Source organism: Crocuta crocuta, unplaced genomic scaffold, assembly GCF_008692635.1.
Source record: "Crocuta crocuta isolate KB4526 unplaced genomic scaffold, BGI_CrCroc_1.0 scaffold36, whole genome shotgun sequence".
Taxonomy (NCBI): Eukaryota; Metazoa; Chordata; class Mammalia; order Carnivora; family Hyaenidae; genus Crocuta; species Crocuta crocuta.
This window is the reverse complement of record NW_027532203.1, coordinates 15,498,061-15,570,149: the sequence shown is the minus strand read 5'-3', so window position 1 is coordinate 15,570,149 and position 72,089 is coordinate 15,498,061. Positions and strand designations below refer to the sequence as shown.

At 43.6% G+C, this 72,089-nt stretch overlaps 1 protein-coding gene and 2 non-coding genes across 3 annotated transcripts; 2 read left to right on the top strand and 1 right to left on the bottom strand.

Moving 5' to 3' along the window:
- Positions 1-25,428: 25,428 nt before the first annotated feature.
- On the bottom strand, positions 25,429-63,236 carry ACAA2 (acetyl-CoA acyltransferase 2). The gene is made up of 12 exons (XM_077777646.1): positions 63,133-63,236; positions 56,466-56,632; positions 55,933-56,008; positions 47,863-48,100; positions 46,779-47,070; positions 38,342-38,458; positions 36,864-37,011; positions 34,495-34,670; positions 33,830-33,959; positions 29,495-29,565; positions 27,093-27,247; positions 25,429-25,842 (listed from the first exon to the last, which is right to left on the bottom strand). Exons 1-12 carry the CDS (start codon positions 63,146-63,148, stop codon positions 25,758-25,760), a joined length of 1,671 nt encoding a protein of 556 aa, XP_077633772.1. The 5' UTR covers positions 63,149-63,236; the 3' UTR covers positions 25,429-25,757.
- Positions 63,237-63,780: 544 nt separating this feature from the next.
- Positions 63,781-63,921, top strand: LOC144242771 (small Cajal body-specific RNA 17). Its single transcript, XR_013338464.1, has one exon.
- Positions 63,922-63,998: 77 nt separating this feature from the next.
- LOC144242769 (small Cajal body-specific RNA 18) lies at positions 63,999-64,081 on the top strand. Its single transcript, XR_013338462.1, has one exon.
- Positions 64,082-72,089: the final 8,008 nt, after the last annotated feature.

Below are 72,089 nucleotides of genomic sequence, written 5' to 3'. Positions count from 1 at the left end.
TGAGCGCTCTGACGGGCTCTGCCCCAAGCATCGGTTCTGACTTTGAATCAAATGCAGGTTGTGTGAAGGCACAGCCGGGGAAAGTCCACACACCTCCTAGGCCCTCCTCTTTGGCCTTTCCTGGAGGCCATTTTTTCTTCCATCTCATCCCCCTCTGCCTAGAACTGCTGCAAAGGTGAAATAACGATTTTGAGGACCAAATCAAGCCAGTGGCTTTCCTGACCAATATGTGGCTCCGGACGAGCCAGAAGAAGGGAAGTGAGGATAAGTAAACGTGAGAGCTGGAGGCCGAGCGGGAGGTCTTCTTAGACCTCATCCTACTCTGATGAGGAGGTGATGTTCAGAGAGGTCACCAACCGCTCAATGTCCCTTTGTCAAGTGTCCGCATGAGCCAGGCACCATTCTCAGCAAGGTCACAGAGTGGTGATTGTGACAGGTGTCTCTGTCCTCGAGGGCCTGATGTTCTGGTGAGGGGACAGGTGAAATCACAGGCAGAGAAATTAGGGAGGAACCGGCATAGAGGATAAATACCACAGAGATCATTCATACAGGGCGTTGTGATGCACTGGTTGATGGCAGGCGGGTGAGTCACAGATAGTCTTGATGTTCCGGCTGAGACTTGAATAAAATGCAGCCAGCTTGGCAAAGAGATGGGCAGCTATCAGAGGTTCAAGCACGTGCGGCCTAGTGCCCCGTGAGGGTGCTGCAGGGGAGCCCCTAGACGGTCTGTCATGTGTTCCTCACACAGATCTGCCAAGGAGTCAGGCCGGGGTCACTTATCAGCTTTCTGGTGGAGGAAGTTGTAGTGCAGGGAGGGGGGTAGTGGCTGGTGCCAGGCTGGAGCTGGAGCCAAAGCTGAGTCTCTCTAATCCCGCCCGAATGTGTCCCAGGACCCTTGCGTGTCAGAGGGTTTGGTTAAAATGGATGTTGTCTGTGGTTTGGGGTTTCGTGAACTCATTGCACTGAGTGGGCAGCTCTTGGAGGAGGTTTCAAGCTTGCGTGACCTGTGGCTTCCAGATGAAACGCCCTGACCTCCTGATCTGCACAGGCCAGGGGGTACAGGGAGGCACCCCCATGCTTGTGCGAGCATTTCCCACAGTCCCCTGTCCTCAACAAGGGCACATTTGCTTAGACTCCCTTGAAGGAAATACCACGCACAAAAAAACCTTGAAATGGGCCCGATGAATGAGCCCTGGACCCCGCTTCAAAGTGTTTCTGGCTACGTCCACAAACAGCTGTGTGACTTGCAGAGATCACTTACCCTCTCTGGGCCTCAGTTTGTAGAACCAGCAAATGGCCATAGGGCTTCTCTTCACCACCACACGTAGCTTGTGAGGATCAAATAAAGAAATGGATGTGGGTGCCTGGATGGCTCAGTAGGTTAAGCGCCCAACTCTTGATTTTGGTTCAGGTTCATGATCTCATAGTGAGATTGAGCCCTGAGTCAGTCTCAGGCTCACACTGAGTGTAGAGCCTGCCCAAGATTCACGCTCTCTCTCTCTCTCCCCCCTTCCCTGTCCCTCTTCCACTTGGGGGAGACATGGATGTGAGGGTGTCCTGTAACCATATAATGTCAGGTGCCATGTTATTATTCAGGCAGCAAATGACACTGCCCAGTATTGTCACAGCTTCTCCCCACCCCCACCCGTGCCCCCAGTTCCATTTATACCAACTCGGGATTTCCCACAGGGTGATCTTACTTCTTATTGTCCAGCAGCCTGACTTTATCTTTCCTTCTACTGGCTGATCTGGGTGGTTTTCTAGAATGTAAAAACTGCCCACAAGTTGTAAACAAGTTCATGTTCATCAACTCCAAGGAAGGTGGATGGAGGTGGGGGATTGCGTTGAACTTGCTGGGGATATGAGAATGTGAAATCCCAGGAGATTTAGGCCATCCTTGCAGAGCTTCCTTCTGCTGCTATGTGTGGAGATGATTTATACAAGCCTCCATGTTGGGCCAGGTCAAATTAAGTTGCTCCAGGAAATAATTCTCAAAGTGGGTTCCCTTGGGACACTTAGTGCTAAAGCATTGGCTCCCTGGCCATATACTTTTGGGGAACTGCTTCATCTGCTGCATCTCATCCTCTTACCAGTGGGTAAGAGGGGACCAGTGAGCATTCAGCCTTTCAGAGGCTTTGAGAAGCCCCATGGTCAAGAAACCATACATAGCTTGAGCTCGGTATTTCCCATACTTACTTTGCCATGAGCCCCAGCCCTTATTTTACCTCAAGAGCTGCTGTAGGGACAGAGGGAGCACCTGCCGAGGCAGTGTAGACCACTTGCATGTCCGGGATTTAACAACATCCCGGCTTAGTTAGGATCAGACTTGTTTGGGAAATCCAGGCCTTCGGGGCTCAAAAAGCACATGATGGCCTCCAGCGATAAGGAGCTTACAGTCTGGCCAGAGACACTGACCTTCNAGGACAGAGGCAGGGGCTGAGGAGGGGGAGACATCACTGTGGCTGGTGTAAGAGTCCTGGTGACCGTTCTGTCTGCATATTCAGATCCTGCCTCTACTACCCTGAGCTGTGATGTTCCTAACCTGAAAAAGGATGATGATGATGATGATGACAATAATATACTAATACCTAGCCCCTGAGGTGGTTTTGAAGGTCTGTCAGAGTGGGGCCCCAGGAAACCTCAGCTGTGATTTATATGCAAATCTCTTTTTCTTTCTCTCTTGGCTTTAAAGTTGTCTCCTCCTCATGTGCTTTAATTACTGAAATCAGCCCATTGTGGAGGCTGAGGGAAGGCACCAGAAATTAGTGCACAGCGTGGTGGGGTCGAAGGGTTACTTAGCCTCCTCCCACTGCTCCGGCTGCCCCCTGGGGGGGTTCCTTGGTCTGGTTTGGGTCACTTGTGTTTCATTCTGAAGTGCTAAGAAAGAGGTTTGCTGTTGAAAGAGCTTCTCAGAGGCTTTATGGTGGGAGAGATGGAGAGCCCCCATCCCAGGCTGATGGGTTCTACACACACACACACACACTCTCTCTCTCTCTCTCTCTCTCTCTCTCTCTCTCACTCCAGGGCATGTTTCAGTGTCCTGCTGCCCAGCGGGCTCTGGAGAGGATGTCAGGAGGGTGACCAGAGGATTCCTCTTGTAGCTCTGGGCTCTGGGGTGGCCCTGGGCTGAGGCAGGAGGAGCTGAAGGGGCTCAAAGGCTCTGTTGGCCAAAACCATTTTCTCCCAAATGTCCAGGCTGCCCAGAATTGTAGTGTTAGAAAGACTTTTTTTTTTTTAATGTTTTATTTATTTCTAGGAGAGAGAGAGACAGAGACAGAGACAGAGACAGAGTGAGCAGGGGAGCGTCAGAGAGAGAGGGAGATACAGACTCTGAAATAGGCTCCAGGCTCCGAGCTGGCAGTCAGCACAGCCCGACGCGGGGCCCGAACCCACGAACCGCGAGATCATGACCTAAGCGAAAGTCGGACGCTTAACCGACTAAGCCACCCAGGCGCCCCTAGAAAGACTCTTTGAATTAAGGCCCCCGGGCCTCCAGACAGGCCCTCGGTATACAAGTATGTACCAGAAGCTGAGAAGCAGATGAACATATCATCACTACTGGCTCAAGAGATGCTGGTGGTTAGTGCCCAAGGGTCAGCGATGGCAGCGGCCCAGGAGGCCGCGGTAGTAAAGCCAGCACTCCGGTTCCAACGGGGCCATTCTTTTGTGGGTAAACACGCACAAAAGAACACGTATGGGTCAACTGAGGCCTCGGTCAGACCATCGCCACGGTCCGCCAGGGATTTAGGCCGCAGGATTTAACTTCGAGTTTTTCTGGTTCTTTGCTGTTGGAAGCGCCCAGGGTCAACGAAACACCATGGTGCCCCGAGGGGACCGAGGGGAAGACGTCTCCGCGGCCCTGGAGAGGCGGGCGTAGGGCCAGGCACCGCCCTCACACCCGCTCTGAAGGCCTAGGGCTGGCTCCTCCCCGGTGGTGGTGGCCGGACTCAGGTTTCCCCAGGGTGAGCGGTGGCCTGAGGCCTGGCGGCCAATCTCTGCGAGGCTCGCCTCCTGCGCCTCCCCGGCCCTACTCTTGGCCCCGCCCCACACCCCATGACTGGAGGGGAGGGAATGGGAGGGGAGGGGAGGCTCCCACCCTCCTCTTCCCGCCCCCACATTCCCCCCACCTCACTTCCCACCCTCCCCGTCTTCCTCTCACCTACTCCGGAAGGTTTCACCCTTCCCTTACCCACGTCGGGCTGGCTCTGATGCAAACGGCAGAGGGGACTGGACAGGACGCATGGCCATGTTCCAACAACCTCCTTGCCACCTAGGGGACCCGCTACTATCCCAGGGCCCTCTGAGCTCAGCAGGCCGTTGCCCCCGGGACAGCACAGGGCCAGGTGGGGGGACAGGATGCCTTCATCTCTGGGCTCTGAAGGAGCACTGTGCTCGGAGAGGACCTCTGACTCGGAGGGGCCACTTTGCCCCCTCCCCCCACATAGGATGCCAGGGAGGGGTGGCTCCTGGGAAGCCTCACCTCTGCCCCCACTCGGCAGAACCTCCCCCCTCCTTACGCACCCTTCTCTGCCTCCTTGCCCTCCTAGGTTGTTTCCCCCTTGCTCATCTCTCCTCCTCCCCCACCTCAAGTCGGGAAACCTGAGGCGCAGTGTTTCCTTTACTTGTCCTGTGTTTCCAGGGGAGGATTTTCTACATTCCTCCCCAGCTTCCCCCGCCAAGGGAGTGGCAAACACCCTCTTCTGTCTGGGGGCCCTGGAGTGGGGTGGGCTTGGGGGCCTGCTTTGAGAGGCTCTTAACACAGCTCAGAACGTGACATGCCCTGAGTTAGGGACCACAAAGAGAAATCCACATAAGCTTAGGTTTTCCTAGTGTTAAATAACAAAACTTTAACCGAGTAAATTAAAGATCTAACTGTCTTTATTAGTGGATTTGTGAAGAGGGCAGTACCTCATCCAGCAAGTAAAGGGGAGCTCCAGAGGGCTACAGAAAAGGAAGGTTCTTAAATATGGAGACGGACCAGGAACAAAAGGAAATTACTAGCAAAGGAACCATTATTTTAGGTGGGGTCTATCAGGAAATTTCCTAGTGCTGACCAGGAAATCCCATGTGGACTGGTTAAATGTTATATTTCAGGGGGCTGAAACTGTGGTCAGGTTAGGTGTGGAGCCTTGATTCACTGGCCTGGGGCCTTAACCTAAGCAATGCTATGTGGGGCCTGTGGTTTTCTTTTAAACAATTACCCCCTTTGATCAGACTGTCAGCTTAACCGGGAGATATAATCAAGATTGAAGGCATTAGCGCCACGCTCAGCTTGTGTTTCTGGTCAACTTTTGCTTGGTATTCACCGGTCATGACATTTTTTGCTTAATCTCTGGGATATTCACAGGTTACAACCTTAGGTTCATAATTTTTCAGTCGGTTGTCCTTTTTGTTCCTTTTCTGGCATTCCAGTCTTAGATAATTTGCTTAGTGGTCAGCAGCTGTGACCATGCATTTAAAGCTTTGAGAGCATATAATGCACCCGGGGGATTACTATGATTACTATAAGCAGGATAAGTCCCAATGTTTGGAATGCACTTCAGACCCATAGTCAAGACCTAAACCAAGCAGAATCAGATAAGTCAAGAAAGACCCTGCTGAAGGAGTCAACTCTTTTAGGCCAAGTGGCTTACTCAGCAGTCTTCTATAATAGTGTTTCGATTTCTCCAGAAGTGTTAATCCAGGTGGTAATGGATGGTGTTGGGTACAATGGATACCTCCTTGTTCAGCTAAAAGATAATCGAGGACTATTTGATTATCAAGAACATCTTTGGCCAGAGAGTCTAAGGGTCTTAGCTGGGTAGTTATTGCTTTGGTAGTGGGTTCTGCAATAATTTCAAGAATTAAAGAGAAGTTTCTGATCATAGTCTCGTTTATATTTATCCCTAATGAAAGAAGTAGGGATCTGCCAAAAGGAGTGAATCCTGAATCATGAAAGCCCCTGGTGGGTCCTTTCTAACTCAACAATATCAATGCAGGGGAATCAACCAATGAGAGGTCTTGTTTTGCTTTTTTTCCTAGGCTGAAATAAAAAGCTGTTCTAAATTCCGAGGTTACCCCTCATCAGCAATGGCCTGGGAGATAGAGATGAGGGTCTTATCTTTCCAGGCCAATGCCAGATTAAAGGAAAGGAAGAGCAGGAGAAAGGGTTTCAAGTGTCAAGCCTTGATCTGTTGCCTTGGACAGTCTACCTCGATGTCAGCTACTTCTCTTCTGTGTCAGTTTTGATTTGGAGACCTCTAGCATCTACACAGGACCAGGTGTTAGGTGTTAGGTAGAACTTTCTTCAGCTGTGTGAGATGTACCCAAAACCTTCCAGTTTTGCAGCAGCATCAGTGGTCAGGAGAGCTTGGTAAAGTTCCTTCCATTGGGGCTCGAGGGCTGTCTTCCTTTGATGGCATTTCCAGTACACCTAATTATAAGGCTCTAAATGATGACCCTTAGGATCCTTTAAGTTGAAATCAGGAAGGCTTCTTTAACCCGACGGTGACAGGCTTGAGCATAAGACATTAGAGATTGACAGCAGCTGGCCATACTAGCATGAGACAAGAATTCCAAGAAGATTGTAAGGTTTTCATTAAAGTTTGTACGATTTGCCCAGTGAAGTTTATACCCTGATCCCTGGAGACCATCGAAGGTATACTCCAAGTGGAAAACATTTTCTAACAGCTATTTTTTCCCCACTGTTTCTTTTTTTTTTCCCCCCCAACCAGGGAGAAGCTTCAACCCATCCAATAAACATACACACAATAATGGGGACATATTGGTAACCCATACCAAATGACAGTTGAAGAAAGTTCAGCTGCGGGTGTACAAAGGTCCCTAAGGAGGAAGTCAAAACCAGTTTTTCCAGGATTATGAACCTGACAAGTCAGACATCACTGACAGACTGTGTTTGCAATATTATACCAGTCTCTCCACCAATGTCTGTTTATAATTGGAATGGGCTTAAATGCCCCATAGTGGGTGAAGGACTGTAGAAACCAAACAATGGGGTTTGCCAGGGAATGAGGAAGAACCATACAGCCATCTTGGTTTTCCTTGGGGACTGTTCATTTAATTTAGAGCCATTATTCACTCACCTTCATTTCTCTGATTCAGGGGGAAATAAGGGGGATGGCAAAAGTCTGGCAATCAGGGGCTATTTTTACAGAAGATAGGCGTGATCTCTCCACTTGTGTCACAGTCATATAGATTCAGTCGCTGCTGCCTTGATGAAAGTCAGCTTGATCACATATTAAAACTTGATTACGTATTAAACTTTCTTTCCAAAGATTCCTTTTCCACAAGTCTCCTACAACTTCCTTTCTTACATTCGGATTTTGTCCTAAAATGTTCCTTTTTAAATAACCAGCCTCACTTAGGACATAATTATTTTCTTTTCCCTCAATAAAAAATGTATGTCCATTCCTTATACTTTTTCTTACTGAAAACACACATACTACCTGTCTTGTATGCAGAGATGTTTCCATTCTTATTTCCAGTAGTCTTAGTTTCAGTTATTAGAATTCTTAACTCTTAGAAAGCTTAATTTCTAGTGAAAGTGAGTAAGTATGCAATTATGAACTGTCTGTTACACTAGCATTCTTTAGAATGGCAAATTTGGGAATACATTTCATAATCTCCAGAAACGTGTGCTTCTTCATAGCACAATTTTCCAACAAAGCACAAAACATGTTTACTCACAGACCCAAATTTATCTTTAGTTTCTCTGTAATAAGGAAGCCAAAAGTAGATGAACCTATGTTCAGTAATTAACGCTTCAGTATTTTATCTTATTTGGAAATGATCTAGATATTTAATGACTTTAACTTACTCATCACTTAACTCAGCAAAACTTTAAACTTTTAGGTTACCAAAAAGATTTGGGAGAGCATTTAAAAGTCTGGCTGGCTCTGTTGGTAGAGTGTGCAACTTTGGGTTGTGAGTTCAATCCCCACATTGGGTGTAAAAATTATTTGAGAAAAAAGAATGTTTGCCTTACATTTTATTTACATCTATTCAATCTACTTGTTTGTAAAAATCATGCTTAGGTTGCCCATAAAATCTTCACAAAACATCAAAGTCATTCTCTCCAGCTATTTTGCTAAAGCATTTTGTAACAGAATATCCATTTATTTGGCTTTCAGTAAACCCAGAAGGAAAAAAAGTTTACATTTTCATGTTGAGAAGTTTAAAGAATATCTATTTAATTAAACCAACAGCCAAGTATTTTCCCAGATCATATGCACTTAAAAAAATTTGGGTTAATTTGTATCTTTCTCAGTTTTAGAGTGTCCAATCCTAGCAAGCACTTCCCTTCAAAACAACTAAATACAGCTCTTTCACAAATTAATTTTAGCAATATCATCCAGAGGTAGAAAAATAACTCACATTTACAATATATAAATAGATATATAAATATGTATTTGGACACACACACAAACATGAAGACGTGCAAAGATCCCATAGTTACTGATATCTGTGGAGGAGATTTTTTTATTGTTTATATTTGAGAGAGAGAGAATGAGTGGCAGAAAGTAGAGAGAGAGAGAGGGAGAGAGAATCCAAATCAGGCTCCACACTGTCAGTGCAGAGCCTGATGTGGGGCTCCAACCCACGAACTGTGAGATCATTGACCTGAGCCAAAGTCAGATAGATGCTCAACCGACTCAGCCACCCAGACGCCCTAATTGTTAAGATTTTTATATGCCCTGGAAACTAATCTTAAGGAAGCTATGCTGGAGTTTGGGTGCAAACTCCCCCCTTCCTCCGCTTTAGTCTCATTGTGAACTGTGTTTACATTTCACTGACATGATAAGATGTCTAACTTCAAGGGACAGAGAGGGAAATGCAAGTCCTTAGAAGGACTTTGGTTTCCTAAGGCCAAGAGTTTATAAGAAGCCTTCTGAGTTCATCAGGAGAAGTTTAGGGGTTGGGAAAGGAAGAGGTGAACTTTGAATTGCCTCTCGGAGATGCCTTTCTCATTTTGCAAAAGATGAGGACAGTTGCTTTCAATTCCTCAAAGAATTGGGTTGTAACTTAAATGACAGTATTTTCAATTTGCCTCTTTCCCTCTGGCTACATACTTGTGATTTTAAATAGTTCTGGAAGTACTGAATTGCCCCCCTTTGGTGTCAGAGGGGTCCCCCAAGAGGGTGCAGATGATACTCACCTTCCCAAATCTAGAGTCACTCCCAATAAGAGCCAAAGAAAGAAGCAACCCCCTGCTTGTCCCAGGCAGGCGGGAAGGCAAGCCAGATTATGCAAATGAGATGAGCAAGAAGGTAGTTACCTCTCCGGTGCAATGAAGATCAATAACCTATAGGTCTGGATTTGGAAAGCAATGGACAGTGTGAAGCTTTATCTTCCTCTCTCAACTGGGCATTGCAGACAGAGGCTCAGGAGAGCCGATTCTGGTAAGAATTTTCAGTCTTTGCTGGTTCTGTGATCTACCAGTTACCCCATGGCCATTTAAGGGAATAACCTAGCAGTTTCCCAGAAAAGTCCTTAGTTTCATTCATTCTGGAAGGGTCCCTTTTAGGGGTCCTCTTTTCAAGATAGATGTGGAGGTATCTAGAAGGCCATTAACTTGGTGGACTGTTGTTTATAGTTGTGTAGACTTTTCAGAGTAGGAAAAGAATTTAGAGGATTCGCAGAATGAGCACTCAGAGCAGGTTACGTATCTCTTGCATCTTTAATTTTTCATCAGCCTTTTGCAATGAATCTTCCAATTCTTTGGAAACTGCTTTGGAATTTTGAAACCTTTTGGAGGCTTCCGCTTGCCAATTAAAACAGTTACCCTGTTCTGTTTCAAGAGCTGAAGCGATCTTATCTAATTGGAACATTCCCCTTAACCATTGTATTGCTAGGGCTTAATTCCCCTGAGGGCTGGCAGTAGTTTGGGAGGACCCTAGAAACTCACATTTCTATCCAGCCATTATTTTGGGGGTCTCAGCCTGACAGTTGCCAACTTCTTTAGGACACAAGCAAGCTGAGTGAGATTTCGCTGTTTTTGCAAGATGGCCCACAACTTCCGGGACTGTACTTCTTAGACGTAAAATAAGGAGGTGTGCTGGAAGGTGATGTGCTTGGCTCTTTAGCATTTAAGGGTCCCATTAGCGAAGACATGGGGTTTTGTGGAGCCAGACTAATACTTACAAGGGATCCCTGCTGGGTTGGGGATCGTGCGTGTTTTAGAGCAGACCTCATTGCTCTGAAGTTTTCTTGAGGTTGGCTGGTGACCTAGTCTCAATCCAACCTGTTCCATGACTAACTTCATCCTATCATGAGGGTCACCCTGAAGTGTTGAGATTTAACAACCTTTAAACGCTTGACCAGCACCTGCCAACTTTTTCAGCTTTCTCACCTCCAGGATCCCCATTGATAATAGCCCATTTCTACGTAAAACAAGACACGCAAGCATGTATACCTTAACAGCGGCAGTAAACAAGAGATGTCACCGAGTCCTGGCCACAAGAAGGCCCTGTGCGTGCCAGCACCGATTCCCATGGAAACCTGGACTAGGGGAGGGACTGAACCAGCAAACCCCAAGGAATGGGGTCTGTGGGTTGATTCCAAAGTGGAAGACTGTAGCTGCCACTAACAGTTCCCAGTGTGGAATCCAGGGACAGAGCTAAGGACTGGGGTTTTCCACCCCAGGGACTTGTGGTCTGAAAGGCTGGGGGCATGGCTCTGGTGGATCCTTCGTCAGCTCATTTGGGCTCTGGGCAAATCCACCAGCTCAGCTGGGCTCAGGGCAGAGCCTTCTGCCGGCGTAAGCTGACCTGCCCTGTAAAGGAAAGTCAGTTATATCGGGAGCCTGAATGCAGGAAGAGGGAAGCTCAGAACTGAGAGGAACTTACTCACAGACCCTAGGAAATGGCAAACAAGACAGTGAACTCAAAGGGCACACAGGGTACTGTGCCTGTGTTCTTGTTGTCCCCAAATGCCTGCAAGAAATTCATTTTGGATTTCATCACTACCAACCAGTCTGTTAAATAACAAAACTTCAACCAAATAAACATTAAAAACTCTAATTCATGGGGCACCTGGGTGGCTCAGTTGGTCAAGAGTCTAACTCTTGATTTTGGTTCAGGTCATGATCTCACAGTTCATGAGTTCAAGGCCCACACTGGGCTCCACACTGACAATGTGGAGCCTACTTGGAATTCTCTCTCTCTGTCCCTTCCCCACTCACTTGCTCTCTCAAAATAAATAACTAATCTTAAAAAAATTAAAAATCTAATTCATAAATCAGGCAGTATCCTATCTAGCAAGTTGGGGGGGGGTTCAAAGGGCTACAGAAAAGGAAAGGTTTTTTNCCCACCATTTTCCCCCTTCTTCTCCCCCATGGTCCTCCGTTAAGTTCCTCCTAATCCTCCTATACATGCAAACATATGATATTTGTCCTTCTCTGCCTGACTTATTTTGCTCAGCATAACACCCTCAAGGTCCATCCATGTTGCTACACGTGGCCAGATTTCATTCTTTCTCATTGCCATGTAGTATTCCATGGTATAGATAAACCACATCTTCTTGATCCATTCGTCCGTTGATGGACACTAAGGCTAGAAAAGGAAAGATTTTTAAAGGTGGAGAGGGAGCAGAAAAAAGGAATTATTGGTAGAGAATCCATGATTTGGGCTAGGTCACCACCATCCAAAAGGGAACTATCAGTAAAGGGTCTATCAGTAAATTTCCTAGTGCTGGTGGGGAAATTCCCATGTTTACTGGTTAAAGATTACATTCCTGGGGTTTGGAACTGCAATTACTTATGTGTTAAGTCTTGGTTTTCAGACTTGGGGCCTTAACGTAAGTGACACAATTTTGGGCCTATGGTTTCCTTTTTAACATGAGGCTTGATGGAAATTGGGTTGACTTTTCTGGGCAGAGCAGGATTAGGCTCGTCTGGAAGTAGATAGACCTTGTTAGGGTTCTAATGCCAAAAATCCAGAGTTGGCATGTTTGGGGAGAGGGCTGTCCAGGTTTGGAATGTTCTGGGAGGAGAGACTTGGAAAATTTCAGGAATGAGGTCTCTGTAGATTCCTTTTAGGAACTTCTGGGGCTATATTTCAGCTTATTGTGCTCAGCTATAAAATGCATCCTGGGAGGTCAGTGGATGAGCTTTGAGAATTTACAAAACAACCAGAGAAAGAGATCAAACACCACCCTGTGTGGGGCTTGACCTCTGGAATAGCACCCGGGGCTGGGGAGACCAGCCTGCTTTCTGCTAACATCAGGGCACCTGCTTTCTGCCAGCTCAGGTGTTGACGGGAGCCATGCTCTCGGGCAAATCATTTCCCTCTCCGGGTCTCAGGGTCCCCAGGTAAGGTGGGGGTCAGGCCTGTCAGGCTTCAAATGATGGATCCCACGTGAACAGCAAGGAAGTGTCTCTGACATGCCTCTCTTGGCCAATCACACCCTCTGCATCTGTGTGTGCGGTTTGTCTTCCTTTAGAATTAACTAAACTCGTAGGAATGTTACTGATAATGACCCTGCTCTCTGTTTCTATTGTTACTTGAAGATGCTTCCTAAGTATTTGGATTGAGAATGAGGCCTGGCTGACGTTTAGGACTTGGAGGGTCAGATTCGGGGTTGAAAAAAGAATCTGAGCCCTGAGCTTCCTGTGGGACCTGTGTGCCAGCTGTGGGCACTGGGCCTTCCATCGCTTGGCCTGTGGGTATGGACGATTCTGCCTCCTCCTCGGGGTCTTCCCGGGGCAGGCACTCAAACGTGGGCGTTTCCTCCAGCTCGAAGCTGCCCAGAGGCAGTGAGGGGCGGCTCCAGAAGCGTGCCCGCAGCTGCAGCGCTGGGCACAGCACCCTATGCAGGAGATAAAGAGTTAATGACCATGGGCATCAGACAGCACTCTAATTCTTTGAGGCCCATCTTGGAGCCCATCTCCTCTATGCAAACTCTTTGCAAAGGAAAAAAGTGGAGAAAAGCAACCCTTCCTGGTTCTCAACTTGACCGGACCTCTTCTCTGACTTTCGTAAGTCCAGACCAGCTGGCTTATGATTCTCTCCTGTCTTGCATTTAATCATTTCAGGGCTTTTTCAATGAGTTCCCAGATAGGGTATGATCCCTCCAGGGACCTTCATGTCCCCTCCCTGGAGGAGAAGCAAAGGAGTCCCCTTCAGAAGTATCGAGGGGTGTGTCTGTGGATTTGGAGGTTCCACACACTCATTCCCCTCGCCCCGCAGCCCAGCCACACCCTGACTTGTGTGCCCTGCCCACACCTCGCCCTCTTCTTCCCGCTCAGTTGTCCTCAGTGCACACCTTCTCCCTGTGCCATGTGCTCTGTCTGCTTTTTCTTGCCTCTGCTGGCTTCCTGATGAAAATTAAACCCACAGAGGAATTTCCTCTCTGGCATCTACTCCAGGGAAAGCCACTCTCTCTGCTTCCTGCAGCCTGGCTGCTGTCTGCTCTGTGCTGTAAGGACACAGGTAGCCTTGGAGGACTGGAGGGACTTCTGGGTAGCCAGGCATATTTAGAGACACTCAAGCACTTTTAATTTTCGGTGCATTTTATTGCCTCCCGACACTTTCCGCGATCAGAGCTGCCCAAGTCCGTCGATTTGCCAGTGCTCATTCTGTGAGTGTCTCTGATATTAGGATGCATCTTATTTAATGGAAGGCAAGCTCTTCCAGAGAGGGAGCAGGCACTTTGGTTGGGCACCGGAGAACCACTTGCAATTCTTTGGCTGTAGGGCTTTTTGTTTTTCACGCCACATTGGTAGTGCAAATTCAGACTGCAAACCTGTGTCGTCATTAGCATACGGTTCGCTTCTCATTTTCAGAGGCCTCTTTTGACTCCCCTCCACCCGGTGACAAGGTTGAACCTGAAGTCTCCTTGCTGTCCCTCATTGTGAGGCAGCTTCACCACTCAGTACCACCGCCCGGAGCTCCTGGGCATCCTAGCTTTAGGCAGAAGCCTCTAAGAGGCTCACCATCTGGGGCCTGTTTTCTTTCTCAGGGACACAAAAAATGTTTCACTTATAGTTCCTGATAGCTTCGATTTGAAGAAATAAATATGGCTTGTGGTTTATCTATTAACCAGAATTCCTCTGGCCATTCCCGGGAGCAGAATAGTTAGTCTGTTGGGAAACTCCAGCACGGTTGTGGTCGTCCAGAGCCCTCCCATGAGCTTAGTTCACAGGTCCACAGATCAAGGGGACAGTCCCAGGCAACCCAGATATATTGAGTCTCCCCAGTGCCCTTGGGCTGGTGGCCAAGAGAGAGTCCCATCAGAAAGACAAACAGGGACTGGCCACAAAGGTAGGCTGGGCTGTGAGTCCGGGATCCACGTAGCTCCTGCCCTGCGCAGAGGAGGCTCAGGACGAGGGAAAGGGGATGGATGTATGCGTGGCATTCTTACAGGGAGCAGAGACACCTGGTTCAGCTCAGGTGCTGGGGTTTAACCAGGGTGGTGAGAGAGCTTCGGAAGTGACTGAAGTAGGCAGCCTGCCCAGTGGTGACCCGACTCATCCTGCTTTCGCTTCTGTCTCTCAGCTCTCACTGTCATGACCTGCTCACAGCCCGGTTCCCCAGGAGCAAGAAGCGGGCTTGGAGGTCAGTCAGTCACTATCAAAGCAGAGGGTCCTGACTGGACAGCGTTCTCGTGCTCTGCCACCCTTGGGGCCACAAGCTAGTTTACCAAAGGCTACGTTGACTTTGGCACCAATTTCTGCTCAATCAGCTGGGGTCTGGGTCACACGGTACATAGCGCAGAACATCTGATCACCACTTTTTCTCACAAGGGGGTGTTTTTACTGCTTAGGAGATGGGTTCACTCTATGGTGTACACGAAAGTCCCAGGAGGCCTCAGGTAGCACCCTCCCTTGGTGCCCTGAGTTTTAACTGGGGATAGAGGTGATCATGCTTTGTATTTTTTTGTTTCTTTTATTGAGATACAATCGACATACAATATTATATTCGTTTCAAGCATACAACGTAACGGTCTGATATTTGTGTATATTGCCAACAGGCCATTCATGTTTTCTTAGATCTCTTAAGGTCCCTTGGTTGTGACCCTACAGTTCTGTAAACCCCACGGTGCCCATTTCCAGGGGTATCTTCTGCATCACTTTACAAAATGGCATAAATGATAGTTTCATGGATCTGCCATGTCAGGTCTGTGATCCATCCAGAACAATGCTACCCACACGAGGAGCAGCCACGTATGCGTGGACAGGCCTGGTTGGCCGTGGAGGCTACAGTCTCCTCAAATATTACTTCACGTACCCTTGGTTCACGTTCATAAGCCACTCGTAACAACCCATTAGGTGTAGAGTCCAGTGAACTTTTACATTTGTGTATGTCTGGGTCAGCACTACCCAGATAAAAATGGGGAACATTCCAGCACCCTAGCACACTCCCTTGTGTCCCTCTTAGGACCCACTCCCTCCAAAGGTAACCACTGTTCTGACCTCTATCATAGATGATGCCTATTTTTTGAACATCACATACATGGACTTATATAACATGCATTGTTGGCTGTGTGTTGTTTTTTTTTTTAACATACTTGTGAGATTAATCCGTGTCTATCGGGAGTTTGTTTCACTGCTGCAGAATATTCCGCCGCATTGATTTCGTCACCTCACCATCTTGGTATGAGCACTGCAAGCATTTTAATGGAATGACTTACGTTTCCTCTGCATATGTATTTTAAAGCATAGTTGATAAGGCAGTGTGGCAGCTTATGGTGGTTTTTGTCTATAGTTGACATTTCTGGTCTTAGGAATCTTTCTATTTTTACCCTCTACTGCATCTCTCAGAAAAGTTGCTGGCATTGCTTTGCACCCATGTAAAGAGGACTTCCTCGATGTGTTCTAAAAATGTCATCGAGAAAGCCTCAAGGGGCTGGGGTACCTATGTGGCTCAGTCGGTTAAGCCTCCAACTCTCAGTTTCAGCTCAGGTCATGATGTCAGTTTCCTGAATTTGAGCCCTGCATCGGGCTCATGCTGACAGTGCAGAGTCTGCTTGGGATTCTCTTTCTCTCCCTGCCTCTTTCTTCCCCTTCCCTGCTCATGCTGTCTCTGTCCCTCTCAAATAAATAAACTTTTAAAAAATTTAAAAATATAAACCTCAAAGGGGCTAAACACGACTGTATTCTTCTTAACTTGGTTTGTCCTCACTCGGCCACTGTCCTTGCAGCTGGAGGTCTTGTCTCCAGTCACCATGCTCAGTGAGAACACACTGGTGGCCCCGCCTCACATCCCAGAGCTCACATGATGGACACACAGCAGCATGTGAAACCAAATTCTCCCACCTGAGTGCCCTTCCTCAGGGCTGGGCCAATCTGTGCGTCGTCAGGCTCTGAGCCACGCATGGGGATGGGAAAGCAGGCTGGGTGATGACCCACCCGTACAGTCGGTCCACAGCAAGTCTGAAGCCATGCTGGTTGCAGGATGCTGCTGCTCCTCTCCCTGAAGATGCAAGCCTGGGGCTCTGGGGAGTGGGTGCTTAGGGCCCTGGGGAGTGGGTGCCTAGGGCCCTGGGGGGTGGTGTGCTTAGGGTCTTGGGAGGCGGTATGCCGGGGGCCCTAGGAGGTGGGTGCCTAGGGCTCTGGGGGGGTGGTGTGTCAAGTGCCCTGGGAGGTGCTGTGACCAGGGCTCTGGGGGAAGGCGTGCCCAAGGCCCTGGCTCCACATCCCCTTGTTTCCCAGCCTCAGGCCCATGTCCGACCACACATCTAAAAACTGGCTGGACCGTGAGTTCTATATCATCTACACTGGTGGGCCTCAGCTCCTGGTGATTTTGCTTCTCTTCGCAACATAGAAATGCAGTGTGTGTGTGTGTGTGTGTGTGTGTGTGTGTGTAAGTAGCCAGCATAGCTCACTCTTAGCTCTCAGTATTGGCATGTTCCCTCACTCTGTACTCTCTGATTGCACCTGGTCTTGTAGCTAAAACGCTCCTGAGGGGGTTGCCTGGTGGCTCAGTCGGTTAAGTGCCCAACTTTGGCTCAGGTCATGCTCTCTCAACTCTCAGCCCGGGGCCCCTGCTTCTGATCCTCAGTCTCCCTCTTTCTATGCCCCTTGCCCCCCGCTGAAAAAGAAATAAACAAAAAATAAATAAATAACTAAAGGCTCCAGAGGTACTGCCTGTCCAAAGCACAAGTCTGGCTTTTATTTCTCCTGCCAGAGTTCCTTGTTTCCACAATGGCTTCAGGCCTCGCAGACAGGTCTGCGGGCTGGCTGTGCTCACTCGGGAAGGACCCCATCTCATCAGTTTCCTTTGCTCTAACTTGTTGGAACATGGCGAGCGGTGGGGAGGGCGGATGTTGCCGAGCACACGCTGTGGGGCCTTGTCTTCCACACCGGCTGAGCTCCTGAAGAGTTTTACATCTGTCAGGTGCTTCTTTACTGCGGCTCTCATACCAGAGGCGCTGGGGTATATACGGAGCCCAAGGCAGGGTTCCTGTCCCTGGGGACGCTGGGTTAGGGCTCAGGGCACAGATCTCTCCGTGTGTCTTTGCTCTGTCTTTTTCATGTCCCTGCTGCTCCCCGCAGCCCTCAGACCTCACAGCTTAGGGCCCCAGCAGCTGAGGCCCTTGAAGTGTGGCAGGGAGCATACAAGCAGCTCCCGGCAGCCCTTGCTCTGTGGGCAGCTGGGGACACTGAAGTATATGGGGTCTGGAGTGAAGGAGAGGAGCCTCCCGGGCTCCACGTGTCCTTGGGTAAAAGGTGGGGAAGATCATGATTGTGGCTTCATCTTCTCTGCTGCTTGAGCCCGTTCTCCCTGGGCCTCTGGCCGGGGGGGGGGGCAGGAGCCAGGCTGAGAGCTTCCAGGGGGCTTAACAGTGACCACTCAGAGGCGGTTGTAACACAGGGCTCCCTGCCTCTGGGGCTCTGCTCCTGCCGTGTTCACCGAGGACAGATAAAGGGAGTGTCCTTGGCCAGCGGGACTTCCAAATTCCTGCACCAGGACTCCACTGGCCCGCAGGTGAACGAGGTTTTTGTCTCCCCCGCACCTGCAGTCCTAGGTTTCTTTACTTCTGGCTCCTTCTCTCCCTGCCTCCATTCTCAAGAAGTGAGAAGGACCAAGAGTGGCCAGATGAGGCCAAGCAAGGGACGGAGGCAGCGCAGGCCGGTGGTGCCACCTAGGGGAGGAAGTGTCCCCGGCCGGCTGCTGGCGCGAGCACACGCCTCAGTGCAAGTCAACCTCATTTACAGAACCCAGGATTCACTTCCAGGGTAAAAAACGAGAAGAGGAGAAAGGGAAAGGGGAGTCATTGTTCACTTCATAAGAATGATTTCAATGATTTCTCATTTACAAAGCCATTCCCGTTAGAGTCCCTTTGAACACGTATTTTATGTGATTTGATTGAGTAAAACATTTACAGTTTTTTCTCACGAAGGTAGAAGAGATGGCGCTTATGTGTGTGTGGTGAGTGAGGAAAAACTACAATTGGCTCAGTCTTCAGAAAGGCAATACAGACATACTTGGTTTTAGATATTTTTCTCATTCTTATTTAAATCTTTAAGTCATGAAAACGAAAACCGAAGAGTGTTAACAGGAGGAGAAACTGTTCTTTCCTTGTCTGGATCCATCCAGGATGGAGACCACTAATTCTCGATCAAGTCCCACCTAAATGCCAGTGACGTACACACCTGGCTCCAGCCCACGCACCAGAATCCTTCACCTGAGCGTGCATTCAGCATCTCTGCTTGGATGTCTGAACAAACTACTGAACCGCAACCTCCCCCCTCCAACTTGCTCCACACACAGCTTTCCCATCCCAGCTGCTAAGAAGCCCAGAGTCATCCTCCACTCTTTTCTCTCCCAACCAACAGCCAATCCATGAAGAAATCTCAGATTCCCATCTCCAGAGCGTGGGCAGGGTCTGAGACTTCTCACCGCCCTGTGGCTGCCTCTAGGTCTGAGACACTGCTCGTTCCTGGCCAGGATTGTCGCAGGGGCGCGCTCACTAGTCTCCCTGCTTCTGGCTTTGTTCCTCTACATTCATTTCTATAGGGAAGGATGAGGTCTGTCCTTGACTCCAAAGCCTGCAGTGGGTCTGTTTTACTCAGAATAAAAGCCAAAGTCCCTACAAATGGCTTCTCGGGCCCCGCATGCTCTTCACCCAGGTGCTTCTATGACTCCTCTCCGCCCCCTCTCCATCTTGCTCGCTCTGCTCCAGCCACACGGGCTCCTTGCACAAGCACACTCGTGCTTTAGGACCACGACTGGCTGTTTCTCCTACTCTTCTTCCAGACACCTGCATGGCTAACCATCACCTCCTTGAAGTGTTTGCTCAGCTGTCACTCGGTGGGTCTACCCTGGTCAACTACTTTATAATCTTCAAGTCCTGCAATCCATCCGCAAACAGTATTTGCTCAGCTTTCTTGAACTTGGGGTGGAGTCACTGGTGTGTACTTGGGTTAGTTAAATGCAGGGTGCCTATATGCCCCAGTTTGCCTAGGATAGTCCCAGTTTATACTTGTTGCCCCCGGGTTGTAAATAACAGCGTTCTGTTCACTTCTCAACAGTGACGTGGGTTGGATGATCCACTCTATGGTCATGCTAGGGTGGAACTGAGCGGGCTTTCTCTGCTAACGCTTCGCTACCACACATAGTTAGGTTCAAAGTAAAGTGCCCATAGTTGCTCTACTGTTCTCTACTGATCCTCAGCACGAGGCAGCAACACGTTTAGAATTTTGCCCAGTTCTCCATTCCTTCTCTGACGAGAACACACAGGCACGCGTGTGTGCATGGGCAGGCACACAGCCACTTCCACTAGGCTCTGTGGAGACAGACGAGGTAAACTGTGTGAGAGTGGCTGCTTGCCACTTGCTCTACTTCTGTGTGACTTGAGCAACACTCCCATCTTTCATTTTCTTCAAGCATCATCTGCCCGCCCACCCATCCCCTCAACATCACCTAGCATCCACCACGTGCCAGGCACTGTCCTTGCACACGAAGTCCTTGCCCTTATGGAATGTACAGTCTAATGAAGGACATGGGCAAGAAACAATCTAATAAACGAACACGAGCTCAGTAGAGTTCCATAAAGGCCAGTGTGCTACAATTGAGTTGTGGGGAGGGGAACTTAGGGGGAAGAGAGAACCCCTGACTGAGGACAGGACATCTGAGACCTTTAAGATGAGTCGGTGTCTGTCCTGAGAACGGAGAGGAAAATGCATTCCAGGCAGAGGGATGATATGCCACAGCCCTAAAGTATGAAAGAGTATAGCATGTGAGTAGCCAAAGAAAGGCCACATATTTAAAGCACAGGGACCCAGAGGGGAGGAGGGCAAGGAGTCTGGATTTTATTCCAAGTGTGATATAAACCTGTTTCAGGGCTTTGAAGAGGGGTGACCTGATTTACTTTGTCTTTTTTGTTTATTTTTGAGAGAGAGAGCATGAGCAGGGGAGGGGCAGAGAGAGAGGGAGACAGAGGATCCAAAGCAAGCTCTGCACTGACAGCAGAGAGCCCAATGTGGGGCTCAAACCCACAAACTGTGAGATTATGACCTGAGCCAAAGTCAGACGCTTAACTGACTGAGCCACCCAGGTGCCCCTGTAACTTGTATTTTAAAAAGATGCCTCTGGAAGCTTCTTGGAGAATGAAGGGGGCCAAGACTGGAGGTAGGCTTATGGTTATCCAGGCAAGAGATTCTGTTAGCTTGGACTAAAGTGGTGGAGGTGGAGAGAAGTGGGTGGATCGAGATCTATTCTGAAGGAAATGATAAAACTTGCTGATGAACAGGATAGAAGGGGTGAGGGAGAGGCCTCTGACTTGAGCTATTGGAATCATGAAAGGAAGGACTAAGAAGGGTTGGTTGGGTGAAGTTACTGAGTGGGCTGTGTGTAAGAGGGAGGTGCCCAAGAGAAAGGTCTAGAGGGCAGCTAGATAGAATCTGACGCTGGAGGAGAGACCAGTGTTGGGATGGAAATGTGATGGTTCCCAGGACCAGGGATGAAATCACGCAGGGCAGAAGACACACACCCGAGGACCGATCCCAAGAAACTGACAAGCAGAGAGTTATTGGAGGAACAGATGCAAAAGACCAAAAGGAGGGGCACTGTGTCATGTTTTGGAGAAATCAAGTAAGATGAAGGCAGAAAGGTTTCTGGTAGATTCGGCAACATGAAGGTGGCTGGTGATGTTAGAGGGATCTGTTAAGTGGTGGAGGCAACACCGAGTTAGAGTGCTTTGGAGGATCAGCGAATGATTCATACAATTCTTAGTAACACTGGGGATAGACGGAAACTTCCTTTGTTTGGTAAATTGCACCTATCCCACACCTATCATAAGGATCATGGATGCTCAATGGTGAACCAAGGATTTGGCTTTATTTTCCCTTCCCAACATTGCATCAGAGGTCCCAGCCTGGTGTAAAAAGACAGTACAGATAAATAAGGTCGTCTCCATGACCAGAGCTGATACAAGGGTTCAGCAAGCAGCCTAGATGCATAATACTCAAACCCTGTTCATTATTAACAGCCAGTAGAAAATAAAATAGAAAAAAAGATCTTGTTCTTTTTATATCCAAATAAAACTATGCCAAAACTTTATGGGAAAAGGTGGTAAAACTTTACCAAGGCATGTGCTGGGAGATTCACTAGGAGAAGCCTCTTTGCAACTATTTCTCAGTGACAACCCCTGCTGACATGACCAAGGGAACCGATGTCTGATACAGAATGAAGAAAAAGTCATTGGTATTTCTTTGGTCACGGAACAGAGAGGCCCTTGATCAACTGGATGCTAAAGCTTCTGAGAACCAAGACATGATCTGATGATTAAAAAAAAAAACCCAAAAAACAACAAAAAGTTGATGGAGGCAGCGATCAGACTCTCTGGAGGACAGCACCCAAGCAGGAAGCCAGGAAGTGGACATAAAGGTAAGTGGTAGCGTAGTAACACTGAGTGGCATGAACCACAAAATAGTACAGGGTTCTGCAAAAGGGGGAAGAAAATTGGCCTGGAAGCAGCATGGGAGGGCAGTGAGGCCGCTGTCATCCAGGCCTGAGGCGCTGGGGCCAGAGAGAGAAGGCTTATCTGTGAAGGATACTGAAGATGTCCCTGTGTTTACAAGGAGCTTACGCAGTACAGAATTAATAACGGTCACATGTGTATCACTTGTTCCCATTGATCTCACCTTCCTAATCTCCCTGATCCTCAATAGTGGTTCATATATAATCGCAGCAGAATACGGAAAGCTGAACATTTTTATATTTAAATATGTGTAAGCCCCACTTAGGATTCTCTCTCTCTGCCCCTCCCATGCTGTGTGCTCTCTCTCTCCCAAATAAATAAACATTAAAAAAAAAATCATTCTTAAAATGAACATAAATCTTCCTTAAGAAGGTATGTTCCCACTCAGGGGTACCTCAATGGTTCAGTCGGTTAAGATCATGATCTCGCAGTTCATGGGTTCAAGGCTCGCGTTGGAGCCTGGAGCCTGCTTCAGATTCTCTGTCTCCCTCTCTCTCTGCCCTTACTCCACTCATGCTTTTTCTCTCTCTTTCAAAAAGAAATAAACATTAAAAATTTAAAACAACAAAAAAGAAGGTATGTTCCCACTCAAATGTGTTTGAAGACTTAAAATACATAATCAGCACTGTCTTTGTTCAAAGGAAAAACAATTTAGTATACCATTCATTAATATCAGGACTAAGTTCAGGAATTTGCTTCTTGGATATTTATCTCAAAACGAATTATGAACATCACTTAATACAAGTTAAACTGGTTTTCAAAACTTCATAAAATAATACCATTCAACTACAACAAAAAATAACCAATTTAACCAATGGGAAAAGGACTTAAAATAGACCTTTCTCCAAAAAAAGGGATATGAACATCCAATAAGCACAGGAAAAGATGCTTAACATCACTAAGAATTAAGGAAATGCAACTCAAACCCACAGTGAGGTACCATCTCACGCTCATTAGGATGGCTATCATAAAAAATAAACAGCAATCTCTATCAAAATAACACCAGCATTCTTCACAGAGCTGGACCAAACAACCCTAAAATTTGTATGGAACCAGAAAAGACCCTGAATAGCCAAAGCAATCTTGAAAAAGAAAACCAAAGCTGGAGGTATCACAATCCCGGACTTCAAGCTGTAATACAAAGCTGTGATATCAAAATAGTATGGCATTGGCATAAACTCAGATATCCAGATCAACCCAGAAATGGACCCACTAATGTATGGCCAACTAATCCTTGACAGAGTAGGAAAGAATATCCAATGGAATAAACACGGTCCCTTCAGCAAATGGTGCTGGAAAAACTGGACAGTGACATGTAGAAAAATGAACCTGGACCACTTTCTGACACCATACACAAAAATAAACTCAAAATGGATGAAAGACCTAAATGTAAGACAGGAAGCCATCAAAATCTTCGAGGAGAAAGCAGGCAAAAACCTCTTTGACCTCGAGCACAGCAACTTCTTACTCAACACGTCTCCAGAGGCAAGGGAAACAAAAGTAAAAATGAACTATGGAACCTCATCAAAATAAAAAGCTTCTGCACAGCAAAGGAAACAATCAGTAAATCTAAAAGGCAACTGACAGAATGGGAGAAGATACTTGCAAATGACATATCAGATAATGGATTAGTATCCAAAATCTATAAAGAACTTGCCAAACTCAACACCCAAGAAACAAATAATCCAGTGAAGAAATGTATAAAAGACATGAGTAGATACTTCTCCAAAGAAGACATCCAGATGGCCAACCAACACATGAAAAAATGCTCAACGTCACTCATCATCAGGGAGATACATATCAAAACCACCATGAGATACCACCTCACACCTGTGAGAACGGCTAACGTTAACAACTCAGGCAACAACAGATGTTGGCGAGGATGCGGAGAAAGAGGAACACTTCTGCACTGCTGGTGGGAAGGCAAACTGGTACAGCTGTCCCGGAAAACAGTATGGAGGTTCCTCAAAAAATTAAAAATAGAACTACCCTATGACCCAGCAATTGCACTACCATGTATTTATCCACGGGATACAGGTGTGCTGTCTCAAAGGGGCACATGTACCCCAATGTTTACAGCAGCGCTATTAACAATAGCCAAAGTATGGAAAGAGCCCAAATGTCCGTCAACGGATAAATGGATAAAGAAGGTATGGTATATATACACAATGGAGTATTACTCGGCAATCAAAAAGAATGAAATCTTGCCATTTGCAACTACGTGGATGGAACTAGAGGGTATCATGCTAAGCGCAATTAGAGAAAGACAAATATCATATGACTTCACTCACACGAGGCCTTTAAGATACAAAGCAGATGAACATAAGGGAAGCAAAAATAGTATAAAAACAGGGAGGGGGACAAAACATAAGAGACTCTTAAATATGGAGAACAAACAGAGGGTTACTGGAGGGGTGGTGGGAGGGGGGATGGGCTAAATGGGTCAGGGGCATCAAGGAATCTACTCCTGAAATGCTATGATGCATGATATGCTATCTAACTTGGATATAAATTCAAAAAATAAATAAATCACCGAAATAAATAAATAAAACAGAGTCAGGAAAAACAAAACAAAACAAACAGAAAATAGCAAGCATCAGTAAGGATGTGGAGTATCCGATGGAGGCTGATATAGCAGCATATTTTCCACCCCGATGCCTACAAGAGCATGCACAACACCTTGCACACGGTTGGTGAGAGCATAAAACAGGGCAGCCATTGTGGAAAACGGTTGGCAATTCCTAGGAATGTTGAAAACAGAGTTACCATGTGATCCAGCAATTCCACTTCTGGGTGCGCACCCCGACAAACCCACAACAGGGCCAGCATCACTCACAAAAGCCAAGAGGCCGTAGCAACGCACGTGTCCACAGATGGATGGAAAGGTAAACAAATATGCTCTATACACAATGGAATATTCTTCAGTCTCTTTTTAAAATGTTTTATTTGTGAGAGACAGAGACAGCAAGAGTAGGGGAGGGGCAGAGAGAGACGGAGACACAGAATCTGAAGCAGGATCCAGGCTCTGAGCTGTCAGCACAGAGCCCGACGCAGGGCTCGAACCCACGAACCGCGAGATCATGACCTGAGCCGAAGTCAATCGCTCAAACGACTGAGCCACCCAGGTGCCCCTGTTCTTCAGTCTTAAAAAAGAAGCAAAGTCTGACACGAGCTACGACACAGAGGACATTCTGCTGGTGAAATAAGCCAGTCACAAAAGGACAAGCCCTGTATAATTCTATTTGTGTGAGGCCTTGGGTAGTCGGATGTTTAGAGGCAGACTGTGGAATGGTGTTCGCAGGGGGCTGCAGGGAGGGCACGGGGGACTCAGAGTCTCAGCTCTGTGAGATGCAGAGAGTTCTGGAGACCGATACTACCGGTGCCTGCACAACAACGTTAATGTATTTAATGACACTTAAATGCAGTCGACGGTAAATTTTATCTTACGTGTATTTTACCTCAATTAAAAACTTTTAAAAATCCAAGAGATAACAGGAAAGGATTAGCTGAAGTTAAAGCAGTATTTATTCAATTTTCTTGCAATCGTATTCTATAAGGCATAAGTGGCGATTATTTGGCATTATACAAATTCTTTTAAGGCCTCTGTAGTTGGATTTTTGCTCAGAGATAGATCTCATCTGGTGCAAATCTGAGAACTTATTTACTCTGGCGTGGGCCCTTACAAGAGACACGTCTTTGCCTCACTATCCCTTAATCAAGCTCTGTCACTTTCAGTAGAGGGCATGTATGGTCTTGCAGCTGCTCTGAAGGTCACCTGGCCCCCTGGGGCCCTGGCCCCGCGAAGTGCGAGCGGGTCTCGGTGGGCTCCCAGCCTCTCAGGCCGTGCTCTCGATGATAACCGCAATGCCCTGGCCACCTCCGATACAAGCGGATCCCACAGCATATTTTCCACCCCGACGCCTACGAGAGAAAGCAGTGGTAGAAATCCACTCGAATAAAAAACGAACAGAGGTAATTTGAAAATTAATTAAATAGAATTCATAATGGTCACATCTACGTTATTCATTCTCACTCAGCTCATGTCAATCTTTTCCCCAATCCTCAATTTTGGTGTAGAGTCGCAAGAGGAGAAAGAATTTAGAAAGCAGAATACTTGTATGAGAAGAAAGTGGTAATGCGGAAGAGGGAGGCCGAGAAGCAAACAGAGAAGCTGAGGTGTGCCCTGCAAAGGGAGAGAGACAGGAGGCCGTGGAGACGGATCGGAAGCTGAGGGAGGAGTGAGCAGTCAGCCTCTTTGATTTTTGTGGTTTCGGATTTTTATGGCACCTTAGAGCAAGTGCAATTAGTGAAGTTTGTCCGTGTGAAGGGGCAGATCATTTAGAAGCAGTTCATGTCCCTTTCATAAAAATTACACTCCTTTGGACCACAATCTGTTCCCATTCCTCAACCTAACAGAACGACCCTGAGAAAGCCACCTAGGGACTCTGTGGTGCATGTTGCTCACTTCAATTCAATGAATTACTTATTAAGTGAAATGAGTCCCGTTTACCTTAACCTTAGGTTAACCTTAGGTTAAGGTAACAGAGTGATTGTATTTGGCTGACATATGTGGTCTTGTTTGCAATGTTCCTAACAGAGAGAAATGGTCCAAAACACACAGCACCGGAGGAAGAGCTCGTCTCTTAGGACTGAAAGCCCTCCACACAGAGGGCTCCTCCTGGAACCCTGGCAACAGGGACGGAAACACTTGGCTCAGACCCAAACCAGCAGTTTGCTTCAGCTTCTTAAATGACAGCATCTAGATGGGAACCCTCCCAATATGTTGTTTGGTTTCCTAAGTAGTTTTATCTCACTCTTGTCATGGGCACTAGAGTGCAAGCGCCATGAAGCCCGTGGCCTCGTGAGCGCCGACTGCTGTGTCCCAGCGTCAGGTTGGGGGGGGCAGCGCCAGGAGGGGGCACGCGCTGAGGGACTACACCGAGCCCACGGCAAACATGAGGAAGCACGCATATTCAAGTGCAGGGCCACTAAAAAGTCAACTGAGTTGTTTCTAATCTCAGCCAAAAGGGGGATAACTTATTTCTGGTGAGAAGCAGTACAGGGGGATATAAGGAAGGATGAAAAATGTTAGACTGCTCTGGGGAAACCTAAATCTATGCATTTTACCAAAGATGGCAAATATAAATTGTTGCATTTTATCTAGCAAATACCTTAATTCGTGAACCAGGTGCGCCATAATTCTCGTTCCAGAACCTCCCAGTGGGTGACCCAAAGCAATGGCTCCGCCATTCACATTGGTTTTACTTGGGTCAAGGTCCAAACTCTTCTGAACTGCTAAGTACTGAGGAGCAAAAGCTTCATTCACCTAAAGATAATCAAAACACTGGTAAACATCCTTATTCATAAGTTGCTTTTCAACCGAAAATTCTCCAGGCCTACTGATGGCTAATTTTGCTCTTTCTTTTTTTTCTATGTAAACTACCTTGCAGTGTTATTTTAGTTTATCTTCAACCACTCTTTGTAAAGACATCAGGTTTGAAAACGGGTATATTTACTAACTTAACCTTTAAGTCCACTGCATCCCTTGGAGAAAAATTTTCAGTAATGTTATAAACAGATACGTACTAGAGGCAGCAGGAGATGGTCCAGTTTCTGGACCCAGAGGGACGGCTCCAATCTTGGCTGAGTGCATGTTCTTTAAGCTCTTGACACTGAGATTCCCTCAACAGTAAAATGTAACTGTAGTACATCCTAAGAGTTACTGTCAAGATTAAGTGAAATCATGGGTTAAGTGTCTAGTGTAGCACCTGACATATACCAGCTATTCAATAGATGGTTGCTATTAGTATTATTACTGCGTACTCCTTGCCATACTTCCTGGAAGAAACTGACACACAACAAAGGATAAGCCTTCAGAGCCAGACACACAGAATGGTTACTATGCTGACAGTGGGCAGATCTGAAAAGTATCATATTGTATTTACTTGACAAGGTTGGCTATGAGGATTACCTTTCTTCAAGTTCATGGTACTATATTTTCATATGATCTTAGCTAGAAAATTGTAGCAGTAGGAAAACAGATTTTAAGAGATGTAACTTTTACAGAGTCGAGATCAAAATCCAGCTGTGTTCTTTCCTACCATATTTTCTTTTTTCCCAAGATGGTGCTTTGTTTGTCCTTTGATCCCACAATATTTTTTCATTTTATATCGGGATGCTTACGGCAGTACTAAGAGACCGGAATACGTCGTGAAACTAGGTTTTTGAACTGAGGAAACACTACTACATGATCATTACAAGTCCCAAAGACAATCATATCAAGATATTGAGTGCTATGTCTTTGAGTACATATACATCTATAAATGATTATGAACAGCTTTGCAGAGCGGACAAATTTAAACAGAATTAATTAAGTGTGAAATCTAAAGTCAGAAAATCAATGACATTATTTGCTAATACAAATACGGTCATTAATTAGCCCCCTTGAGGCTCTAATAGAAGAAGAGATTTAAGGATAAGATGTTTGCCTAAAACCATGGTTTGCTGCATGAGAGATGCCCATGCAGGAGACCACACCTGTGCCAGAGTGTGCCCCTTCTTCACCAATTTAAAAAGAGAAGTTTCTGGGGCACCTGGGTGGCTCACTTGGTTAAGCGTCTGACTTCAGCTCAGGTCATGATGTTACAGTTTGTGGGTTCGAGCCCCACGTCAGGCTCTGTGCTAACAGCTCAGAGCCTGGAGCCTGCTTTGGATTTTGTCTCCTTCCCTTTCTGCTCTCCCCTGCTTGTGCTCTCTCTCTCTTTCTCTCTCTCTGTGTCTTAAAAATAAATAGTTAAAAAATTTTTTTTTACTAAAAAAAATAGATTAGTTTCCTTTGTTATATTAGTTATCTCTCAATGTCAAGCAGCATATGTTTAATTACCTAAAATTTTCAAATACTCCCCAAATGTAAAATGTATATGACCCAGCTTGAAGTATTTTCTTTTCCACTCCTACTTTTAATTATGCTACATACTTAAGATGCCTTTGCTCTAACCTAACATTAAAAAAAAATCACCATACCAATAAACTTAACTTTTCTATGCAAAAAAATATGACATCCAAATCTAGCCACAACTATGGTGTAAAAGATAAATTTGGGGAAGGGGGAGTTTTAACTAGGGGAGAGGGCAAGAAACTTCTAGATTTGGCATGAGATACTGATTTCTATTATGTCAATTCTTTTGCTTGTATTTTTTCATTTTAATCTGTAAAAGAAGGTTTAAGTTATTGATTTCTTACCCACCTTATTATAATATTCAATTGAATTCAATAAACATATTAATAATCTAAAATGCAGTAGTCTTATAAGGGCCTAAGAATTTTCTAGGAATTCATATTTTAGTAGGAAAAAAATCAGGCTGTTTTAATTATTCAAATATACATGTAGCACTTTAATCAGGTAGAGAAAGTACCAACTCAAAGCATGTAATGAAAAGTAATACTTATTTAGATGCACATCATTTGGAAAGGCTAATAGCACTAAGATAAAAGAGCTATAAAACACCAAATAAAGTCATTTATGCTGTAGAAGTTGATGGTTTACTCATGTAAAAAAAAGCGTAACACTTACCTCAACCAAATCCATGTCCTTAAGACTCCGTCCTGTTTTCTTCAATGCCCCATTGATAGCAGGGACAGGGCCTATATAAGCACAAAAATCGATTTCATCTTATATTTACTTAAGTATCAAATTTCTTCTTCTTTACTAAACAGGAAATTCAGGAAGAAATAATGTGACAGTTATTAGTAGCCACAGTTCTTACTACCTTCCTAGCACTTTATTCAATGATGTGACAATAAAAAAACAGAAAAGAGAACCCGAGGGAAAAGCTGGTAATGCAGTCCAATTGTATGTGGGAGGCTCACATGAGGAGTTCTACCATAAACAGCTTTATTAAGCGTTCAGAAAGCTAAAGGAGTCCTGGCTGCGGTTTTGCAGTCAATTGCAGATCATGCTTCATACCACATGGCCGGGCAGACCGAGTGCTCTCCTGGATACAAATCACATGTATTCCTAGTACAGAAGTGATCATGGCTACTCTCTGAATCTGCAGGCCCATCTGGAAAAAAAGCAAGAAGCAGCAGTAGCGTCTCCACACAGGCACAGCAAGACAGAAAGCCATGAGGCACTTTACAGAAAAGGTATCTGAAGCAAAGAGGTGTTATAATGCCAACAGCAGGCAGAGAATTTTTTCAATGTTTATTTATTTTTGAGACAGAAAGAGACAGAGCATGAGTGGGGGAGGGACAGAGAGAGAGGGAGGCCCAGAATCCTAAGCAGGCTCCAGGCTCTGAGCTAGCTGTCAGCACAGAGCCCAATGTGGGGCTCGAACCCACAGACGCCAAGATCATGATCTCAGCCGAAGTCGGATGCTTAACCAACTGATGACCCCGTAGGCAGAGAATTTAAACAAAACAAAACCCCAAAAGTTCAGCTCCCAGATTACTGATGATCACCAATGACAGTTTAATGCTGCTCATAATTTTTAGGTATATTGACATTTTTTCCCAAAAGGTAAAAAAAATCTGGCTAAAGAAGATTATCTACTTCTTTATCTGTTCATAGAGAATGAAATTGCCATTAGTATCTAAAAAAAAAATATGTGGTAGGTTCTGATTCATTCAAGTAGTCAAATATCCTGCAACAAGTTTCATGAATATGCCTGAGGAAAAATGGGAAATCAGTCTTTACAAGAAAAGCATAGTGCAACCTAAATACAATGTAATGTGTTTTGTCACCTAGTTAAAATGTTCTCTGGACAAGTCTGCTTATTGGTTAAGGGCCGCCGGTTAGTGCTTTTCAATTTGAAGAACAAGTTTTACGCTTTCGCACAGAACCCAGTTCCAGATTCTTTTTGTGTCTCTAAAGCACAAAAACAGGATGGAGAGTCAAGGAGAGCATCAGTTTCCCAGCATGGTCAGGGGTGAAGTATCCTGTGAAAGGCACACAGAACTAAAAGCTGAAGATGTAACACCTACCACCCTATGCACTTCTTGTCCTCATATCCATAGTAAGCATGACTCAACGTGTTCTCATTAACCTAGAATCATGACAATATCCTGGGCCACAACTTGAGTTTTAAAGGATGTTCCCATAACACTATTATTTACTGGAACTCGGGAAGTTATTGTATTCTCATTGGGCAAAGGAGAGCTCATTTCTAGTCCTACCACTAATTTCTAGTCCTACCTAATAGCTATGTAACTTTGGGCACATTTTTTGGGCTATAAGCTTCTCATCAGAAGTGCTCTGGCTTTTAACCCTTTTCTTTCTAACCACTGTAATCCTTTCTATGAATAAAGCCCAATAAAAGATAAAGTCAGAGCTGCTACAGCTAAAGAGGTTCCAAGCTTCACCTGCCATCACCGGCAAGTTCCAGGGAGCACTGTCTTTCCATATGTGTCCTTCCTTGGAGACATTACTGTTTCCTCCACGTCCTGGCTTTCCCCCTTTTTCAAGGTTAGTAGCTACTCTACAGGGCTAAGGATTGATTGATGTTGGAGAACTGCATAACCAAGGAAACTACTCTTAGAAACTGGATTGATGAGCAAATCCCCACCACTCAATAACCACTCTCTCTTGCTTGTTCGTCTGGTGCATTTCATGTAGTTAACTTGTTTAATCTCATACAACAACCAATAGACAGCTGTCTAGGTGAAGGGACATTTGACACTATGGGGCATTTGGGATATATGGCTCTGTTCAAGCCCTGAGTGGGGGAAAAATCAAGCCTTCCACAATGATATTCGTTGTACTACAGGCCAACATCCAGAACCTGGAAGAGAAGGAAGGAAAACTACATTTTCTTTGCTCACTGCCTATGTTAATATAACAGAACCTAGTAAAAATTGAGGTTAAACTGAAAAAGAACTACAAAATAACTAATTATCTATATCAGATAAATGTGATTGATCATCAAAGCCATCTACAGACACACTTAAAAAAAAAAACCCCACACTCCCAGGCTCCACCCTGGAACTACTGAAAGACGCAGGATTATGGGTAGATTTTGATGATCACTTGGGGTTGGGAACCACTGTTCTAGACACTGAAATGATAAATGCCATACCAGTATACAGATGTTTAATTTTTTAAGCTACTTTCCATCTCTAAGACAAAAGCTGATGTTTTATTAATAGCAAGTAGCTGAAAGCTAATAAGCTTTTAAGCCTGTAACATACAAAAAATGGACTTTTTAAAAAAAGTTTATTTATTTGAGAGAGACAGAGACAGCGCAAGCAGCGAAGGGGCAGAGAGAATCCCAAGCAAGCTCCGTGCTGCGAGGGCAGAGCCGGATGCGGTGCTCAAACTCATGAAATTGTGAGATCATGACCTGAGCTGAAACCAAGAGTCAGAAGCCTAACCGACTGAGCCACCCAGGCACCAGGCAAAAAACTGACTTTTATCAGATATTTACATAGCTTAAAGTTTTAGTTAAAGTAATCTGAAACCCACTGAAACCTGACAAAGTATGGACATGCCAGCTTTCTTTTTTAGGAATTCTGTAGAGATAAATCTTCTCTGAAGGACTTGGCAGCAAATGTGGCCGGGTATTAAATTAGTCCCAAATTAGCATAATGGAATTACTCAAGTAGAACCTTTGAGGTTTACACTGAAGGATCTCTGAGAATGCAGGTCAGCAACAGGTCATACTCCTTCTAGCTTGGGACCTAATTAAAAAACCAGTTAATTAGTTGGAAAAGGCCTAACTAAGCTCATAGAAAAATCTCTGGACCTATCAAGAATCTGAATGTAGCCATAGTGTAGGCTTTTCTTTGGGATATGAGGGTACAGGTGGGATACGTCAAAGCCTCTGGGCATGAACAGTCTTGTCAGTGAGGCCCCTCATCAGTTCTGAGGATGACACGAACCAGTATAATTCAGCATCATCTGCAGTTCCTGGAGTGCATCCAGTGAAAAGCTTTTTGTTCTTCTAATTCATATTTTTCAAGCCAAGAAAGAGTATACAGTTGGCCCTTGAACAACACAAGTTTGAACTGTGTAAGATCCACTTACAGGCAGATCTTTTTGATAACATAGTCTAGTACTATAAATGTATTTTCTCAGTAACATTTCGTTTTCTCTAGTTTATCCTAAGAGTACAGTATGTACTACACCTAACATACAAAATACGCATTAATAGTTTATGTTATTGGTAACGCTTCTGGGCAACAGCAGGCTATTGTAGTTAAGTCTTGGGGGAATTGAAAGTTACACTTGAATTTCGACTGTATGATGGCGGGGGCCCCTAACCCCGCATTGTTCAAGGGTCAACTATACACATTTCTAGGCGGTTCTCCTGCTAATCTTTCCCGAGTGAGATACACTGTAATTCTGCATTTTCCTATTAAGGCCCAGCTGAGCCAGGTGGACAGGACTTTGACTTCCCGAGGCAACATGGCGAGAAGAGCACTGGAATGAGAGAGGCCCTTTTCCCACCCAGGCTCCATCACCTACTGGTCTGGAACTTTATAAGACAACCTCCCTGAGCCTCCATTTTCTCATTCACAAAGGGGCTGTGGGAAGAGGAAGTGAGATACACCAGCGACCGTGTGCAGAACACCCAGCATTCAGGAATCTCTGTTTCGCCCCAGGATCCCTCCCCCATCGCGTGTTCTCTCATCTTGTCACCACCTTGTAATCCTTCTCTGTTCTATTCTGGGTTTTAAATCTCTCAAATGAACAATGAGACATGATTACCGCCCACAAGGAGTGTGTACAGTCTTGGTTTTCCTGTTGTGCTTGGCACCATTTTTCATGAAGATGAGTTGTTTAAACGACTGATTGCCAATCTCCTTTTCTCCACAAGTGACCTTGATTTGACTATTGTTTCAGGTATCTGAACTCCAAACAAGAGTTGTCTCTGGAAACCTAACAGACCAGTCTGTTCTACTGCAAACTTACCAATACCCATGATAGAGGGATCACATCCAGACACAAAATAGCCCACAATTCTTGCGAGTGGTGTGAAGTTATGTTTTTTAACAGCATCTTCACTAGCTATGATAACAGCTCCGGCACCATCGGATACCCCCTGGGAAACAAAAACATAAGATTAATTAGAGGGCGAGAGGATCCAGTTAATTAAGATCTGAACTAATGGAGCAATGTTAGGATTATGGTAATACAGAAGCAGCAGCACCATAACTTGGGAGATAGTAAGTAGTCCTGGCAGTGCTGGGGGTGAGGGGTCAGAAACCGACTAGGGCACAGAATACAACCTCACCAAAGGAAAACAGGAAACTGGCAAAGAGGCACTTATATCCAAGAAACAGTTTATTTATTTTGAGAGAGAGAGCAGGGGAGGGGCAGAGAGAATTCCAAGCAGCTCCGAGCTGACAGTGTGGAGCCTGATGTGGGGCTTGAAGTCAAACTGTGATATCATGACCTGAGTTGAAACCAAGAGTCAGATGATTAACCGACTGAGCCACCCAGGCTCCCCTATGAACACTATTAATTTAAGCTAAATAATTAAAGACTAGTATGAAAAGTATCTCAAAGATATCTCATGATTACTTTGGACTGAACACAACAGGAAGAGTTCAAGAGTCAAGGTAGGTGCTACCTACCGATGCATTCCCTGCAGTAACGGTTCCTTCCTTCTTAAATACTGGAGGAAGCTTATTTAACTGCTCCAGGGTTGTTTGGGGCCGAGCATGTTCATCTATCTGCATCATCTGTTTCCCCTTCTTAGTCTTCACCTCTATTGGTGCCATCTCATTATTAAAGTAGCCAGCATCATTAGCTGAAATAGGAGAGTGACCACCATAAGAATGGGGAAAAAAAAGATATAAGAAATGAAATCAAACACATCCTTCAGTGTACCTTCTGGTCTACCCTTTCCTCACAGCCCTACTTTAAAATAAGGCTTTACTACATGTACAACTTACCTTGCTTATTGGAGGATTTAATGTACTGCCATGAATCTATACAAATGCATTCTGCTTCTTTTTTAAATTGTAAGTTTGATCTTTTTTACTACAATGTTTTTATAAGGTACTGCTAGACTATTAGCAGTTCTAGGCTGTTAGCTACAGACAGAATAGCACTAAGTAAACTTAAGTCTTATTTAAACTTCTCTGGGTGAGATAAGAAGTAATTTAAAAGTTACCAAGTTGTACAACAATAATGTATTGGACACTTAAAAATATGTTAAGAGGGTAGATCTTATGTTAAGTGTTTACCACAGGAAGAAAAAAGAAGTGGTCTCTACAGGAAGTGACCAATGTGTCATAGTGACGTCACCACGTCATCTATAACTGAAATTTAATGACAAGCAACCTGAAGAAACTATATGAGCTACTACTGACATGTTCCAAGTAGAACAGCGTGCCTACTTCCACCTCCACCAGCTCGAATGGACTACAGTAATCTGACGCTTCAGAAATAGGACAAGCCCGGAGTGGTACCACCTTAATTTTGAAATCACTTTCCAGCAAGCTAAAACACTTCCCTTATTTGGTTTTCAAAACTTTATTAGGGAAAAAAGGGAAGGCAAGTATTTTTAATCTCCATTGTACAGATGCTCAGTGAATACATGACAGAGGTCAGATAACTTGTGTGTGGCCAAGACAGAAAGAGAACTGCTGATCCTGACCTCTGAACCAGCACCCTCGCACTCTAAATGTGTAGCTCAAAACCGCAGAGAATGAGTTGGCCGGCATCGGCTGCATCTCACTCATCCCTCTGAAATGCTACAATGGGCTTTATTCTCACTATTCTAAGTATTTAACATCCCTAAATGAGAGTTTCTGCTCGTTTATAATAGTTTAATTAAAAAAAAATTTTCAGGAGACGAACAGACTTCTTCGACCCACGATCCTGATGAAAAACCGCTGTCGTGGTGCCCACCTGGGACTGGCCCGACAGTGGGTAGTATTATACCAAGGACACTGTGGGGCTGGCTGGGGACTGGTTCTACGTCCTCCCCAGTCGGGGGCAGTGATGCTCAGTTAGGAACGGGAGGAAGCCACAAAAGGATACCCAGTGGGTCCTTTCCATACATTACCACCCCTTCCCTGTGAATACGATATGCCTCACAGAGGACAACCCCCTCTCTCACAGTGTGTCAGAGCTGCAGTGCTCTGCTGGCCACAGAACCAGCTCAGGACAAACTGCAAGTGTCTAGGTAGGGTCAGTTAACAATGCCACTTTTTAACTAATACTATTGGTTTTCAAAAGAGAAACTTCTGGTGAATTTTGCAGTCATTAATAGAATACCCAACCATTTAAAAAACAAAGGAATGAAGAAAAAATGTGATTTTCAAAAGGTGTAATTTAAAAAAAAATTTTTTTTTTTTAACATTGATCCATTTTTGAGAGACAGAGGGTGAGTGGGGGAAGGGCAAAGAGAGAGGGAGACAGAACCCGAAGCGGGCTCCAGGCTCTGAGCTCTCAGCACAGAGCCTGACGTGGGTCTTGAACTCACAGACCGTGAGATGGTGACCTGAGCCGAAGTCGGACACGTAACCGACTGAGCCACACAGGCGCCCCATCTAAAGGTGTAATTTAAAACAAATATTTGACCGTTATCATCTGAAATGAAAAAATAAAATCCCTTCTTTTTTTTTTACATTGAGGTACAACTGACATGTAACATTGTATTAGTTTCAGGTGTACAACAGAATGACTCAATGTTTGTAGACACAGGGTGGCAAAATGACCACCGTGATAAGTCTAGTTAACATCTGTCCCCATACACAGCTACAAAGATTTTTTTCTTGTGATGAGAACTTTTAAGATCTACTCTCTTGGCAACTTCAAATACGCAATACAGCATCGTTAACTGTGGTCACCATGCTGTACATTACATGGCCATGACTTACTTGACAACCTTTACTCTATGACTTCTTTTATTTTATAACCTTTGACGCCCTTTACCCATGTCGCCCACACCCATAGTTTCGTATAGATATTTATAATATCCAATTTCACTGACCAGCTTTCCACCTCTGCTGGGACTGCAGGGCGTACTTGTCACAGTCTTCTCTGCTTATATTGTGTTTCGCAGCAAGATTTTCGGCAGTAATTGCCATGGGGATTTGGATATGCTGATCTGTTAATCCTGTCCACAAAGTATCTTCCAGCTATTAAAAGAAATTCATAATAAGATGACCTGTTAAAGCGTATTTTTTGAAAGTAATCTGCTATAAAATCTTTACATTTAAATAATAGTTCTAAGAAAAGGAAAGTAAAATTAGATTTTATGATAGCATTTACTACTATTCATTTTTGGTTCTGCGACATTATAAAAAGCACCCGGTCATTATAAAATGCACACATTTCCCCTCTCTCTGAACGAAGGGGCTCTAAAGAGTGCTAAATGTACAGGGAGAGAAGACAGGAAGTCAACCTATAGTCAAAAATTGCACCCTCAAGGCCACATCTTGTTAAGAAACCGAACACTGAGTTCTCATGCAGTGTTGCCCTGGGGCCACCTTTGTGAAGCACTGCTCTGAGCTGTGTAGGAAGAGTGTGTCTGTGCCCTTTTCACCCTGCGCCTTCGTGACAGGAACAGCTCCATCTACCAGTTAGTGTGAGGTTGAAGTGAACCTGGGACAGGTTTCTTGAGAACAGAAAAAGTTGTTACTTATTATCCAATTAGTTGGTCTCTGATAAGTGTGCCTCCGGTTTCTTCTAGACCACCTCATCGCCTTTGAGTCACTGGCCTGTCTTTCCAAAGGCTTTCTCAAATATAGTTGGTGTCTAAAATACTACCTTATATCTTCTACGTCTTATTCCTTCCGACTTTCAAAACGACCGGGTGAAGAACTGGGTTGAGTAGTGTAAATCCTTCATTACTGTTGGAAAATGCTAACAATATAGAATGTCACAGGAGAGGGGCAGCATATTCTTTACCAGTACTTTACCAGCACTGTCATTCCTATGCCGTAGTTCTCAAAGATGTGAAGATCAGTTTTTGTCTGACTGATTTAGGACAATATAATCTATATTCAAAGAGAATGTTTAAAAAAACAACAACAAAGAGAAGGTTTCCTGTGATGAAGAAGTTATCTATTCGTTGGAGATTGCTTCAGAAATATAACTTCCATAAATCACAGTAAAGTTTTAGTTACTGGGTTTCCCAATTATTCAGTAGAGAAATTAATTAATTCAAGCTCCACCTATCTTTTGATCTGACTCTTCCCTTCCTCCATTCTCCAAGTGTTAATTCTACTACCAGTGTGTGGAGATAAAAGTCTAATGTGGGCTTTTTAAAATGTTGGTTAAAAGTCAAAACTAAAAACCAAACTGGGCTTTTGAAATAGTTCACAAATTTCAGATCATTCGTATCTTGTCAATCCCCTATTAATGACATTCTTTCAAACTTTATTTTCTCTCTCCCAAAATGGTGTTACTAAAATTATTAGCATAACAGCATGACAAATAATTTTTAAACACGTTAGTGGTTCCAACCTTGAGATCTGATCCAAACTTGGTTCCAAAACGCATGTTTCTGACACAGTAGGGAGCCTGGCTCATGCTTTCGGTTCCTCCACACAAGACAACTTCAGCATCCTTCACACAAATTTCCTATGTGAAAACAAATGAGCAACAACAACCAAAAACCTTATGTTGTGGCAGGAGTATGTATTTAGCAGTAAACTACTAGTACATCTGATGAGTTACATGTCCTTGTTTACAGTGCCTCAAAAGGAAATACTTGTAAAGTAACTTGTAAAGCAAATGCTAAAGCATCTATTTCCTAAGACACAAGGGGAAGAAAAACTAACAGACTTCAATTGTCTGGGCACAGTGACAAATTCTACCTCTGTGTTGGTAAGGAATGATAATTCCGACTCAATATATATCTTGAAAATCAGCAGAGATATTAATGCCTGGCATAATACACATTGTAAGCTGATGATAAAGAACAATTCCTTTAAAAAGACAAAAGTAGGGGAGACTGGGTGGCTCAGTCGATTAAGTGTCCGACTTCAGCTCAGGTCACGATTTCACAGTTCGTGGGTTCGAGCTGTTTGCTTACAGCTCAGAGCCTGGAGCCTCCTTCAGATTCTGTCTCTCCTCTCTCTGCCCCTCTCCTGCTTGCAGTCTGCCCCTCTCTCTCAAAAATAAACATTAAAAAACATTTTTTTAAAAGACAGAAGTAGAATTTATCCTTATATTAATGGATGAGCCTGAAGCAGACCACAGATTTACAAGGAAGGGGTTAACTGAGGGGGCTCATAAAAAGAAACCCATTTCATTCTTCTTGCTGTCCACTATTTGCATTTCTTAGAAAAGCAGCAAATAATAAGCCTTCACAGAGCCCAGTTTTCATAGTGACTGCTAGGAAAATCAGGATCACTGTTTCAGTTATATCATTATAGAAATAGATTAACCTGAAAATAATTAATTCATTACAATTTATCTGTGTCTTTCATCCTGTAAAAATATGAAGACCTGGACAAATAAAATTGCATATCACTGTATCCCTTTTCCCTGTGCTCAAGGGAACAAATGCAATTACCCAACTATCTCTTAAAAATGAATACATTTATCTTCTTTTTAAATTTAAATTTAAATTAGTTAACATACAGTGCAATATTGGCTTCAGGAGCAGAATTCAGTGATTTGTCACTTACGTACAACACCCAGTGCTCATCACAAGTGTCCTCCTAGTACCCATCCCCCATCTAGTCCATCTTCTACCCACCTCCCTCCATCAACCCTCTCACTAAGAGTCTCTTGTGGTTTGTTTCCTCTCCTCCCCACTTCCCTCTACCACTTTCCATATTTATCTGTTTTGTTTCCTAAATTTCATATGAGTGAAATCATACAGTATTTGTATTTCTCTGATTGACTTATTTCAATACATTCTAGCTCCACCCATGTCATTGCAAATGGCAAGATTTAATTATTTTTGATGGCTGAGTAATATTCCATCGTGTATTTATACACACATATATATGTATGTGTATATATATATATATGTATGTATATATATATACCACATTTTCTTTATCCACTCATTAGTGGATGGACATTTGGGCTCTCTCCATTGTTTGCCTGTTGCTAAACATTGGGGTGCAGGTATCCTTTCGAATTTTTGTATGCTTTGGGCAAATACCTAATAGTGAAATTGCTGGATTGTGGAGTAGTTCTATTTTTAGTTTTTTCGAGGAACCTCCATACTGTTCTCCAGAGTGGCTGTACCAGTTTTCATTCCTACTGTTAGTGTAAGAGGGTTCTCCTGTCTCTATGTCCTCACCAACATCTGTTGTTTCTTGTGGTATTAATTTTAGCCATTCTGACAGATGTGAGTATCTCCTTGTGGTTTGGATTTGTATTTCCCTGATGATGAGTGATGAGCATCTTTTCACATGGCCATCTGGATGGCATCATTATGCCATCTGGATGTCTTATTTAGAAAAGTGTCTATTTGTGTCTTTTGCCAATTTCTTTTTTAAGTTTATTTACTTAGAGAGAGAGAGAGAGAGAGAGAGAGAGAATCCTAAACTGGATCCACACAGTCAGCACAGAGCCCGACTCAGGGCTCAATCCCACGAACTATGAGATCATGACCCAAGTCAGAAGCCTAACTAACTGAGCCACCCAGGTATCCCCTGCACATTTCTTATCTGGCTTATTTGTTTTTTGGGTGTTGAGTTTGACAAGTTCTTTATAGATTTTGGATACTAAACTTTAATCAGATGTTGTTTGCAAATATCTTCTCCCATTCCATAGGCTGCCTTTTAGTTTTGTTGATTGTTTCCTTTGCTGTGCAGAAGCTTTTAATCTTGATGAAGTCCCAATAGTTCACATTTGCTTTTGTTTCCTTTGCTTCAGTGACACATCTTAGTAAGAAGTTTCTTTAGCTGAGGTCAAAGAGGTTATGGCCTACATTCTCCTCTAGGATTTTGGTAGTTTCCTGTCTCACATTTTGGTCTTTCATCGATTTTGAATTTTTGTATATGGTGTTAAAAAAGTGGAATTTTACCAACAACACTATTCTTGAAGAGACTGTCTTTTTTCCATTGGATATTCTTTCTTTTTTTGGTTTAGATTAGTTGACCATATAGTTGTGGGCCATTTCTGGGTCTTCCATTCCATTCCATTCTATTGGTCTATGTGTCTGTTTTTGTGCCAATATCATATTGTCTTGATGACTATAGTTTTGTAATATAGCTTGAAATCTGGAATTGTGGTATCTCCAGTTTTCTTTGAGTTTTTCAGGACTGCTTTTGCCATTCGGGGTCTTTTGTGGTTCCATACAAATTTTAGGATTGTTTGTTCTAGCTTTGCAAAAAATGCTGGTGGAATTATGAATAGGGATTGCATAAATGTGTAGACTGCTTTGGGTAGTATACATACTTTAACAATGTTTATTCTTCCAATCCATGAGCATGGAATGCTTTTCCATTTCTTTGTGTCTTCTTCAATTTCTTTCATAAGTGTTCTATAGTTTTCAGACCTTTAACCTCTTTAGTTAGGTTTATCCCTTGGTATCCCTGTTTTTGGTACAATTGCAAATGGGATCAATTCCATGGTTTCTTTTTCTGCTGCTTCATTATTGTACATAAATGCAACAAATTTCTGCACATTGATTTCATATCCTGTGATTTTGCTGAATTCATGTATTAGTTCTAGCAATTTTTTGGAATCTTTTAGGTGTGCTACATAAAGTATCATGTCATCTGCAGTGAAAGTTTGACTTCTTCCTTGCTGATTTGTATGCTTATTTCTTTTTGTTGTCTGATTGCTGAGGCTAAGACTTCCAGTACTATAGTAAATAGTGATGATGACAGTGGATATCCTTATCTTCCTCCTGACTATAGGGGAAAGGCTCTTAGTGTTTCCCCATTGAGGGTATTAGCTGTGAGTCTTTTGTATATCGCCTTTATGATGTTGAGGTATGTTCCATTTACCCCTACTTTGTTGAGGGTTGTTATCAAGAATGGATGTTGTATTTGGTCAAATGCTTTTTCTAAATCTATTCATAGGATCATATGATTCTTATCCTTTCTTTTATTACTGTGGCATATCACATTAATTTGTGAATATAGAACCAGTCCTTCAACCCAGGAATAAATCCTACTTGATCATGGTGAATAATTCTCTTAATGTCCTATTGATTTTGGTGTGCTAATATCTTGTTGAGAATTTTCGCATACATGTTCATTAGGGATACTAGCCTATAATTATCCTTTTCAGTGGGGTCTTTGGAATCAAGGTTATGCTGGCTTTGTAGAATGAGTGGAAGTTTTCCTTCTATTTTTATTTTTTTGGAGCAGTTTGAGAAGAACAGGTATGGACTCTTCTTTAAATGTCTGGTAGAATTCCCTTGGGAAGGTGTCTGGCCCAGGACTCTTATTTGTTGGGAGACTTTTGATTACTGATTCATGTTCTTTGTTGGTTATGGGTCTGTTCAAATTTTCTATTTCTTCCTATTGCAGTTTTAGAGGTTTGTGAGTTTCTAGGAATTTGTCCATTTCTTCCAGATTGCTTCCATTTCCTCCAGTTTGTTGGCATATAATTTTTCATATTAGTCTCTTATAATGGCTTGTATTTCTGTGGTATTGGTTGTGACCTTTCCATTTTCATTCATGATTTTATCTATTTGGGTCCTTTCTCTTTTTTTTCATAAGTCTGGTTAGCAATTTATCAATTTTGTTAATTCTTTCAAAGAACCAGCTTCTTATTTCATTGATCTGTTGTACTGTAGTTTTATTTGTTTCTATATTGCTTATTTCTCTTCTAATCTTTATTATTTATCCTTCTCCCTTTAAGCTTTATTTGCTATTCCCTTTCTTTTTTTAATTAAACCTTTTTAAAAATGTTTATTTATTTTTCAGAGAGAGAGAGTGTGAGTGGGAAAGGGGTAGAGAGAGAGAGGGAGACATAGAATCTGAAGCAGGCTCCAGGCTGAGTTATCAGCACAGAGACTGACATGGGGCCCTAACCCACGAACCGTGAGATCATGACCAGAGCCAAAGTCAGATAGTCAACCAACTGAGCCAACCAGGCACCTTTGGCTATTCCTTTTCTATCTGTTTAGGTGTAAGGTTGTGTATTTGGGACCTTTCAAGAAAGGCCCAAATTGCAATAAACTTCCCTCTTAGGACTGCCTTTTTGCATCCCAAAGGTTTTGGACTATTGTGATTTCATTTTCATTTGCTTCCATGTAGTTTTTAATTTCTTCTTTAATTTCCTGGTTAACCCATTCATTCTTTAGTAGGATGTTCTTTAACCCCCTTTTACTTAGGGCTTTCCAAATTGTTTCTTGTGGTTGACTTCAAGTGTAATAGTGTTAGGATCTGAAAACATGCACGGTATGGTCTCGATCTTTCTGTACTTGTTGAGGGCTGATTTGTGACCCAGTATGTGATCTATTCTGAAAAATGTCCCATGTACACTTGAGAAGAATGTGAATTTTGCTGCTTTAGGATGATAAGTTCTGAATATATCTTTTAAGTCCATCTGGTCCAGTGTGTCATTCAAAGCCATTGTTTCCTGGTTGATTTTCTGCTTAGATGATCTGTCCATTGCTGTTAAGTAGGGTGTTAAAGTCCCCTACTCTTACTACTTTCTGTAGTGGCTTCTATGCTTTATTCCGGACTACTATTCAAGCCCCCCAGTAGTCTTATGACTGTTGTTCTAAATTCTTGTTCAGATAGGGGTGCNTCTCTCTCTCTCTCCTAGAAATAAATAAAAATATTAAAAAATAAATAAATAAATTCTTGTTCAGATATATTACTTATATCTGTTTTGAGCAAGTCCCTGCCTATGACTTCTTCTTGACCTTTCTTTTGGGTAGAATTACTCCATTTTGTCATTTTGGCTAAGTTTCTGTCTTTTGGATGTTTTGAAAGCTTGTTATGTTTCCTGCACTTGAGGGTAATGTTATATTAAAAAGGGGTCGAACACTGCTCAAGGCCTGGACACTTCAGGAAGTGTTTCTGATGTGTGCTGTCTGCTGCTGTGTTTTGGTTGCTCTTTCCCACTGGGTCAGTCATCTGCAGAGCTCCTCCTTGCTTTCAGTGAGGAGTGTCTGGACCTTTAACTAGGTATGTTTTGATTTGTTTGTTTAAAATAAGCCTGGGGGAGGGGGGGAAACAAATTCTAAATAAATAAATAAATAAATAAATAAGAGAAAAGGAAAGGGAAGAAAAAACCCAGAGATAATCAAAAGACTATAAGCCTGATTCCAAAGAAAAAGAAAACAAAAACACCCCCCCCAAAAAACAAAAGAAAATGATAAAAAGAAGACTGATTGAAAAAGAGAAAAGGAAATGAAACAACAAACTAACAAAGAAAAAACTATAAGCCTGATTCCAAAGAAAAAATTTAAAAAAAGAAAATTTTTAAAAAGAAAATTAAAAAAAGAAAATTTTTAAAAGAAGAAAATTAAAAAAAAAAACCCAAACAAACAAAAAGCAAGTAATCCAGTCCTACTTCCACCAGAACTGCAGGTGATGCTCTGAAGCACTGTGTGTCCAGTGCACTTGGTGCCTGCGGGGCGCTGCCCGTGCTGTTCTTCAGAGGGGAGGCCACTGTGCTCGTTTAGAGTCACACCTGCCCCGTAAATATGAAGCTGCAAGGGACGGCGGGCAGGGTTTGATGTAAGTGGGTCCCACCTCCACCGGGGGCTGCCGTGTTTCTCCCTGAGGTCCCCATGTTGGTGTTAGGGGGAACATGGCACCACTCCAATCTCTTATCCCCAGACAGAACCCTCTGGGATCTCACAACCTACTGTTCAGGAAGCCCTCACAGAACAGCAAGGGCGGTCAGTGCTCCATGCACGTGGCTGGAATTTAAAACTTGAATTCTTTTTTTTTTTAAATGTTTTTATTTATTTCTAGGAGAGAGAGAGAGACAGCGTGAGCAGGGGAGGGTCAGAGAGAGAGGGAGTCACAGACTGAAACAGGCTCCAGGCTCTGAGCTGGCAGTCAGCACAGAGCCCGACGCGGGGCTCGAACCCACGAACCGCGAGATCATGACCTAAGCGAAAGTCGGACGCTTAACCGACTAAGCCACCCAGGCGCCCCTAAAACTTGAATTCTTAAGGGACCTGGCACCCCTCCTCTGGAGTAGAGCCTCTTCACGCTGTGTCTGATGTACTTTGTCCCTGATAAACAGTCCCATGCCTGCATGGTGCGTCAGTCTATGGTGCAGACCTTGCAAAGCAGCAACCAGCTTATCCGCCCTCTGTCCCCCGCCTATCAAAGGACTTCTGCTGGCACCTGTGGGGGGGTTTTGTCCCTGGGGAGACAATATACCCTCTTGCAAATGTACTCTAGGAAGAGGAAAGTTGTCTGAGATCCCCCACCACACTGTGCACTCCAGGGCCAGCTCCCTCCTTCCGTGGAGTGCCTGCCGCACGCAGCTCCACTCCAGAGAAAAGGTGTGCACTTCCAAAACTTCAGAATTTGAGCTCCACACGCTGTTTGCAAAAAAAACCCATGATTCTCAGCACCCCTGGCTCCCCAGTCCATGATCTGGAGAGGTTTTCATCTTGTGTGAATCTGACACTGCACTCTCTCAACCCCTTTCTGTTTCTCTCCCTTTTGTCTCTCCATGGAAAGGGCCCCCTCCTCCACAGCATTGCCATTTTTCTCTCCCCCAATTCACTTCCATGCACTGCATGCCTGTTATGNAAAATAGAATAGGTTATCTCAAAATAGTATGTTCCTTAACAGAGGAAGTATGCAAGGCTGTGGTTCTCAACCTGGCTGCACGCTGGAATAGCCAGGAAAGTGTTATTAATGTATCCATGTTCAAGCTCCTAACCAAATCAACTAAACCAGAAAGCCTACAGGCAAGGCATCAATAGATCCTTTAAAAACACTCAGGGGATCATAATGAGAAACCGAGACAGAGACCTGATGATGTAGGGAGAGGAGAGATGAACGACTGGAGAGTAAGAAGTGGGGCTAGACCACTGCTTCTACTTCCCATGCTTTAAAATGCATACAGGGACCTCTTGTTAAAATGTAGGTTCTCAACCAGCAGATCAAAGCCTGAGAGTCTGCAGTTCTCATCATTGGCCTGGTAAAAGCCAATGTTGCTGGTCCAAGAACCACATGGGGATAGAATGACTTTCCCTGCCCCCCCCACCCCCAAATTGTAACTTTTATTGTAGAGAGCTAAAGCAAATTTAACAAAATGTAAAGAATTAGCCCATTAAGGTAAAGGGAATTTTAGGGTGTTCACTGCATTCTTCTTTTTTAATTTTTTAAAAATTTATTTGCTCTTGAGAGAGAGAGGGGGAGAGACAGAATCCCAGGCAGGTTCCACATTGTCAGCACAGAGCCTGATGTGGGGCTCAAATCCACAAACTGTGAGATCATTACCTGAGCCGAAATCAAGAGTCAGATGTTTAACCGGCTGAGCCACTGAGGTGCCCCCCGCTGTCGTATTCTTTCATCTTTGTATAGGTTTGAAAAATTTCACAATAAAATTCAACAAGTTGAGCACATCTATTGCTGGTTTGGACCACCTGGCTGAAGAACCAGTGGCACTCGGGGATCTTGGAAGGCAGGACGTTTATTTCACACTGGTGGGCCCAGAGGAGATCACTCTACAGAGGTCTGAGACCCGAGCATAAGGATGGGGGACAATTTATAGGCTGTTACTTCTGCATTAGTGGCAATTTGGTGTGTGGCAAGCAGGGCTGGAAGAACCCGGAAGGAGAGTCTTCGGGTGGGGACTGGAATTCCCTAGCAGTCCTGTCAGCCATCTTATAACATAATTTTTCCCTATCATTCTCCCCTTTGATGCCCCTTTAAATAGACGTAGGCAGTATTAGGGGGCATCATCTTCATGTATTCTGGGCTGGTAACCTTGCAGGGCCAGCGCTTGGGCTGTAGCCCAGTTTGTGATGGTGTTTTATGACTATTCCTGACTGGTTTACAAAGTAATAGCACTCTTCTCCAAGGAAGATGCAGGTGCCCCCTTTCTTGGCAGCGAGGAGAGCAAGTGCCTGTCTGTTCTGGAAGGCAACTCCTGCCAGGGAACTTATTTGGCTCTGCAAGGACACTAGGGAGCTGGCCACCCTTTCCATGTCTTCATTGAATTCTTGGTATGGTTTATGACATAGTCCCACAGAAGAGCCTATGCCTCCTATGTCAGTCCCTATCCCCGTGGCTATTCCTGCCCCTAGGAGGACAGGCAGCAGCACTGCTTGTTCAGCCTGGACCTTAGGGCTGGAGGTTTACAAATGGGGCCCAGATTAGAGGCAACCAATACCAACAAAACGTAAGAGGAAGGTGAGTACGAACAGGAACCTCTTGCTGTTTCCCCAGCTTTCTGGGGCAACTTCTGCTAATCCAATGGCAAGGAGTCTCTGACTGGTGATTTCTCAAGCTCCTGCCATATGTAGACCAGCCAGCTTCCAGGTGTGACTGAAGCAGGGCTGAAGATCCTAAGAATCTAGGACTCTCTGGAAGGTCGCTTTGAGCGGGTTCATCGGATTTGGGTCAGTCTTTCAAGTCTGGGGCTCCTGGACTGGCCCTCTTAACTCTGGAGTGGTGAACCACTGGAGTGATACCTGTGACCTTGAGGGCAGTAGAGGCGGTCAGAATAACAGTATGAGGCCCAGTCCACTGTGGTTTGAGGGGGTCTTTTTTCCAATCTTTGATCCAGACTGAATCCCCTGGTGAGATGGGGTGTATGGGGGATCCTTAAAGAGATTGGGGCCTTCTCTATGGTATATCGTTGTAACTCATTTAGGGTGGCCCCTAAAGCTTGAAGTTGTTCTCTCATTCCCTTATCCCTATTTGGTGTAGGTTCCCTGGGAGGCTCCCCAGACATGGAGAGGGCCTCCCATATATTAGTTCAAAAGGGGAGAAACCTTGAGTTCCTGGTGTGCAATGGACATGCAGGAGGGCCAAGGGCAACAGGTCTGGCCATGGAAGTCNAGGTAAGCAAAGCATTGGAGGTCTGTTTCCTGACAGAACTTGGCTGTTTCCCTTGAGGGTGTGATTTATCTGCTCTACTTTCCTTGAGCTTTGAGGCCAATTTGTATAATGTCCGCCATGAACACAGGCCTGTTATTGCTGTGGATTGTGGCTGGTAAACCGAACCAGGGGACAATTTCTTCATCTGCCCTCGCCGATGATGAGGGGATTAGGGCATGTAATTCCGTCCACCATGCTGACCATCCTATGGGTAGGGCGCCCGCTTCTAAGACCTCATCTGTGGTCATCACTGCACAACCTGCTTTTCGAGTGTCCCCTGTATGACGGAATGGGGGACTTTAATGTGCAGTTCTTGTCCCAGGATGAGCTCTGCTGCTTTAATGAGTAGAATCGTTGCAGCTAACACCCTAAGACATGGTGGCCATCCTGCTGCAACTGGGTCCACCTATTTTTGACAGGGAGGCCACTGGCTGCTGCCAGGGGACAAAAGTCTGTGAGAGAACCCCAAAGGCAACCTCTTCCTTCTCCTACACAAAGAAGTTATATGGCTTCTCTATATCTGGCAGGCCAAGGGCTGGTGCCTGCCCTAGGATATCCTTTATTGCTAGGAAGGCAGCCTTTGCCTCTTCTGTCCATCAGGGGGTTCTGGATCTGGCCCTACCAAGAGATTATAGAGGAGTCTTGCTATTGCTGAGAACCTGGGAATCCAGATTTGGCAGAATCCTGTAGATGCCAGGAATTCTCATAGCCCCCTCTTAATTTGGGGCTGTGGTAGGGAGGTGATGACCTTCTTTCTCTCCGGCCCTAGTGCTCTTTTTCCTTGGGTGAAGAAGAAGCCTAAGTTTCGTACTTGCTATTGGCAGATCTGTGCCTTTTTCCACGTGACCCGATACCCTGAGTCTGACAGGAGTTGGAGGGCCTCTGTGTCCTTGTACAGTTCTCTCAGGTATCGCTGGCAAGGAGGAGGTCATCTATATACTGGAGAAGGTGCAGCATGTGGCCTCCCTCAGAAAGCCAGCGAGGTCTCTGGCCAGTGCCTCCCCAAGGAGGGTAGGCGAGTTTTTAAATCCCTGTGGGAGATGCGTCCAAGTCACTTGCATCAGACACCTTGCGTCTGGTTCGGTCCATTCAAAGGCAAACAAGGATTGGCTCTGCGGGGCCAAGTGGAGGCAGAAGGCATCCTTTATGTTTAGGCAGGTAAACCAGCTGGCAGAGCCTGGGATCTGGCTGAGGAGGCTGTATGGGTTTGGGACTACTGGGTGCAAGAAGACAGTCACTTTGTTGATAGCTCATAGGTCTTGAACTGGTCATTACCCTCCTCTCAGCTTCTTGACTGGCAAGAGCAGGGTGTTCCAGGGTAATTGGATTCAACCAGAATGCTGCTTCTTTGAGTCTGGTCAGGTGTTCTTGGATGCCTTCCCTTGCCTCTTGTGGGAGGGGGTACTGTCACTGTCTCTGAGGTTGAGCCCCTGGGATTAACTCTATAATGACAGGGGGCCGGTTGTGGGCAAGTCTGGGGGGGGCGGTTTGTCCTTGGCCCATACAGTGGGGAAGGCAGTCCTGAATTTGGGCAGGCCACTTGGTTGGGCCTGGGCATAGAATAGCCTCCATTCTTCTTCTCTTGGTGTAGTCATTGCCATTATAAGGAGGCTGGTGCGTTCTGTTGGCTCAAAGATTATTTGGGCCCCCAGCTTTGAGAATATATCCTGGCCAAGGAGAGGGATAGGGCACTCAGGTAGGTAGAGAACTCATGCCGTACTGTGTGGCTCCCAAGTTCACACTGACGGGCTTGGCAGAAGGGCTGTTGCATTGCCCATTTCCCTGTGGTCCCAAGGATGGTTGAGGTCTTCTCGCTAAAGGGGGCCACAAGGAAGGTGACCACAGAATGCTCAGCCCCAGTGTCGACCATAAAAGTCATAGTTTGGCTCCCTACTTTCATTTTGATTGGGGGCTCACAGGGGCCAAGAGGTGAGCCCAGGTCCCTCAATCTGAATCTATTCCTGCTAGGCCCATGAGGTCTTTTCTGCAGGGCTCTGTGTATGGGCTGGGTTTGGGGGACTTTCTCTGGTTGGGACATTCATTCTTTCAATGTCCTTTCTCCTTGCAGTAGGCACATTGATCCCTTGCTAAGGAGGTTCTGGGCCTCCCCACTTTTGGCAACTGGACCTTCCCCACCCTTTTGTTGTGGCTTTCTTGTGGCTGAGGGTCAAACAGGGTATAAATGCGGTAAGCCTTGAATAGCCTCTCATAATAATCCCCAGGGAATTCTCCTTCCTGCTGAGCATATGCATGGGCCTCTTAGCCCCTGCTCGGATCCCCCGGAGGAGAGCCTCTTGGTACTGGCAGATGTGGACTGGCATCTGGAGAGTGCTTTGCCTGGCCAAGGGCACAATCTGGTCACTGGTCTGGGGGAGAGGGGATCTGCTGAGTCCAGAGATGGTGGGGAGACCGAAGGTGGCAGAGTATCAAGAACTGGGGGGTTAGGTGCTGACAGTCTTGGGGGAGCATAAGGTGGAGGCAAGATTGGTCCTTCCTCTGGATCACTGGTGAGAATTTGTGGAGGTCAGGACTTCTGTCGACCTTCCACTTCTGTCGACTGGGCAGAAGAACCAAGCAGCACTCGGAGATCTTGGAAGGTAGGAGATTTATTTCACACTGGCGGGCTCAGAGGAGATCACTCACCAGAGGTCTGAGCCCTGAGCATATGGATGGGGGACAATTTATAGTCTGTTACTTCCGCATTAGTGGCAATTCAGCGCGCTTGGCAAGCAGGGCAGGAAGAACCCGGAAGGAGAGTCTTCGGGCGGGGACTGGAATTCCCCTAGCAGTCCTGTCTTATAACATAATTTTCCCCTATCTCTATAGGTTAGGGATTCTGGATGAAGTGGGACCTCAGTTAATTAACATGAATTAATAATTAACACACTGAATGCTTCATTTTTTGATGGAGATGAAATTATCTTATTTTATAAATTAATGTCATCAAAAAGACGGTTAGTCAGTGGACAGTATTTTGCTAGGTTTTCTGTTTTGGAGTTGCTTCTCTTGTAATACTCTCTAATGTCCAGACTGGTAAAATAGGTGTTTTATAAAAATCCAACAGTCCTCTGAGATAATAGAAAGAATATTATAACAGGAGGTAGGAGATCTAATATGGACTCTGTCATTCACTAGCAGTGTGAACTCTGGTTTACTTAACTCTTAAGTTCCTCCTATGGGAAGTCATCTGCAAATGGATTTACAAGTGTCTTATTTGTAATAAAAGGAGTTGGAGCAGTTTTGATTGAGCTGTTAAATCCTAGCCTGACTGAATAAAGATAGTTTCTGGAGATTTTATAAATAGAGTACATACTTGTATGTAAATTTTGAATAAAGTGGTCCTACCCGATGTCTAAGAACCAGATGTCTTCTACTTTGGCCACTGTATTCCAGAAAGTAACTGACATTTTTTCTTTCTTCTTCTTTTCCTTTCTTCCTTCCTTCCTTCCTCCCTCCCTTCCTTTCCCTTCCTCCCTCCCTTCCTCCCTCTCTTCCTTCTTTCTTTCTTTCTTTCTTTTGGTTGCATATTCTCTAAGTGGTCCCACAAAATGACTTTAAGTCCCTTGAACACCAAGATTTGTGGGAAGAGCTGAGTACAGGAGAAAGAACACTGAACTAGGAGTCAGGGGATCTGCATCTAGCCCAAGATTGTTATAGATCACCCGGCTCAGCTCTGAAACGTCTCTGGAAGTTTCCTTAAGTGTTAAGAGAGGCCTGGAGTTCTATAAAATCTCTAGAGTTTCTTCTGGCTTTTTAACATTTCATAAATCTTACTTAGAATTTACCTTTTTAAAAAAAGTTCCTAAATATTCTTGTTTTATTTTTCAATTGAGGTATAACTGACATATAACATTATATTAGTTTCAGGTGTACAAGCAAATGATTCAATATTTGTATTGCAAAATGATCACCGCAGTAAGTCTAGTTAACATCTGTTACCATATGCAGTTATCAAAAATTTTTTTCTTGTGATGAGGACTGATGTGGGGCTGAGAGTGAAGAGTCAAGAAAGAATTCTTGAGGGGCACCTGGGTGGCTCAGTCGGTTAAGTGTCTGACTGAGGCTCAGGTCATGATCTCATGGTTCATGAGTTCGAGCCCCACATCAGGCTCTGTGCTGACAGCTCAGAGCCTGGAGCCTGATTTGCATTCTGTGTCTGCCTCTCCCCCCCCCCCACTCACACTTTTTCTCTCCCTCTCAAAAATAAATAAGCATAAAAAAAAAAAGGGGTCCTTGAGACGTTTTTGGTGCAAAAATGTGCTTTTATTAAAGCACAGGGATGGGTCCCATGGGCAGAAAGAGCTGCCCATGTGAGGCATGACTGCTTCTAGTCAGTGGGGGTCAGGGGTAGCATAAGTCTCTAAGGAACTTGAATGCAAGGCTTCCAGGACCAGTCTAGCTGCTGTTAAGATAAGGCTCTTTACTACTGTCTAGTAAAACATTAGTCTTGAGACCCTTTAGATGGATATCAGTGGGTCACATGTTTGTGGCTAAAAATAGAAAGGAACTTCCCCAACCTGATAAATGCATTTACAAAAAATCTACATCTGCCATCATATTTAAGGGTGAAAGTCTGGCTGCATTCCCCATAGCATCAAGAAGAAGATACCCACTTTTTGTCACTTCTGTTCAACACCGGAGGTTCTAGGGGGCAATTGGCCAAGAAAAAGAAATGAAAGAAATCCAGATTGGAGGGGAAGAAGTAAAACTATCTCTACTTCCAGATGACATGATGTTACATATAAAAATCCTAAGGAATTAAGCTGAAAAACTATTAGAATAAATGGGCTCAGCAATCATGATTCAAGATCAATATACAAAAATTAATTATATTTCTACACACTTAAAATGAACAATCTAAAATGAAATGAGAAAACAATTCCATTCAAAATAGCATGAAAAAGAATAAAATATTATGAATCAATTTAACAAAAGAAGTGTAAAACAAGTCTAAAAACTATAATTTAATTATATAACGTTCTATGTATCTTCAGCGTATTTCGTGTTACTTTTCTAAGTGAAGGACAGTATAGGCACATATTTTTTCAATCCAAAACTAAAATTATTTTTATTTTATTTAAAAAAAATCCTAAGTGGTATGCCTGGATGGCTCGATAGGTTAAGTATATAACTCTTGGTTTTGGCTCAGGTCATGACCTCACAGTTCTTGAGTTCAAACCCCACATCTGCCAGCACAGAGCCTGCTTAGAATTCTCTCTCTCCCCTCTCTTTTTCTCTACCCTGCTCATGCTCTCTCTAAATAAATAAACTTAAAAACATTAATAAAAATAGTTCTATTTGAATATAGTTGACACACATTACATTAGTTTCATGTGTACAACACAGTGATTTATACATTATGCTACGCTCACCACAAGTGCAGCTACCTTCTGTCACACTGTAACGCTATTACAGCACCACAGACTGTATTCCTTATGCTGTACCTTTCAGCCCCGTGATTTATTCATTCCATAACTGGAAGCTTGTATCTCCGACTCTCATTCACCCATTTTTACCCATTCCCCTGTACCAACCTTCAGTTTGTTGTCTGGATTTATAGGTCCTGATTCTGCTTTTTTGTTTACTTAATCACTTGTTTTTTTAGATTCCACATATGAGTAAAACCATATGGTATTTGTCTTGCTCACTCTGATTTATTTCACTTAGCGTAATTCCCTCTAAGTCTATCCATTGGGTCTCAAATGGCACAATCTCTTCCTTTCTATGACTGCTTAATATTCCATTGTGCACACACCCCCTCACATCTTCCTTATCCATTTGTCTATTGATGGACACTTAGGGTGCATCCGTATCTTGGCTAATGTAAATAATGCTGCAGTAGACACAGGGGAGCATGTATCTTTTTGAATTACTGTTTTCATTTTCTTTGATTACATTACCCAGCAATGGAATTCTTGGATTACATGGTAGTTCTATTTAAAAAAAAAATTTTTTTTTAACATTTATTTATGAGAGAAAGAGAGAGGGAGGAGGGGAGGAGCAGAGAGAGAGGGAGGCACAGAATCCGAAGCAGGCTCCAGGGTCTGAGCTGTCAGCAGAAAGCCCAACATGGGGCTCAAACTCCCAAACCGAGAGATCATGACCTGAGCTAAAGTCAGACACTTAACCGACTGAGCCACCCAGGTGCCCTGGTAGTTCTGTTTTTAATATTTTAACCTCCATACTGTTTCCACAGTGGCTGTATCAATTTATGTTCCCACCAACAGTGTATGAGGGTTTCTTTTTCTTCACATTCTCACCAACACTTGTTACTTGTGTTTTTGATTTTAGCCATTCTGACAGGCATGAAGTGTTATCTTACTGTGGTTTTCCTTTACATTTCCCTGATGATTAGTGATACTGAACATCTTTGCATGTGTCTGTTGGCCATCTGTCTGTCTTCTTTGGAAAAATGTCTACTCAGGTCCTCTGTTCATTTTTTAATTATGTTGTTTGTTATTTTGGTGTTGAGTTGTTTAAGTTCTTGATATATTTTGGATATTAAACCCTTATCAGATATATCATTTGCAAATATCTTCTCCTATTCCATAGGCTGCCTTTTTATTTCGTTGATGGTTTCCTTCACTGTGCAAAAGTTTTCATTTTGATGTAGTCCCAATAGTTCATTTTTGCTTTTGTTTCCCTTGCCTTTGAAAATCTATCTAGAAAAATGGTGCGACGGCCAATGTCAGAGAAATTACTGCCTGAATTCCCTTCTAGGATCTTTGTGGTTTCTCATCTCACACTTAAGTCTTTAATCCATTTTTAGTTCATTTTTGCGTGTGGTATGAGAAAATGGTCCAGTTTCACTCCTTTACATGTACCTGTCCAGTTTTCCCAGCGCCATTTCCTAAAGAGATCACCTTTCTCCCACTGTATATTTCTGCCTCCTTTGTCATAGATTAATTGATATGGTCAACTGATTTTTAGTAAGAGTGCCAAGATCAATGGAGGAAAGAAGAGTCTTTTTAACAAATGGTGCTGGGACAACTGGATAGCTACATGCAAGAGAAGGAAGCTGGACCTCTACCTCAGAACATAGACAATACTTAAATGAAAATGAATCAACCTAAATATAAGAGCAAATGCTAAAACACCATCAGAGGAAACAATAGGGGTATATCTTCATAACCATGCATTTGGAAATGGATTCTTAGATATGACACCAAAAACATGAGCAACATCAAAATTAAACTGAGCTTCATCAAAATTAAAAACTTTCACATTTCAAAGGACACTAACAAGACATGAAAAGACAACTTCAAATGGAATAAAAGAGAATTTATCATATATCTGATAAAAGACTTGTATCCTGAATATGTAAAGAACTCTTACAATTCAATAATAATTTAAAAAAACAATTAAAAATGGAAAAAGGATTTGAATAGACATTTCTCTAAGGAGGATATGGAAATAGACCATAAGCATACAAAACGGTGTTCAACATCATTAGTCATCAGGGAAAGGCAAATCAAAACCAGAGTAAGCAATTATTTCACATCCACTAGGATGGTTATAATCAAAAAGACAGATAATAACAAATATTGACAAGGATATGGAGAAAATGGAACCTTCACACATTATAAGTAGGACTGTAAAAGTTTGCAGCTGCTTTGGAAAACAGTCTGAAAGCTCCTGAAATAATTAAACATAGAGATACCATATAACCTAGCAAATCCACTCCTACATATATACCCAAGAAAAATGAAAACCTTTGTCTACATAAAAACTTGTATATGATGTTCAAAGTAGCAGTATGCATAACAATCAAAATGTGGAAACAACCCAAATGTTTATCATCTGAATAACGGAAAAGCAAAATGCAGTATTCCATACAATGGAATAGTATTCTGCCACGAAAATGAAGTCTTCCACCCTCCACTGCAAACAAAACCTGTTCTTGGCAGAAGCAAAATCTCTTGCATCATGGCTCTAGAGCTGGGGGTGGAAACAAAGGCACACCAGTTTCTGGGCCTTATCCACACCGCAAGAGCTGATCACTCGGCGAAGAGGGTCATAGCAGCCCCCGGTCTCCTCAGCCTGCCTCTCCTGTATGGAACACCCACTTTCTGAGCCAGCAGAACATGACAGGGCCTCAGTACTCTCAGCAGCAATGCACTCCATGTAGTGCTTCTGTCAAACCAACGAAGCTGGGGAAAAGGGCCCATTTCACCTCTTGGCCACACTATGAAGGAATATACAGCTTTCGTTATCCGCAGATGAATGGCCTAGTATGTATACCATAACTTAGAAAGACAGAAGGTAAATGAATTTCTTTATCTCCCACAACAAATACTGACCAAGCTCCTACGATTTAAGAAATCAGAGGAGATGCCTTGTGTTGACTGGGTTTTCTACTCTCCTTAGTTGGTACAGAGAAAACCAAGTAACTTGAGATGAGTCAAAGAAATGAATCTAATATTTAAGCAATGAAATATAACCCCAATGAGACAGACAGATAGCTTCCAGATTATATGTGGCTTTGAATTACATATGCCGTTGCTTCTGGAGTCAGAGGATTACTTAAATCATAAATACCTTTAACTATTATTAACTAGTTCACCAGTGAGACATGTTAAAGACAGTATTTTTTTAAAAACACAGAGCAACAAGAATGAATACCTCCCTTCTGCCCTACTAACCTGTATGACGTTGCCTACAATGACACTATCAATGGTCTCAGGTGAGACCTTGCCTGCAGACAAAGCAGCCTTGGCAGCAAATTCAGTCAAGTCAATAGCTGTGAAGTCTTTCAGAAGACCTCCGTAGGCTCCAAAAGGCGTTCGCTTAGCAGCAACGATGAAGACACCTATTGCAATAAGAAGAGATTTGTAAGCAGTGACAGATTAGCCAGGGCCCCTAACATGCTTTAAATAATCTCACTGTGAAACTTTAGTATATGAGGTACCATTTTCAATTAGGTAACTGAAAATTTTTGTCACGTAATAATATGCAGAATAGGTCACACTCATGGAAGTAGTCTTAAGGGTTATCAATTTGAACAATACCAACATGCTGGCACCAAGAACGACACCACACGCTGTAACATAAATCCATTCTGGATTCTTAGCCCCTGGTGATTTCTAATGCTAGAAATATTGGTTTAAAACTGCAATGCTTCGGGGCGCCTGGGTGGCTTAGTCGGTTAAGCTTCCGACTTTCGCTTAGGTCATGATCTCGCGGTTCGTGGGTTCGAGCGCCGCGTCGGGCTCTGTGCTGAGTGCCGGCTCAGAGCCTGGAGCCTGTTTCGGAGTCTGTGACTCCTTCTCTCTCTGACCCTCTCCTGCTCACGCTGTCTCTCTCTCTCTCTCCTAGAAATAAATAAAAAACATTAAAAAAATTAAAAAAATAAATAAATAAAACTGCAATGCTTCTTTGATGTGCTGAAGTATGTTGCCCGGTCACAGAATCAGAGACTCTCTAAACTAGAAATTCTCTCTGAGGTTTGAGGCCAACCATTCACCCCACAGGAAATTCCTGACAAGAGATAGAAAAAAAATTCCTCTGCTAGACAACTCTACTGTAAGTTAGGAGACATATTCTACTGTGTGAATGGACAGCCAGAAGTATGATTCTTCCTTCTACTCAATGGGCTCATCTTACCAAGTCTTCCGTCTACCAATCTTAGTTCTACCCAACTGCATCCCAAATCAGAAAAACAGTTTCTAGAATTTACAATGCTTTGAAAGTGAATTATACATGCCTTTCCCTTTGGAGCCACAGGATGACTCGATTACAAATTTCAAATCATATTAACTATTATCTTTTACCCTTAGAATAAAGGGGGCAAAGGAGAACACCTCTTACATGGGTAGCCCCTCCAGATCTGGAGTCCACTAACCTGTAAAATATCCTGGATCTAAAGACTCCTTCCCTGAGTAAATAAAAAGCACGTATTTTCCCTAAGTAAAAAAAAAAAAGCATCCTTCCACACTTTTTTTTTTTAAATTTTTAATGTTTTTTATTTATTTCTGAGAGAGAGAGACAGCATGAGCAGGGGAGGGTCAGAGAGAGAGAGACACAGAATCTGAAGCAGGTTCCAGGCTCTGAGGTGTCAGCACAGAGCTGGACGCAGGGCTCGAGCCCACAAACTCTGAGATCATGACCTGAGCCAAAGTCGGACGCTTAACCGACTGAGCCACCCAGGCGCCCCCACACTTCTTTACTTGACATTAATTCTCACTTTCTTCTAAAGACATTCTGGTTTGCCAATATCCTATTAAAATGTGCTACTCAGAATACAACACAATTTCCTGCATTTGATCTAACCGCAAAGAATACAGGGGAGTTATCTATACATGTGTTCATGTAAACTAGGACTATAAATTTATGGTATCACTATTAGTCCAACTGATGTCCTGTGTGAATAAATAAAAACTGCCCTTTCCCAAGACATTCTACTGTCACCTCTCTTCTCAAATCTGCTATAGTTACATAAGTCTTTGATGGTGTGAAGTGAGGCCCACTAGAGTTGGGTGATGCAAAACTTGTACATCGGGAAGCAGCATCCATTATAATAGTTTCATCACACTAACACTGATTAGGCACTGACTAAGCACTAGACACTTGATCACTTTTCATTTACTACCTTATCTTCCCAACAATCCTACAAGGTAAATATTACAGAGGTACATACAAGTGGCACTTACTATGTGACAGATCTCATGCTTGGCACAAACTGTGCTCACATCTTGCCAAGAAATTATGAGGCTTTTAACAATGGGCTTGGGGCAAGATATTAACCTTTAACCGAGACGCTACAAACATTACACCCTTCGTGGTATTTAAGTACAGGGCTCCTGTTTATGATGACATCCTTCCATGGAACTAAACCTACCCTAAAAAAACCCTTCGCCTTCTCTTTTCATTGCTACTTTGAGAAACCCACAGCCCAAAAGGTTAGGAGTAACATATGTAATTATAATTTAGAACAGGTCCAAGTAGTTCTTTACAGATGGAATATTCAAATATTTAGAAGACCATAAATATTAGTTCAGGGCATGACAAATATTTTGTTCTGATAGACAGATTACTCTGTGCCACTATATCTTCTGGAATTTTTGCAAATGTCTTCTAATCCTTGTTGCTTAATAACCTCTACCTATTTTTTATTTTTTTAGAGACAGAGAGCACAAGCAAGCCCAAGTAGGGGAAAGGCAGAGGGAGAGAGAGAAAGAATCCCAAGCAGGCTCCAAGCAGAGCCCAATGCAAGGCTTGATCTCAGGACTGTGAGATCATGACCTGAGCCAAAACCAAGAGTCGGATGTTTAAACAAATGAGCCAACCAGGCACCCCTCTTACCTATTTTTATATTGGTGCTTTATTTCACTTTTCTGCCCCCTTCCCATGTCTTCTTCCTAATTTCATTACAGCCTGCATGTGGTCATGGCCTAGTATGCTATCCAAACAACTCTCCTGCAAGTAACAGTGGCAATATAGAAGAATGACTACTTGAAGGTCTTGGAGAATGAACAAAACTGGGCAGATGTGGAGAAGACATGGAAGAAAGGAACAGTACAGAGTGAGTGTTCAACCTGTTTATAGCTTCTGACTTGAATGTGAATGGCTAGAGCTCAGAAACTCACAATCTCACTGGTTTGACGATTCAGAGAACTGAGTTCATGGCGACCACAGCCACTGGTAAATGAGAATGAATCTAGGAAAGGAGAGGACCACAGGGGGAGCCCAAATCATATATACAAACTCTGCCTAATTACCTGTCTGACCCTTTAACTGTGCATCTATACCTTAGCTAAGGCTAACTGAACTGAGATTTGAGCTATTGCCCTCTATAGGGGAGATAGACTTTGCTGTTTGAGTTCGCCAAATCAACTTCCTGCAAAAATAAAGAGCCAACCAATCAATAAATCAACACATTTGGGAAGAATATAATAGTATTCAGCCTCTATAATGTTTCATATGAAATGTCCATGCTACAATCCAAAATTAATAGACATATGAAGAAATGAGAAAATATGATTCATTCTCAAGAGAAAAGATAATCAACAGAGACCAACCCCAAGATGACCCAAATGTAGAATTAACAGACAAGGATTTTATTTTTTTGGGGTTTGTTTGTTTTTGTTTTTTAATATTTTTTATTTATTTCTGAGAGAGAGAGACACTCACACAGTGTGAGCAGGGGAGGGTCAGAGAGAGAGGGAGATACAGATCCAGGTTCTGAGCTGGCAGTCAGCACAGAGCCTGACACGGGGCTCGAATCCACGAACTGTGAGATCATGACCTGAGCCGAAGTCAGATGCTTAACTGACTGAGCCACCCAGGCGCCCCAACAGACAAGGATTTTAAAACAGCTATCATAACTGTGCTCAAGGTTATAAAGGAAAATATGCTCATAATAAAGAATAGGCCATCTCAGCAAAAAAACAAAAAGCAAAAAAACAAAAAACTATAAAAAAATCAAAATGGAAACTCTAAAACTGAAAAATAAATTTAAAAAATCCACTGAATGGGCTTGACAGAAGAATGGAAATGAAAGGAGAAGGATTCAGGGACACCTAGGCGGCTCAGTTGGTGAAGTGTCCGACTTCGGCTTAGGTCATGATCTCAAAGTGTGTGAGTTCAAGCCCATCCAGCATTGGGCTCTGTGCTGACAGCTCAGAGCCTGGAGCCTGCTTCAGATTCTGTGTCTCCCTCCCTCTCTGACCCTCCCTTGCTGGCACTCAGTCTCTTTCTCTCTCAGAAATAAATGAACATTAAAAATAATAACAATAATAATAAAAAGGAAAGGAGAAAGATTCAGTGACTTTGAAGATAGATAAATACAAATTATCCAACCTGAAGAACAGGAAAAAAAACTAACAGTCAGAACCTCAAAGTCTGATTAAGGAACAAAGGCAATTCAATGGAATAAGGGTAGTCTTTTCAGCAATGGTGCTGGAAGAACTGGACACCCACATGCAAAAAAACCAAAACAAAACCAGACACAGCCTTAACCTTTTCACAAAAATTAACTCAAAATGGATCACAGACTTGGGGCGCCTGGGTGGCTTAGTCTGTTAAGCCTCCATGTCTTGGTTTTGGCACAGGTCATGATCTCAGGGTTCAAGGGATGGAGCCCTGCGTTGGGCTCTGAGTCCCCTCCCCTGCTTGCGCGCATGTATGCACACGCTCTCTCTCAAAATGAATAAATATTTTTAAGAATGGATCATAGACTTAAATGTAAAATGCAGAACTATAAAACCTCTAAAAGATATTACAGGATAAAATCTAGGTGCCTTTAGGCTTGGTGTAACTTTTTTTTAATGTTAATTATTTATTTTGAGACTGAGAGAGTGCATGTGCACGTGACGTGCACGCATGCCCTTGGGACAGGGACAGAGAGACAGGGAGAGAGAGAATCTCAAGCAAGCTCCGTGCTGGAGCGCAAAGCTTGACTCCGGGCTCCAAAAGGGACTTGATCTCACAAATCATGACATCATGACTTGATCCGAAATCAAGTGTCAGAGGCTTAACAGAGTGAGCCACCCAGGTGCCCCAATAACTTTTTAAATACAACACCAAAAGTCTGATTCATGAAAGAAGAATGTGGTTAAGCTGAACGTCTAAAATAAAAAACTGCTCTGCGAAAGACGCATTAAAGAAAAATGAAAAGAACAAGCTACAAACTGGGAGTGAATATTTACAACACACCTCCCTAATAAAGGACTGGTATCCAAAACACACAAATAAGTCTTAAAATGCAACAATAGGAAAACCAACAACCCAATTAAAAAGTGGGTAAAAAACCCTTACAGACACCTCACCAAAGATGATATAAAGATGGCATATAGCCCGATGAAAATGTGCGCAATATCATATGTCATTAGGGACATACAAATTAGAATAACAATGATACTGTTATACAACTATTAGAATGGCTAACAATATCCAAAACACAAATACCACCAAATGCTCGTGAGGATGCAGGAAAAGAGAAATTCTTTCGTTGCTGCCAGATTCAAAATACAGGCTCTATGGAAGGCAGTGTGGTTGCTTCCTATAAAACAAAACACACTCTACCGATATTATCCAGCCATCATTGTTCCTCTGTATTTATACAAATGAGCTGAAGACTTACGTCCACACAAACACCTGCATATGAATGTTTATAGCAGCTTTCTTCGTAACTGCCCAAACTTGTAAGAAACCAAGATGCGGTTCGGTAGGTGAATAGATGGGGCACATCCATACAACAGAATATTATTCAGCAATAAAAATAAATGAGCTATCAAATCATCATGAAAACACGTGGAGGAAACTTCAATGCACACTGGAAAGTGAAAGAAGCCCATCTAAAAGAGCCACATAATGTAGGATTCCAACTACATGACATCTGGCAAAGGCAAAAAACGACGGAGATAGTAAAAAGGTCAGAGGCTGCCAAGGGGCTTGCAAGGTGCGCAGACACAGCCGCAAAGGGTGGGCAGGGGGGAAGCCACTAGAACACAGAGCATTAACGCCACCTTCCCTTCCATCACACTGTTGGGGAAATATTAACCCATTTAATCAGAACAGCTACAGGCAGCAATCAGGACAAACTGAGAAAAACTGCTGATAAAAGCACCCACTTGTTTCTGGATTAAGTAATTTGGCAGCCACACGTAGGTGCCTTGAAGGGATACACAAGCACCCCCAACAAAGTCAAATAGCAGTAAGAGAACCCTTAGTCGGGTGCAACCACCTACCACCGGGCTGTGAGTTAATAGAAACACTGGGGGTTTTGGTTCTTCTTCTTTCTTAAAAGTTAAAATTCCATTGACTGTGGCCATTTGTTATAAGGAGGCAGTTTACGTAATTTTTAAATTTAAGTTAATAACCCTAGTATTTATGTACTTAGTGACTGCACTTTCCTGGAGTCAGTCAATCTAAAGTACTGGAAGGGAAAGGGAACAAGCGGGTCTTCCAACAGCCACCACACATTTGGTGGCGCAGGTCACTGGGGCAGAAGAGCCTAGGAGACCATCAATTCCTCCCACACAAGCTTTCCCCAATCCGGGACAAGTCAGAGGCTGCGGCTCTGCGATGCAGGCCTCCGCCCTACACCGCGGGGTCCTTAAGGCACCGCCCCAGTTCTCCTAACAGCTTTTTTTTTTTTTTTTTTAAAAAAGAGGGGACGGGGACTACGGGAAGAAGGGTAATGACCTTCAAGATCAGAAGCTAGCAAACCTTGCTCTCAACCCTCAGCTGGAAACTGCCCTGCTGTCGCTAGCGCCTTACAAGTATGTTTTCTCCTCGACCCGACCAATCCTTTCCGCTTGGGCTTTCATCAAATCCCCTTGCGGCCGATGAGACCCCAGCGGCGCTCACCTCGGAGCAAGGCCATGGCGGCGAGCGAGTTCCGGCGCAGAGCTCCCCCTCCAGCGACGCAGAGGGGCGCCCGCTCACATCCCTGCCTTAAGAGTCCGGGGGCGGGGTCCGGCGAAGCCACGCCCCTGCCCTTTCACCCACATCCCGTGCCTGGCTGCGGGTCTGCGACTTCCCAGGGCGGGCCGGAGCTTATCTCCCTTTGGGCACCATGCCACTCTCTTGGCGCCTTCGTGCGGGAACCATGACTCTGCCAGCAGCCGCGCCTTGCAGAAGAGAGCGTTCCGTGCCCGCGCATCTTTCTCTCACATTCTCGCTTTTTACCTCTAAAGCGAGAGAATGATGCCATCCTACCCATGACCTCTCTACTCGTCCCTGTAATGTCCCCCTTCAGCCCCCAGCACGTCTCCAGTCTCCATCATCACCGTACCAGGTACCCCAACGCCGAGACAGCCACAGTGTGGAAGGGGCCAGAGGAAGGCGGGGCGTTGGCTGGAAATTGGGTGGGCGGGGCGCAGAGGACGGCGCGAGCGGATTGGCTGAGCCTCTGTGGGCTGCGGCTGCGCGGACTGCTGGAGCCCTAGGCCTCCGGGCCTAAGAGGCGCCCAGGACGGGGAGGCCAGGTGTGGCCAGNGTCTGAGGGCAGGGGCGCCCCCGAGTTCCCCGTATAGCCCCCGATGAGCTCGCGGTATTTTCCTTATATGATCAGGTCCCATTGCTGGCGACGCCGCCAGCCCGGAGCCTGAGAAGATTATCAAAATATGTGTGGCGAAGTGGGGCTGGGGACCGGCGCCGGGAGATTAGGGGCAGCGGGGAGGCTGGAAATGAGGGAGCTTTAGGGAGGCCTCTGCCGCTGTAACTGTGAGCCCTGGTCGATGATGACGTGACCACTGCGCAATCTGAGTTCTAGGAACCAGGTGATGGAGTGTGTGCTGAGAGCGGACTGAGACCGGGCGAGCAGGGCACCCGGGCCGAGCGCAGCGCCAGGGCTCTGGGGTGGGCCAGGTTCCTGCGCCTGGGAAGCTCAGGTGGGCTGCCTTGAGGCTTTCTGTGAACCCTCGGGGATTACTGCTTTCAGACTCCTGGGTTGCCTTCTAGCAAGTTGTTTATTAAGTCTATACTTTTGATTATGAAACCCTTTGAACATACAGAAAAGTGGAAACATTTCTACAGTGAACACAGTTGTTACCATTTTGCCATAGTTGCTATATCACATCTGTCCATCTGTTCTAATATCAAACCGTGTTCTTTTTCTAATGCAAACCTCAATACAGTAGTCCCCTCCCCCCATGGTCCAAGATCCCTAGGGGATGCCTGAGACTAAGTAGTACCAGGTCCTATATATATACTATGTTTTTTCCCCCTTATGTACATACCTAGGATAAAGTTTAGTTTATAATTTAGACACAGTAAGAGATTAACAACAATAGCACACATAACATACTGTAATAAAAGTTATCTGATTGTGGTCTTTATCTCAAAATATCTTGGGATGATGTGAGGTGATAAAATGTCTGCCTGATGAGGTGAAGTGAGCTAAAGGACTAGGTATTGTGACATAGCCTTGTCAACTAGACTGTTGACCTTCTGACACCTTAGAAGGAGAATCACCTGCTTTGAGGACTCTTGTGGACCACAAGTGACTTTGCTTATTTGCTTTTTTCTGCAGGGGAGGAAGTGTGTGTGAGATAAAGTGGGTTCAGGTCGGTGGAGAGGTGAGGTAATGTGCTAGTACTAGATGTTTACTTTTTCTCAAGCAGGGTTCCAACAGGAAATGATTTGAGTGATTTTTTAAATTTTCTCAAGGATGATACAGAGCTAGTACCATTCTAGATGCATAGAAGTTATTTTATTACATATAACGGAAACCTTGGGGCATTCAAACTTGATTTGGGTGTGACAGCTAGTAACTCAGTTTTACTATTTTTTTTATTTTGGCCATTATAGTTTCTGTGTTCAAGGCTTCTTTTTTCTTTTAGGGCTAATTATTGGTTGGGATGGTTTAGGCTGCAAATAACAGGAGACTTGACTTAAAATGGCTTAAACAATAGGTTTTTATTGTTTCACGTAACCGGAAGCCTCCGAGAATTACCATGTCATCAAGCACCCAGGCTTTTAGTTGTTACAGCTGTAGGCATCATGTCTGCACAAAACCATGTTCAAAAGAAGGTGAGTATTTATCATGTCTTTATCAAGAAGGAACATCTTTCTCTCCTGTTTCATCAGTCAGAATTGAGTCATATGCCCATGATGTAACTGCAAAAGTGGCTGGAAAAACATGTCTGTCTGTCTTTTTTGATTTCTATCTTGGAAATTTGGGCTCTGCCCGTAAGGATGAAAGCTGGAAAAGGCTGTTAGGGAGGTGACCATCAGTGTCAGGCACAAAGGCCTTTATTAGTACTTACACAGACTTTCATGCAACCTGTACCCCCTCATATTGCATACTGACATTTCTAAATTGCTATGATGAATTTGGATTTGTATGGCCTTGCTCACGACTGAGAGATTGGAGCGCTGGCATTTTGTACCACCTGGCAATCACGAGTTCTGCTTTAGCAATGTCCTCTCGTTGGACAAAAGGTACTGTGCTGTTGCTCAGATTTGTTACTGAATTCAGTGTTAACATTTATTTAAAACGAGTAACAGGGCACCTGGGTGGCTCAGTCGGTTGAGTGTCCGACTTCGGCTCAGGTCATGATCTCACGGTTTGCAGGTTTAAGCCCGTGTTGGGCTCTGTGCTGACAGCCCAGAGACTGGAGCCTGCTTCAGGTTCTGTGTCTCCCTATCTCTCTGCTCCTCCCTGCTCACATCTGTCTGTCTCTCTCTCAAAAAATAAACATTAAAAAAAATTAAAACAAATAGCAAATAGATAAATTAAAATACCGCTCAGCGGGTATAGTGCCTGGCACACAGGAGGTACTTAATAATTATTTGTGGCATTAAGCAATACTGTGGTAAGGCAAGATAGGACTCAGGCAGGAAGAGAATGGCTAGGATTTAAAGGTCCCTGGGTGGGGAAAAATACAAGTTTTAAAACATTTCTTCTGGGAACTTCTAACCTCTGAGCAAACTCCCTCAGGTGTAAAGTTTCTCTTAAGTATGTGACAGCCATTACCTACTTCCCCTCAGGTTTCCCTCAGGAATTTGACAAACAAAAAACATGACTAAAAATAAGTAGTCCATAAAATATGGGACCCACAAGGAACAGTATGGCCATAGACGGCCCCTCATAACAAGGAAACGAGCCAAACAAAAAGGAATGACCAGACATTTAGAGTCACCTAGTCAATAAGGGTAGAGCCTGAGAAGGAGCAAGGGGAAAGAAAAGGGGTCGACCAAAATACTATGAAACAGACTTCCTTGCCTATAGTTTCAGGCGTTCACTTTCCAATGCACCCTCTCTGTAAAGAGAGCTTTCATACCATTCTTCCTTTCTGATCTTATACTTTAAGAAACTTCTGCCTGCTGCTCATTATTCTGTGTCCACCTCTTCATTGTTTGAAGTGGGGAGACAACAGATCCTGGGTATTGAAGTAGAATCCTGCAACAATACTACGGATGATAAAATTGAATTTTGCCAAAATGGAATTGTTTAGGGGAGTCAAAATCAACATATTTTATCTCAAGTTGATGCTCAATGAGCTTAAGTTCAGCCAGTCAACTGTGCATTTTGTAATGAAGAAAATAAAAACTAGAGAACAGAATGTAAAGTGAATTATGCCTAAATGTGAGATACAGGGCTAGAGGAAAGAAACAGATCTTTGAAAGTAGTGGGGTTTTTCATTAAAACTTTCTAATAGTTCAAATGCAGAGAAAATTCTTGGCCTGTGGAACTATTGATTAGGGATATGGTGTCCTTCAATAAGAGAAGGAAAGTTCTGTTCAATTCGCCTTCCATGTATTTATTAAGAAAAGTTTAGATACTATTACTAAGTATCACAATTTTCCACTCGATACCATTCAAGTCACCAGCAGCCAGTCCCTCCAAATTTACTTAAGTTTTCGCTAATTAGAGATGTCACTAAAATGGATGAATCCTAAAACCCTTGGTTAAACAGTTTACATATATAAGAACCTGTAAATATATGTAAGGACATTTACATAGTCTCAGAGTATCATGAAGAGGAAAACATACCCATACAAAAGAGAAATCTTGGGAATATTACCACCTTAACCAAATGACTAAGCTTAACATCACCAATAATGGGACAAGCTGACACCGTGCACCCCCTTGAAGCATTGGGGACACAACTTCATCTATGTGGGATCTTTCCAAAAAGTATCTGACTGGAGTCTAATCCTAAGGAAACAATCAGATAAATCCAAATGAAGGGATGTTCTGCAAAACAACTGACCTAAAGTCTTCAAAAATGTCCATGTGAAAACCAAAAAAAAGCTGGTATTAAAGGAACTAGAGATTAACAATCCCATGTTACATTGGATCTTTAATTGGAAATTGAATTAAAAGCAACTACTCTAAAACAAAACAAAACAATACAAACCCAAAACAAAAAACAACCAAAAAACAGCAACTCAAATGAACAGAATTGGGACATTTTGGGGGAACTTTAAAATAATTTATATGAGACAGTTATAGTGATGTTACTTTTCCTTATTATGTTAATTTTATTGTAGAAATGTGGGAGATTGTCCTTTTTTCTTAGGAGCAACTGTGGTGAAGAATCAGGACGTCTGCAATTCATTTTCCAATGACTCAGAAAAAAATGCATACAAATATACTGGTAGAGAAAGAGAGAAAGCAAATAGGCAAAATATTACCAATTAGGGAATCTAAATCAAGAGTGTATGGCTGTTCATTATTCTATTTTTATAACATTATTATAGGTTTTTAACTTTCTCAGTATAAGAATGCAAAAGGATCTTTCAAATATGTCTCATATTTATCTGAAACAAATTATTTTCTAAAATATGTGGTCCTTTTCATGTTTAGCCATATAACCAATATATGTTACACTAAGTATATCAGAGTTAGTTATTTTATAATTTTCTTGTCCTAGACATGAAACCTCTCATGAGATGTAAAGTCATTGGTTCTACTCTTAGACATTTAGCTTTCAGTATTTTTTAAAAAATGTATTATTTCTGTACTTATTTTTTGGGAAAAAGAAATAGCTTAGTATAAAACTGGAAATCAGCCGCTCTATTGTAAACCTGTAAATTCTAATATTAAGATTTCATTAGGATTTCATAAATATTAAGACTCAGCCTTATCTCCCACATTTTCTGGATAATTTTCCTATGCTTAAACATCCTATAATACTCAAAATTAATGGTAGCTTAAGCAGCAAGCAATGGCTTTAGGAGTTTCAGTAATAGAAAACTAGGGAAAGCTGGTGAAGTCAGTAGGAGCTAGAAAAAACTTTTAAAATGAGCATATGAGTTTGAATGAATGATACAAGAGAGTTTGCTAATCTTCAGTAGTTTGGAAAATTACATATGTGCTCACTGTTAATCTGCTTTGGCGATAACTTCACTTTTTGATAATTAAAAAGGCAATTATTACCTCTGGTGTGGTTTTACCTTTACAACAAATACCTACACTTCAGAAAGTTCAAGTTATTAAACAAACACATCAGAAATGAAATGTAGGGGCACCTGGGTGGCTCAGTTGGTTAAGTGTCAGACTTTGGCTCAGGTCATGATCTCGTGGTTCATGGGTTTGAGCCCCACGTTGGGTTCTGTGCTAACAGCTTGGAGCCTGGAGCCTGCTTCTCTCCCCCGCCCTCTCATGAACATTTAAAAAATAAATAAAATGAAGAAAGAAACACACCGATTTGCTGAACTTTCTCATTTTACGTTTACTGTAAATCTTGGTGTATTGTAATAGCCCAAGACATTGTCACAGACGTAGATGAAGGATATGTATTTGTTTTTCTCCTCCACATGTTGAAAGTTATTGCAGTGTCTATATCCTTACCAAAGCTTAGAAATACACTTAGTAATATAACCATAGGCAAATGTCTATACTTCCTTGGTTCTAAGTTTACTCTGCAAATTGCTCATGTTGGTGGATGAGGAGAAACACCATGTTGATGCTCTTCAGCCAGACGACTCCTGGAACACACCTGTGTTTGAGCAGTTCTGTGGGAGCTTTAAGACAGGCTGCAACAAGGGGAATGCTCGACAGGAGCAGAGCTTACGGGATGTAGAAGCATCTCAGTAAGAGGGTGTTAGGAGTTGGTTAGGTGATTTGGGGAGGGTCTGGAGAAGCAGGGCTTCACTCTGAGTTGGGTGCTGTCTAGAAGTAGGAACAAGTCTTTGGGTAATATTACCCTACCCAGGAGAAGGTAGGTCTGAGGTGGACTAATGACAGCTGGTGACGTTGCATTCACTCCTGTTGGCTGGGAGAGGACAGGGTTAGCATCGCATGATTTGCCGGTGGTCTTGTCTTTGTGCTTAGACCAAACTATGAAGTGGTCTCACGTGGTCTCACTTATTCAGTTAGAGAGTGCCCTTGTCTGTTGGTGGTGTTTTATGAGATTGTGTGTGAGGGAAGAAAGCCACTGTAGGGACAGGGCCAGTCCCACTTCTCACACCACCCAGGCCTCGCTCTAAGTGCCAGACCAGGTTCCAGATGTCGGGCTGCTTTTCTTTCTCAACACTAAGTAGTTAAGAGTGTCTCTGGTTTCTGAATAAGGGCAAGATGGCAGAGAAGGAGGGAGCTCCGTACATTTCACTTGCCCCCATCTCTCAAACGGAGAAGGCCTGAAGCCATAGGAACCCTTACAGAATTGCAGGAGTTTGGGAGGAGAAGGAGACAGTCTGCTGAGAAAACAACCTTCTAGGGCTACCTCAAGAAATAAGCCAAAGTACACATGGTGGAGAGTCCCAAATACCACTACGAGTAGGGAAATAAAATAACCAAAGCCTCAACAAGAGTGACCAAGAGACACCATTCAAAGAACACTTCCTGAATGGACAGGCCCTGGATAGTCAAAGAGCCTTCTTTAATACAGCAGTACTTACAGGTACAGAGTGCATGACAAGCTTTTAAAACTAACAAGAGACAGAAAGCTAGCCAAAATGATGAAATGGAAGAACTCTCCTCTAATGAAATTCCAGGAAGAAATGACAGCTAAACAACAGCTCAAAACAGATATAAGCAACATAACTGAACAAGAATTTAGAACAATAGTCATAAAATTAATCGCTGGGCTTGAAAAATGCATGGAAGACATCAGAGAAACTATTGCTACAAAGACTATGGAACTTAAAAATAGTTGTGATGAATTAAAAAATGCTATAAATGAGGTGCATAATACAATGCAGGCATCCAATGCACGGACTGGAGAGGCAGAGAGGAGAATAGGTGAATTAGAAGACAAAATTATAGAAAAAGAGGAAGCCAAGAAAAAGATAAACTGGTCCAGGAAAATGAGAGTTCGAGAGCTGAGTAATACAATCAAACAGAATAATAACCATATCATAGGAATTCTGGAAGAGGAAGAAAGAGGGAAAGGCACTGAAGGAGTCCTTGAACAAATTATAGCTGAGAACTTCCCCAATCTGGGGAAGGAAACAGACATTGAAATCCAAGAGGCACAGAGAACTCCCCTCAGACATAACTTGATCTTCTGCAGGACATATCATAGTGAAACTGGCAAATATAAGGGCATAGAGAGAATTCTGAAAGCAGCTAGGGATAAAAGGGCCCTGACATACAAAGGGAAACCTATAAGAGTGGTGACAGACCTATCTACTGAAACTTGGCAGGCCAGAAAGGAATGGCAGGAAATCTTCAATGTGATGAGCAGAAAAAATATGCAGCCAAGAATCCTCTATCCAGCAAGCCTGTCATTCAGAATAGAAGGAGAGATCAAAGTCTTCCCAAATAAACAAAAATTGAACGAATTCATCACCTCTAAACCAGCTCTACAAGAAATCCTGAGGGGGACTCTATGAGGGAAATGTTGCAAGGAACACAAGGTAGCAGAGACACCACTACAAGCATGAATCAACCCTAAACCTATGTTTTTCAATAATGACACTGAATGTAAATGGACTAAATGCTCCAATCAAAAGACATAGGGTAGCAGAATGGATAAAAAAACAAAATCTATCTATTTGCTGTCTACAAGAAACTCATTTTAGACCTGAGGACACCTTCAGATTGAAAATAAGGGGATGGAGAAATATATATCATGCTACTAGAAGTCAAAAGAAAGCTGGAGTAGCTATACTTATATCAGACAAGCTGGACTTTAAAGCAAAGGCAGTAACAAGGGATGAAGAAGGGCATTATATAATAATTACAGGGTCTATCCATCTGGAAGAGCTAACAATTACAAATGTCCATGCACCGAATATGGGAGCACCCAAATACATGAAACAATCACAAGAGAAACAATCTTATGGATAAGAATGTGCTAATAGCAGGGGACTTTAATACTCCACTTACAGCAATGGATAGATCAACTAGACAGAAAATCAGTAAAGAAACAATGGACTTGAATGACACATTGGACCAGATGGATTTGACAGATATATTTAGAATTCTACATTCTGAGGCCATGGAATTCACTTTCTTCTCAAGTGGTATGGCACTTCGCATGGCACCTTCTCCAAGACAGATCACATACTGGGACATAAAGCAGCCCGNGGCAGTCCTAGTAGGAAAGTACATTGCACTCCAGGCCTATTTCAAGAAATTAGAAAAAGTGCAAGTACAAACTTTAACAGCGCACCTAAAGGAACTAGAAAGAGCAACAAACGCACCCAGAAGAAGAGAAATAATAAAAAGCAGGGCAGAAATAAATGATATAGAATCCAAAAAAATAGTTGAACAGATCAATGAAACCAAGAGCTGGTTTTTTTGAAAAAATAAACAAAATTGACAAACCTCTAGCCAGGCTTCTCAAAAAGAAAAGAGAGAGCATCCAAGTAGACAAAATCATGAATGAAAATGGACTTATTACAACCAACCCCTCAGAAATACAAGC

What these genes read in the sequence shown, in the direction of transcription:
- ACAA2 (XM_077777646.1), bottom strand. An exon ending in ACTACATGGAGTGCATTGCT is followed by an intron (nt 48,101 to 55,932) that starts GCTGAGAGTACT and finishes TCCGTCATACAG; the next exon opens with GGGACACTCGAAAAGCAGGT. An exon ending in AGGACATGGATTTGGTTGAG is followed by an intron (nt 27,248 to 29,494) that starts GTAAGTGTTACG and finishes GATTATCTTTAG; the next exon opens with GTGAATGAAGCTTTTGCTCC.